A 72089-nucleotide genomic window follows, 5' to 3' on the forward strand; every position below is an offset into this window, starting at 1 on the left:
CAAATGATCTGCTGATTTATTGGGCTATTTTAAAACTACATTAATAATTAGTTATCAATCAATTTACTAAAGGTAAGCAGATATGCTACCATCTTATATTAATTTTAATGTAATAATTTATTATAATTATTAAAAGGACTTTGCTACTCGATTATACTATGCCAATTATGCTACCTAAACTCCATCTGAGGTCCAGGTAGTGAAATTAGCAATGCATCTACATGGTAAGCAGAAGTTGCGGGTTTCAGTCCCACTCTGGGCCGATTCTTTTCTTTCAGAAATTTCTAAATTAAAAATTAATTTATATTAATTAAAATTAATACGAGATGATAGCATATCCACCTACCCCTAGTTGAATTAATTGGTAACTAATTATTAACAGCAATAAACCAATAATTCAGCAGATTGGCTTTTATGGAGGAATAAGGACTATAAATGCTGTTTCAAGATAATATATTAGTTCATGTTTACAGTAGTAACAATTTTTTCTTTGGAAGTAGTAACAAAATTTTTTCTTGGGGAATGCACTACCCAAGATGTATGGTCCTTAAGGATAGTGTGGCTGTCGGCCATGATATTGGGTAGTCATATGTTTTATTTGGATTAATCTTAGCCTTCTTTCCTGTTTCTTTGTTCTAAATTCCTTCTACAACCTTCTTATATAACCTTTTTGCCCTTGGGTAGGATTATTGTTTCAAAGAAAAAAAGAAGGACAAAAGAGGGAGTGAGGCCCTGGGGCCTAATGGACAGAGAATGAGTTATTCTGGGAGAGAATCCTGAAGAGATAGGCAGAAAAAGGCAGTGCTCCAAAATTTTAGAAAGAAGATCGAAGACTGTGAGTTGCCGAGAGATCATTGAAGAAAGACAATGAAGTCAAAAAATAGATGAAAGTCCTACAATGAGAAAAGGATCACGAATAAGAGGAAGATCTGAAGTTGTGTCCTACCCAAGAGCACGTTGCTACAAAAGAAACCCAGGTATTTCTATTCCTTTCCTTATCCTTCCTTATTTCTTCTACCTTTCCATTTTCCTTAGTTTTAAGATAGTATAAGATAGTGTTGATATGACCCACGTCTGACTGTCGTGCATATATGAATTATCTGCTTGGAAGATCAGTATGTAAATGCCTATGTACATAAAATTCATAAAATTATAAGGTTGGGATCCGATGTAAAGAACCTGTTCAGAGAAAATTAAAATACTCGGTGCTGCAAATAATATTAAATGTTTTTTTTTTTTTTTGAGTACCATTTCGCTCGCGGAATTAAGTATCTCTCGTTATGAACTTCACAATAGACAAGCATTATAATTATATAAATATTTGCTATTTTTAATGCACTTTTGGTTATTTTGTTTTATTATTGTTATAATTAGCATAAACTAGTTTTATTCTATTGTAAATGACACAATTTGCTGTTATGACATTTCCGATAAATGATTTATTATTATTAATAAGTTTCCAAAAGTAAGCTTGGATTATATTTACTGTCAGTATTTTATCTTGAAGCTGCTTAATTTCCTTATAAATATGAAATATAATTTAAATATTATTGTTAATATAATTTAATAAAATAATTAATAAATAAACAATAAAATATAATTCTTTAGTAAATTTAATTTAAAATGTTTTTCATAAAACAAAGAAAATTTTATGACTATCTTTTAAATATTTTCTGATGTTTATTTCTGTACGCATTTAGAATCATTTAGTAAACCCAATCGAATTTTGCAAAGGATATCTTATATTATCCAAAAAGTTAAATGCTGTTGCCAACTAATAGTGATACACTTTTAAATCCATTATCTAAAAAATAACAACTAGAAACAATAAAAATATTACTTATATTATTGACTATTTAAAAAGAAAAAAAAACAGCATATATTTTATATCAACAATGAAATCATGACACTTTTAATAAATAGGAAATCAATAATAATATAATATCAGATGATCATCATCTATCATTGTTTTTAGTTGTGCAATTGGTAATGTAATACATTTGGAAATAATCATCAGAGGAATTTTATAAATGCATTTTAAAATAATTCTAAATAAATGAAACTTATGTCAAAAACAATGTATCAAAAATCACAAATACTTAATATAATATTAATATATTATGTAATTTATGAAAAATATAAATTTTATAATTTTAAAGAATAGCAGAATAATTAGAAAGACAACATTGATGTCATTAGTTTTTATGTTTTTCATTTTTTAAATATTTTATGGATATTGAAGTACAGTAGAGCATCAATTATCCGACTCAATTGGGGACTGGGATTGATCGGATAATTGAAAAGTCGGATAACCGAAAAGTATGAAAAAATCCATTATTAGTGTAGTATATTATTATATCCCATGTAATTAGTGTAGTATATTATTATATCCCATGTAATTAGTATATTAGTATATCGCTATTAACCTACTTGCAGTGAATTTTCATCAATGTTAAGCTTAACAAATTGTTTTAAAAATAATAATTGTCGCTATTGTATCGTTAAAAATTAGAAAATTAAGCTTCATTTAAATACTGGCTCCATTTCATGGTCGATCCAGTGTTGTCAGCTAAAACACGTAAAAATAATATTAAAGTAGCCAAGACATAGCCAAATATTGTAGCACCACATCACTAGCTGACATTTGAATTTGCCAACTACAATGCGGTCAGTTAACTGAGGTGACGGTTAATCGGGGGTCGGATAATTGATGCTCTACTGTATTTCTTTTACATAAATCACTACTTAAAACAATAGACGTTCAAAAATATTGTTTGTCAACTATTCTATTACAGATACAATTAGTTTTGATAATTTGATACAGGAAATAATTCAATTAGCATATTTGAATTGTTTAAATTTCTAATCTATACTTTTAATATTAACAATTCATTACTTAATATAAAAATAATGTATTTCATTTGAAAAATTGTTTTCATATCAAATTTAATTTTACTTACATTACAATATTTTACACAGTCTGTATATCCTTCTTGTCCTGTTTTCATTTGTGCGCTGAATTCATCATTAGTCACTCGAAAAGTCGACAATGTCTCTTTCAAAAGTTTTTGAGGAAATGAGGGAGGTAAGTTTTCCCACTGTTCCAATAAATGCTTCATTAACATACTAAATAAAATAAAGTTTTTGAAAATCAATTATATAAATTTACTTAATCAATTATTTTTATGCATAAGAGAATTATTTTATAATTACAGCAGCAATTCGGTAGAACAAAAAATAATTACAAATGATACTGTGTTATCTTTATAAATATATTATAATAAGTTTATTTCTCTTAAGTAAATTATTGAAGTAATTAAACAAAACACTAAATTTAAACTCAAGTTATAAAAGCTGTAATTTATTTCTTAAACAAATAATGGAAAATATTTCTCCATCTTCAGTACATTCTTATAACTTTGTATAAAACTAATGATGTTCCTACAAAATATTTAATTTACTGTAATTATTATTTATTTATTAGTGTAAAAATTAAGTGTCTACAATCATTTATACAATAATTTATTATTTGACATGATAGTACTATGTTTAATTAATCCTGTAAATAAGTGTTGTAATTTGCTAAATCATTTTTAGATATGTACAATAAGTTTTCATTCTGTTCATACATAGTAAAACTTTGTTATTTTCCTAAAAAGTGAAATACAGTCGACCCCCCCTATAACGCGAATTCCTATAGTTCAGATTCCTATATGACGGCGAAAAAATTGCGACGGTATCCATACAAACATGGTAAAAAACTCCTATAATTCAGTAAAACGTCATCGGGCAGCCAAACTACTTTCTGCCGTCCAGCGCCATGCTACGGAGAGTTTAGGCGGGTAAATTGAGTTTACTATCGTCTGTACAGTATTATATATAAATTAGGTACTGTACATATAATTATATATTAATTATATATAAATTAGGTACTGTATATATAATTATATATTAACTTAATTTATTGTAACTTTATTATAATTATATATATACTTTCCGCCGTCCAGCGCCACGCTACGGAGAGTTTAGGCAAGTAAGTTGAGTTTACTATCATCTGTACAGTATGTAAATTAGGTACTGTAAGTCTAATACAGCACTAATTTTATACATTTCTTGTGAAAGAAACATTTCTTATTCAACGGCCATAAAAATTATTTATATTAATGATGTCTCCAAAGTTCAACGAAATTTTTGCAGAAAAATAACTTATCAGAAATCGCGGCTGCCATTTGGTGCGCTGCTCCACGACAAAAACAAGCTTAAGCAATGGCGACATCGAACAGTGCACACGCGGTAAGTAATCCTACAATTTTTGTTTATCGCATAGTTTATATGGATTATTCCCAAAAAAATATACGTATTTTGGAAATGTTGAGTCGAATTAGTCTAGGAATCAATTAATTTTATGGAAGAAAACCTTTCAAACAGCCGTAGTCCGTAAAGTGCATATGTGCCGGGCTGTGATTGGCAAGGACTCATACAAAATAGATTCATAAAGAACGGAACGTATCTACCGTGTTATAGGGGGGGTCGACTGTATATCATCTCACCCATAACAATTAATTATCAAATTTCTATGCATGCTCAGTGCTAAACACAAAAATCTACAAAAGATGGAGAAATAATTTAATAAACAAATCACTTTATTTATTATTTTAGTTCAAATTTCATTATGTTCTTAACTAACTATTATAATTAATTTATTACTTATGAAAAAGAAATACGTATACAGCACATATTGTCAAAATAATTTCTTCAACTAAAAATATATTCAATCATCATTACTCATTCTTTTCAACCTCAAAATCTAACACAGAAATCTATAATATTTCATAAAATAAATAAAAACAGAATGGCAAGTTATTTAAATTATCTTATTATACTTTAATATTAACAAGAATAATAACGCATAATAAGTAATGTAATAAATTGTTTTATATCATAACTTATGACATGTAAGATATCTCCTGTTTATACTATGTTCTTGAAGTTCATTTATTAATAAGATAATTTTGAAAAACAAAATTTTGATTTATTGTTTCGATTTTCAATGAATATTCATTCTTAAAACAAGAAAATATAATTACTATATATAAAAAATTAATGCAACTACATATACTGAAAATAAATAAATTCTATAAATAGTTCCTAAGAAAAAACTTATTTGATATTTATAGATTAAGAATTTATATTAACAAACATGATATAGACAAAGTATGCTACACCTTGTTCTTAAATTGGTCAAAGTTGTGCAAGATGTTGTTGTTCAGTGGATAATAGTTGATCCCTTCTTTCACTTAAAAAAATTTTTTAAAATATGTATCATGTTACATTTTGTGAATTTAATCAAATATTAACTTAAACTAGAACTAATAACTGTCATGGCTCAAACTTTTTTAAATTATAGGAAAAATGTCAATTTATGCATGTAACAATGACTCACCATAAACTAAATGTTCAAATATAAAATATGTTAAATTTTCAAAATTAAAGACATCTGTAAAACATTGGTTAAATGGTTGCTGAACAAAAGACAACTTAATGGAATATTTTTATATTTTAAATTTGTCAAAGTATGAGTAAACCATTCATTTTATTTGCTATTTTTGGAAACTCCTAAGTTTTTTTTTACTGTAAATTTAATATTTTAATAGTCAGTCCTATATATTTGCCCAAACTCATTATGATAGAAAAAGACTTTTTAGTACTCTCCAGACAGAAAAGATAAAATAATAAAAACTGATGTATGTCAAAATTTATGCTTTTCCTATGATTTTTATTTTGAACATGATATTTTAATGGTAGATTTTTTTACTGAAAGTTATTTAGAAGTGAATAAAATACTATTAATAATATTTTATTTTACACTTTATTACTCTTATATAAAGAAAGTATATAAAAATTGTCTTTTAAAAATTATATATAAATATTTTTAAAACATTTATACATGACATTACTGAAAAAAGACTTAATACGTTTCTTTCAATATAAATTTGCATATAAATTTAAAGATGAGTGTAATAAATCAGGCAAAAACAAAATCAAGAAATTTAAGTACATTTTATATATTGTATCATATAAAGCAATAAAGTTTTTATTCTGCTTAAGTTGATTGCCAAAATAATAGACAAAATATTAAAATCTCTTCATAAATATAATTGTATACATGTGTTATTAGTAAATCTTTTAATCTTGGTTTGAATAGATCTGTTAAGCCCTAGTTACATGAATTACTGTATAAAATACAGAATAAGTTTGACCTTGTCGCAAAATCTAAAGAATATGCTACACTTTTTATGTGTTTATTTTATTTAACAGATAGTTATTGATCAGTTAGCCAAAAAATTCTTAGTGCGTAGTCACATTACTGAGAGCAATAATAAACAACACAAAGGAGCAAAAATCGAGTAAACAACAGTGTGGGATAGATTGGATTAGATAAGAAAATATTAATATATATTAGGAAATTCGGTGGATTCTATCTATAGTATTTTAATTTAAATTAAAATAATTAATAATTTCATATTATAAAATAAGATTCACTTAACTCTGATAATTAACATAAAACTAACTTTTTAAATCAAAATCAATTCTTAAAATTTACAATCACTATACAACATTATCAGATGTTCTAATCTTTTTTAAAGTATTCCAATATTAGGATGAACTTCCTTTAAATACTATAAATAAAGGTTATCCACACTGGAATCAGAGCTAATCAGCCATCTTGTTTCTTCACTGATCCACGAAATAAATTTTAACCAACTAATTTCAGTTAGTTAACTGTTAGTTAACTTACTCATTAGTTTATCCCAAAGATTTACACTTATGAAATGTGTCAAGATTATTTTAACCTTGAAATTAAATCTCATGCAGTTGGGCAGATCTAGGTTTTTCACAGCCTAGGGCTTATTGAAGTTCAATGAGGCCCCATTTTTTGTTAGATTGAAAATCTTTAAATTTGGGTTTAAAATTCATTTTTAATAACATCAAAATCAGAATTGAAATATATTTATTTATGAAATGGTGTTCANAACTTTTAAAAATAGTAAATCTGAAATAAAATTAAAATGATAGCAACTTTATGTTGAGTAACACAAAAATTACCTTAAGTCTTGGATAAAGATTCTGCAGCTGTTTCTGCAGATTGCCAGGCAATCCTGAAGGAGTATAAACAAAATCCAAAATAGGAAATAGTTCTTTCACCCCCAACACTTCACTACATGAAGTCACATTTGGATAAGATCTGTAATTAATTTTTAATTGACAAAATATTATAAAACAACTATGACTGACTATATAACTTTTAATTATTATATTATTTAATTATTAATATATTCAGTAACTATACTAAAAATCTGAAAGTTGTTAATATAATTGCTGAATCATATTTAAAATAGATACGATTCAGTGCTTATATGATTACTAATAATCTTCACATGCAATAAATTATACAAGATTTTAGGTTAATATACTGGAAAGATGTGTTAATATGTAAAGTAGAAATTCAAACTAACACTAGCCATATACATTTAAATATTCCAAAAACAGCTGAACTTTTGCTCTCATTAAACTATTATTATTATTTAAAAATATTTGAACTTTAGAAAAATACACAAAGTGTAACAAAGGTAATTGTTTAAAACCACATTTTAATGATTCTCTTTTCTACCAAAGTGCTTTCTTAATATTTTAATATCTTAATTTAACACTTAATTATCTATCTTGTATTCTACTGCAATGGCAAATATTTATTTATAGATCAAATATATTAAATACAGTATTCCATGTAGTTTTCCATGTATTCAGTAGTATTCCAGTATTCACAGTAGTTTGCCATGTGTCTTTAGAATAAAACACAATACTAGTGTTTATTACGCCACAAATTAAATACAGTAGTTATAATAAAGATAAAATATAAAAAAATAAAGTATTTAATAACTATCATCTAAATTATTAAAAGTATATAATTTGCACAGAGAAAAGAAAGGAATTAATTCTATTTCTGTTTAATATTTTTGACTGATTATAAGCAAAATAAGATTATTCTGATTAATATCCTTGTTTGTACTGAATATGCCATTTATTATTATATAGGATGTCCAAAAATGTACTGTGCGATGGAAAGGTTCAATAAAAAATCAATAAAAGTGACGTTTTACATATGATATTGCAGTTTCTCCTCAAGGAAATATTCTTCAGAAATCACAAAGTCCAGAGTGAAGTCTGGAGACTTCACTCTGGACTCGTCAATGGGCGTTAAGGGGTTAACAAGCTAGATTCTACAAAAGATTATACAGTCAGCAAAGAAGTCTTTCAAAAACCAGAATATCTGTGAGCAAGTAGTATATATATATATTTTTTTAATTCATCAATTCAAGAACACATGTTTAGAGAAGGCAAAATAATTTTATTTAGAGATTAATGAAATTTTATCTCTGTTTCCAAAATAAACAAAAAATTGCAGTATGTTATACAGGTAACCCCCTTATAACACGGCACTTCTATAGCACGGATTCACTCTAACATGGTTTGAGAATTGGGAACATCCCCGTATAACATGGTGCTTTTATAGCACCGTGTATTACACGCGTGCTATAAAAGCACCGTGTTATACGGGGATGTTCCCAATTCTCAAACCATGTTAGAGTGAATCAATTCTCGAACCATGCTAGAGTGAACCAATGCTACACGGTGCTTTTATAGCATGCGTACAGCACTGGTTCATTCTAACACGGTTTGGGAATTGGGTAAAACCCTCATATAACATGAAATATAATAAAGGGTGCATTTTTTTATACCTCCACGTAACTCTGCGTGAGCATTCTAATTGTTTTCATGGCTACTTTGAATGCTGTTCCTAAGAAAAAACTTATTTGATATTTATAGATTAAGAATTTATATTAACAAACATGATATAGACAAAGTATGCTACACCTTGTTCTTAAATTGGTCAAAGTTGTGCAAGATGTTGTTGTTCAGTGGATAATAGTTGATCCCAGTACATTCTTATAACTTTGTATAAAACTAATGATGTTCCTACAAAATATTTAATTTACTGTAATTATTATTTATTTATTAGTGTAAAAATTAAGTGTCTACAATCATTTATACAATAATTTATTATTTGACATGATAGTACTATGTTTAATTAATCCTNTATTATTTAATTATTAATATATTCAGTAACTATACTAAAAATCTGAAAGTTGTTAATATAATTGCTGAATCATATTTAAAATAGATACGATTCAGTGCTTATATGATTACTAATAATCTTCACATGCAATAAATTATACAAGATTTTAGGTTAATATACTGGAAAGATGTGTTAATATGTAAAGTAGAAATTCAAACTAACACTAGCCATATACATTTAAATATTCCAAAAACAGCTGAACTTTTGCTCTCATTAAACTATTATTATTATTTAAAAATATTTGAACTTTAGAAAAATACACAAAGTGTAACAAAGGTAATTGTTTAAAACCACATTTTAATGATTCTCTTTTCTACCAAAGTGCTTTCTTAATATTTTAATATCTTAATTTAACACTTAATTATCTATCTTGTATTCTACTGCAATGGCAAATATTTATTTATAGATCAAATATATTAAATACAGTATTCCATGTAGTTTTCCATGTATTCAGTAGTATTCCAGTATTCACAGTAGTTTGCCATGTGTCTTTAGAATAAAACACAATACTAGTGTTTATTACGCCACAAATTAAATACAGTAGTTATAATAAAGATAAAATATAAAAAAATAAAGTATTTAATAACTATCATCTAAATTATTAAAAGTATATAATTTGCACAGAGAAAAGAAAGGAATTAATTCTATTTCTGTTTAATATTTTTGACTGATTATAAGCAAAATAAGATTATTCTGATTAATATCCTTGTTTGTACTGAATATGCCATTTATTATTATATAGGATGTCCAAAAATGTACTGTGCGATGGAAAGGTTCAATAAAAAATCAATAAAAGTGACGTTTTACATATGATATTGCAGTTTCTCCTCAAGGAAATATTCTTCAGAAATCACAAAGTCCAGAGTGAAGTCTGGAGACTTCACTCTGGACTCGTCAATGGGCGTTAAGGGGTTAACAAGCTAGATTCTACAAAAGATTATACAGTCAGCAAAGAAGTCTTTCAAAAACCAGAACATCTGTGAGCAAGCAGTAACTACATCTACCACAAAGTGGGAATGTAAAACATACAACTTACAGGTCTTGAATGCAAAGCTGTACATATAACTAATGTCATTACAAATTTCTCATTGCACAGTAACTTTTTGGATACCCTATAGTTACTTATTGCACTATATCGAATACCTTTAAATATATTCTCTCTTTTTTCAAATATTTTGTTTTATTTGCTCACTAATATCAATTAAATAGATCTAAGTTGTATCCAAAGAAGAAAAACATAAAGATAGATTAAAACACATTAAGAATAGAATATATTTGAAATATAAGAACTGTTACAGGTTAATTATAATGCCATTATTGAGTATAAAATAAAATGAAATTTAGTTTATAAATATAAAAAAATTAGTAAAATAATAAATAAAACTGCAGAAATTAGTAAAACTTTTTACAATTTTACAAGTAGGCCTACATAAAACTTTCTGATATGGCAATTTAAAGGATTACAAAATTCATAATGGAATTTTTATTATATCTTAAGTTCTTTGTTCATAAGTACATATTTCATTGATGAAATGCTTCTGTCTAATACTTGTTAAATTTTCAAAGTTACCAAACCAATTTGGATAAATTTTCTCAGAAGACTTTTATATAAATGTAAGGCACGGATTTTTTCGGATTTGTATAGGCCGCTTAAACATCTAAATTTTCGGTTAATTAACTTTGGAAAAAACCCGAGGAATTTAAACTAAAGTGAAACCTCGGTATACGACCTTAATCCGTTCCTGGTGTTTGGACTTATACCGAATAGGACGTATACCAAACCAACCTTTTCCATAACAAGTAATGTAAAAATGATTAATCCGTTCTCATGTAAAAAAAATGGCTGGCTTTAAACACCTCGCTTTCCTCGCTCGTTTCTGCTGGATTTTTCATGAGATCAGCATGTATCCTTTTAACTTTCTCGCAAATAATTTCTTCCAATACGCTGTCGCAGGCACACTGTTTTTCAGTTATCCAAAGAAAAGCAATTTCTCGACATGATCTAATGTCTTCGATCTCTGTTTAGAAATTGATTTAACCCCTTTCGCAACGTTAGCAAATTTAATAATGTCTTTATTTTTCACAATTGTCGATATCATCGTTCTCGGAATATGAATGCAACAGTTAAATCTCGAACACACATGCCACCTTTATATTTCTCAACAATATCTTTTTTCAGTTCCGTTGTGATTCTAGTCATTTTTTTATTTTTCTGTTGCCCTTTTGCAATTCATGATTAATAAAAATAATAAAATGTTACTTACAAATTAAAATCAGAAGAAATTTAACAAAGTTATAAACCGTAGCACTGCGAATGTCTAGTCTAGTGTAGTACACCGGTAGTGCTACTTGTTCATAGATGGCGCATATAATTGAATTAAGTCGTATACTGAACAAAAGTCGTATACCGAGTAAAATTTGTTTCGTCCAAACAGGACGTATTCCGAATTGGACGTATTCTAAAGCAGACGTATACCGAGGTTCCACTGTATATCGAATTTCACCGAGTTTGTAACAACGAGCTGAGGAAGTTGACAGTTAAGTGTGAAGACTGCACCGTCACTGTCAACAAAGAGGCGATGACGTGTCCACTCGCGCACGAAAGATATAAAAGGGGAGATCACCGGAAGCTTGGGGCGCGTCCGCACACGGAAGGTACTTGTGGATCGTAATCCCATCAGTGAAGACACCATACCCTTCCATACAGACGACGTTCGCCAACTCTCCCTTCCACGGAAAGGTACTTAGGGGTAGATTTTATAAAAGCGCTCTCTCTCTGAACTAGGAAAGCGACCTATCTAAGAACGTAATCACCAATTTCTGTACATACTTTAATATAATCGCATTTAGCTTTAGTATTTTGTAACTTAGTTGTCTTAATTAATAAATGCTTGTTATTTTGTTGACCTGTCTCCTGTCTAATGGCACCTGCCAACTTACCAGTGCACTCCCCACTCGATTTGCCCTCCTACCGCCATCCGATGACGCCGAGATCGGGCTTCACAAGCCCGTGCAGAGTAAGTGGTCATTGTGGGATTAACCCGTGGCCCGCTGCCTATCTCACATAAATATAAATCAGATTAGGTGAAGAATTTTGTAAATTTTTTCATATATTGATCCAATTGTTTTGAAAATCTTCAAAATCATAATTAGTCAACAAAATTATCCTCACTAAATACCAAATATAGTGAGATTTAGAATATCATCATTATTTTATAAATTTTTATGTAATTCTTATGACTATCATGTATTAGGGCCATCCCATTTTATAACAGAGCATTTCTGGTCAGGTCCAAGTAGTAATCCTATGGGAACCTCACTTAATTATTGATTTTTTTTTTAATGTTCTTTTGAAAGAACATTATATGGGTCCCAACATAGAGTGACTATGCACACCATTTAATTGGTAATACATTAATTTTTTTTCTTGATAAGGATAGTAGTCATTTTTTCCTAAGTGAGAGAGAAAAAGAACTGTTGAGTAATTATAGCTGTACAATGATAAAATATTGTCAGTGACTGTGGATGCTCTCTGAATTTGCTGGATGGTAATGTTGATGACTGGTAATGGGTCCCATATGGCTTCTTCAGTGTCTTTAATATTATTCACACACACTGGTCACTCACACCTGCCAAAATGTTATGGTCCCACTAGATGTATCTCATACACCATATCTTCTTTTTGTCTTTCTTCTCATTTTTGTTTTTTTGGTATTTTTATGAGTGAATTTCATTCAGGATTTAGTCCAAATTTGAGAGGTTTGATTCTTCTAATTTCAATTCAAAATGCTGAATAATAGCATGTCATCTTGGTTGGAATGAATTTAACAGAAACATATTGATGTATGTTCCTGGTTTAGTTCCTTTGAACTTTTGGTTATACAAGCTTCATTTTATGTAAAAGAAAATAGTAAAGTTCAAATTTAAATCTATGATTTGGTAACTATTTCAGACCCTATACATATACATAGAAATTATTGATATATGTATTAAATTACTTAATAAAAATTAAATTATTGTTTAGATTTAACTACTTGACAATTTAAAATATTGGGTTTAATAGGTATTCTTCAATAATACAGTTTTATTTAAGTAATTACATTTTTACTTTCTAATTAAATTTATTGTTTTTAAATAACTATTACAAATACATAGTTAAATATATTAAAATATATTTTAAAAATAAAATATAGTTTTATGCTTATCATATATAAAATAAATTTAGAATGTTCAGTTCAGCCAACAAGCAAATTTCTATTAATAAAAATGTAAGTAGTTAAGTTATAAAATGCAAATAACTTTTTTGATGATAAATTAAGATAAAATGAAATATTCTTTTAGTATTATTAAGATATAATTTAAAATTCATTAACCAAACTTTAAATTTGTATCAAAATCTTCATCAAAAGTCAATGTATTAACAAAATGATAAATAAGATTATTCATCTCTTCATCCATTAAGTCTTAAAAATATTTTATTTCATTTTTATTTTTTTTTTACATAACATAATAAGAACTTTATAAGTTTCTGCTATTGTTAAAATTCTATACTTTTTATAAAATATGGAATTGCAAACAAAACATAGGCCAATGTTTATTCAGTATTGAAAAAGCAAAAATGATCTTACACTAATAACAACAGTAAATGAAGTATTTTAAATAATAAAATAAACCCACTTTATGTCCTATGTATAATCTAATTGTCATATTTAATGCACTTGTGTATATGTCACAGCCAATACATTAATCTATCTACTCCCTTTCTATTCAATAAAATCACAAATTTAAAAATGAAATGATAAAAATAAATTTTCTGTATAATATTTAAAATTTAGATATTACTATTACATCTTGACATTGCTATTATTTTCAAGTGTTTAAAGCAAATTTAAATATGAATAAGTTTGATAAAGTAAAACTTACCTTAATNTTAGCTAAATCAATAAACAAATTATAAAAAAATATTAAGTTTGCAAAAGATTATAAATATAAGGTGATCATAATTAAGGAATAAGTATTCAGAGCTCTCTATAGAAAAAACTATTGCATGAACTTCAACCAAATTTGGTTGAAATACTATCCTGAGTATGAGGTTTCAGTTTGCAAGAAAAAATTTCACTTTAAAATTCAGCTGCTAAGGCAAAATTTGGCACTTCTGTTCTCTTATATGCATATAATGTTATGTTCTTAATATATTCTTAATATGCATATTATGTATGTTTATAACAAATTTTGGAACACATAATACACACATTAAGTGGGCCCTAGCAGCTGAATTTTAAAGTAAAATTTTTCATAAAAATTGAAACTGCATACTTAAGACAGTATGTACTGTACAAGACATACCAAATTTGATTGAGATTTGTTCAATAGTTCTTTATTCAGAAAGGTCTGAACACTTACTCTTTAATTATGATCAGCATGTTTATTATATTGATCCAATTGTTTTGAAAATCTTCAAAATCATAATTAGTCAACAAAATTATCCTCACTAAATACCAAATATAGTGAGATTTAGAATATCATCATTATTTTATAAATTTTTATGTAATTCTTATGACTATCATGTATTAGGGCCATCCCATTTTATAACAGAGCATTTCTGGTCAGGTCCAAGTAGTAATCCTATGGGAACCTCACTTAATTATTGATTTTTTTTTTAATGTTCTTTTGAAAGAACATTATATGGGTCCCAACATAGAGTGACTATGCACACCATTTAATTGGTAATACATTAATTTTTTTTCTTGATAAGGATAGTAGTCATTTTTTCCTAAGTGAGAGAGAAAAAGAACTGTTGAGTAATTATAGCTGTACAATGATAAAATATTGTCAGTGACTGTGGATGCTCTCTGAATTTGCTGGATGGTAATGTTGATGACTGGTAATGGGTCCCATATGGCTTCTTCAGTGTCTTTAATATTATTCACACACACTGGTCACTCACACCTGCCAAAATGTTATGGTCCCACTAGATGTATCTCATACACCATATCTTCTTTTTGTCTTTCTTCTCATTTTTGTTTTTTTGGTATTTTTATGAGTGAATTTCATTCAGGATTTAGTCCAAATTTGAGAGGTTTGATTCTTCTAATTTCAATTCAAAATGCTGAATAATAGCATGTCATCTTGGTTGGAATGAATTTAATAGAAACATATTGATGTATGTTCCTGGTTTAGTTCCTTTGAACTTTTGGTTATACAAGCTTCATTTTATGTAAAAGAAAATAGTAAAGTTCAAATTTAAATCTATGATTTGGTAACTATTTCAGACCCTATACATATACATAGAAATTATTGATATATGTATTAAATTACTTAATAAAAATTAAATTATTGTTTAGATTTAACTACTTGACAATTTAAAATATTGGGTTTAATAGGTATTCTTCAATAATACAGTTTTATTTAAGTAATTACATTTTTACTTTCTAATTAAATTTATTGTTTTTAAATAACTATTACAAATACATAGTTAAATATATTAAAATATATTTTAAAAATAAAATATAGTTTTATGCTTATCATATATAAAATAAATTTAGAATGTTCAGTTCAGCCAACAAGCAAATTTCTATTAATAAAAATGTAAGTAGTTAAGTTATAAAATGCAAATAACTTTTTTGATGATAAATTAAGATAAAATGAAATATTCTTTTAGTATTATTAAGATATAATTTAAAATTCATTAACCAAACTTTAAATTTGTATCAAAATCTTCATCAAAAGTCAATGTATTAACAAAATGATAAATAAGATTATTCATCTCTTCATCCATTAAGTCTTAAAAATATTTTATTTCATTTTTATTTTTTTTTTACATAACATAATAAGAACTTTATAAGTTTCTGCTATTGTTAAAATTCTATACTTTTTATAAAATATGGAATTGCAAACAAAACATAGGCCAATGTTTATTCAGTATTGAAAAAGCAAAAATGATCTTACACTAATAACAACAGTAAATGAAGTATTTTAAATAATAAAATAAACCCACTTTATGTCCTATGTATAATCTAATTGTCATATTTAATGCACTTGTGTATATGTCACAGCCAATACATTAATCTATCTACTCCCTTTCTATTCAATAAAATCACAAATTTAAAAATGAAATGATAAAAATAAATTTTCTGTATAATATTTAAAATTTAGATATTACTATTACATCTTGACATTGCTATTATTTTCAAGTGTTTAAAGCAAATTTAAATATGAATAAGTTTGATAAAGTAAAACTTACCTTAATAAGTCATTTAAGTAATCAATAGTAAATTTAGAATAGGCCCTCATTCCAACCAAAGGTAACATTAACTCTAACCAAACTAAAATCAAACAAAAATATTAATATATTTTATTAATCACTAAAAAAATTATTTTAAAAAATATCACAATATTTTATTTATTTATAATAAAGTAAAACATAGTTTTAAAAATTTTCTTGCATATTTATTAAATAATTCTTAAATAACTATTAAAATAAATTTTGATAAATTTTAATTAATTATATGACATCAGATAATAAACATATTTTCTGTCTTTCCATCAAATTATTATAAAAATTAAATAGAAATTATAAAAAAATATTAAGTTTGCAAAAGATTATAAATATAAGGTGATCATAATTAAGGAATAAGTATTCAGAGCTCTCTATAGAAAAAACTATTGCATGAACTTCAACCAAATTTGGTTGAAATACTATCCTGAGTATGAGGTTTCAGTTTGCAAGAAAAAATTTCACTTTAAAATTCAGCTGCTAAGGCAAAATTTGGCACTTCTGTTCTCTTATATGCATATAATGTTATGTTCTTAATATATTCTTAATATGCATATTATGTATGTTTATAACAAATTTTGGAACACATAATACACACATTAAGTGGGCCCTAGCAGCTGAATTTTAAAGTAAAATTTTTCATAAAAATTGAAACTGCATACTTAAGACAGTATGTACTGTACAAGACATACCAAATTTGATTGAGATTTGTTCAATAGTTCTTTATTCAGAAAGGTCTGAACACTTACTCTTTAATTATGATCAGCATGTTTATTATTTTAGAATTTATTTTATATGATGATAACGTAATATTGTTAAGAAAATTTTAGTAATACTTATAAACTAAAAATATATCTAACTCAATCTGTATAGGTCCGATCCCACAAATCAACATATAAATATATGTTAAAAATATATCTAAACTATGATGTTAATATGAATGTCAATTTTCAAACCATTTAATACCATTAATAATTTAAACACAAGAAAATAAAAATTAAGAATTTCAAAGAAAAAATTAAAGAATGATAAATTTCAATACTATAAAAACATATATATTTCTTATAATACATATTAACTATTATTTTCTTTATACCAAAGCATATTTTTTACATAATTAATTTAATGTGTTAAATATCTAAAAGCATTTACCTTTTAAGCCAGCATTGAAGTCTCTCATTCCTGCTTGACCTGCAGCCCAAAGAATAGACAAACATATATTCTGTCTATTTTGATAAGAAGTTCGTAAATCTGAACACTGGAAAATGAAAAAAAAAAATCTATTTTTAGTCTCAATCAATTACATATATATATTTAACCTTAATGTTTTTAATTACTATATATTACAAATTATTTCAGAAGGAACTTAATTAGCTAAATCAATAAACAAATTATAAAAAAATAAAAAACATAACAATTGTAATCTATAGTAATATTTCACATTTTATTTCTTGCTTTTCTTTATATTATTCTTATTATATTTTAATTATATATGACTAATAATACATATTCAACCAAACAAATAATTTAGTAGTATATAATTTAGTTTCTTGAAATTATTATTTAAATGTTTAAATCAATTATAACTGATTAAAACATTAACTCAAATTTTTCTCTACCATAAAACTGCATATTTTATAAAAATTACATCTTGAACGTTTCAAATATTGATATTAAATAGTTCAATTATCAAAGAAAAATATGTAAACTTATAAATTATAGTATACTATTTAAAGAGATGATGCCTACTAATATTCATTAAAAAATTTTGAGAGACTAAAACTTTGAGAGAAAAACTTAAAACCAAGTCGTTTATTTAAATTATAGTAATAACTCTGTATATTTAGTTAATCTATATGAGGTACAATAAGAGACTAAACAAAAGTATATAATACAACAGAGAAGACAAAATAAATATAAATAAGGCATAACACTTATTTTATAACAGAAATTTAAATTTAAAAATAATACAAATTAAAGACTAAATACAAATAAAATTTATTGTCTTCTTACACCTGTTCCAACTACAGAAACACAATAGTGGAAAAACTGATCTTTTTTCTTTGAGGTTCTTTATGATTATGTATGCTTATTTACATAATTGTAGACAGTGAAAAGCCCCAAAGAAAATGTCAACTCTGCAAGTGTTAAATGTGTTTCTGTGGTTAGAAAGGATGTAAAATTTCATTTGTGTTTAATCTTCAATTTGTATTGTTTTTAAATATACATTTCATCCTAGAATTTTTAAATCAAAATTTTAATAAATTTTAAACTATCTTTTACCATTATAAAACTATATTACCTTTGACAAACTATTAACAATAATTTCTGGCTTTTCTTTTCCAAGGCATTGTAAAAATATACGATAACCAAAAGTTGATTGTCCTGTAAAAGGTTAATAAATTATAACTAAATTTTATTAAATTTTTTTATAATACATTAAAAACAGAAAAACAGTATATTAAATATACAGAAATTATTTTTCATGAAAAAAATTTATTAATTTAATTGTTCATTAGTTAACAATGTAAGAACCTTCTCTAGGAAGTAAGTTAGACAGGATCTTTTGTTAACTAGTGGCCTTAATGGTAGTTATCCTTATGAACATTGGCTTCAAAGAACAGCCTTTGGCAGAAAATGTTGGGTGGAAGCATGATCTTAGTATCTAGAGTTGACAACACTCCTGAAAGTTTGATAACTTTTATGATCTTGCTTAAAACTGAAGCAAAGAATTAATAGATGACAGATTGATTGTGATTACTGTCAAAAGGTGTTTGCCCTGTCTATAAAATCAATATGCAGATACAGGAAATCCTCATTAGTTAGGAATTATCGGAGATTTACATAAATCTGTGCCAAATGCCATGTAACTAATGTAATTTATTAATCAAACAGAATATGGATACATATACAGAACACTATTTTTATTCATTAAAAATTAATAATAATAGTATAAATGTGAAGGTAAACAGCATGTATACAGTGAGAACCTCACAGATTGCCAGATAGGTTTTATAAAAAGTAAAGCAGAATTTCTCAAAATGTAACCCAAATTATTTTCAAAGTGGCCCAAAAATTAGTAAGTTTCCCAAATCTATTAGCCTAAAGCCCTACAAATATTTCAATCTGCTACTTGTAGCCCAATCTTGCAGTCCTGAAATCCAGCCATATTTTATGAGATAAGGAAAAAAGTGTAAGATAAGGTAATATCCAAAAATGTGTTACTGTAAAAGCAAAACAATATTGACCAAATTAGAGTTGTTCTTGGTCTATTGTTCTCTTATAGCATGGAGGCACTTCAATCTAAACCAGGAATCACCAAACTTTTTTCACAGCAGGCCAGCTAACTGAAAGAATGACGAGTGCAGGCCGTATAACTATTTTGTTCAATACAGCACACTAAATACACAAAAAACCACAATCACTGCAGAAAGCTCATGATCACTTTCCTTAGAAACTTCATTGCAGGTATTTATACAAAAAGTGCTCTGATATCCAAAGTCACAAAATGTCACAGTATTTCTTATTTCACTGATTTTCCTAAAAATTATATTACTGTCAGATGCGAAAATCAGATTGGACCAATTTTGAAATTTTTACTTAAACTTATTTTAAATTTTTGTACATTGTAAGTTTATCTACAATCTATGATATTTCCGTATAAATAATTATATTTTAGCTCATTTGTGGCACAGTGTAGCAATGGGCCAGATGAACTGACCTCGATCCAGCCACGGGCCTAATTTGGTGACCCGATCTAAGCAAATGAGTTAACATATGCATATCACGGGTCAGACAGAATTTTCCCTTTGAATTTCAAAGCAGCCTTATTTCAAACTAACTGAATTCCTTAAGATGTAAATCTCTAGATCCTTGGCCAGGACAAAAGTACAGTTATGAACTAATGGGATTTTGAACTATCTGAGTTTGAATTAATGAGGATTTCCTGTATAACAGCTCAGGATCACGACAAGATGAAAACATCAAATGCACTTCATAGAAATCTTCAACAAGTGCCATTTGTCACCTCTTGTGTTCTGCAATTTGGCCTAAATTTATCCTGCAACTGAGGTTTGATCCAAAGGAGTTAATTTCTCCAATCATTTTCGCAACAAAGAAAGTAAGGCAAGAAGAAACTCATCTGATGCTGGATTGGCTTTTGTGGCAAAAATCTATCACCCTTTGAGATCTCTACGAACAGTGCAGCATGTGGACATTGACAAGTTATAATTTGTAAAATGCTGTTTAGTGTCAAACAATTTAAAATTATTAGTTTCTAATAAAACTTAACCAATTTGTCCTACATAAACATGTTGATTTTATAGATAGGATACCTTTTTAAAGAAATCACAATCAGTCCCCTTCCATTAGATCCTTCTGTTCCAGTTTTAGGGAAGGTCAAAAAGTTCATCAAACTTCCAGGAGTGTTGTCAGTCCTAGATACATTTCCTGCCTAAGACTGTTCTTTGAAGCCAAAGTCCATATGGATAACTGTTGTTAAGGCTACTAGTTAACAAAAGATTCCATCTGGCCTACTTCTTCTCTAGCACTGTTATTAAAAATTTTCCTGTCTGTATTGAAATTTATCCATTAGTGTATATAGATCCTTTATTATCTCTACAATAAAAATTTGATAGTTCTTCAAATGATAGCAGTTTTTCCTCCTGCTTATTTAAAACTTCTAAATCAAAACTAAGCAAATTTAAAAATAACTTTTATTTCCTCCATTGACATTTCTTTTAAACTAATTTTTATATACAGGTTTATTTATTTATTTATTACACAGGTTAAGAATATTTTATCCAAAATTCCAAATATCTGATAGTTTTTGGGTGCTAGTATGACGCATCACAAATGAAAAATTCTACAAAGCACTGCTAATGTTCTAATATTTTCTCCAGGCCCTTTTTTGTCAGGTGTCCTGCCTGGCTGACTTTTCTGGCCACCCAGCAGATAAATTTCATAAGAAGTATGTATATACAAAAAGTATGACTTTTTCATATGCCTTGACGTAATTCAATCCCAATTTTTAATATAATTATGTTTACTAAAAGACATTCAAAATTTAAACAAATTCGTTGGAACAGATCAATTAACACTTCTATTACACTTACACTTAAAATGAACCTATTATTGGTGTGTATCTTATAAAGAGTGTAAGTGTAGTATACTTCCAGTGTCACTAAAGGGTTGAACAGTTTTGCTAACACTTCTATGTGAATACAATCTAACATTATTTTAACATGTCTATGTGAATACCTTTAAAAAATATTTTCAAACATCTACAGTAGGTAGATCTAAAAAACATTCATATAGAAATAAAAAAATTTTGTTTCATTGGAAATTAATAAAAATCCCTAAAAAGCTACATAAAATAAAGAGTCAAGTCAAATCAGATAAAAATGTACAAATATTCCAAAATATGAAATACTTCTTGTCTATTTGATTAGCCAAGCCAATAACCCTGGCATAACTGCCTGCTGTCTCAGGCATTTTGGATAAAGGATTCTCAACTTGTATCTTAATGATTTGAAGGACTAAAATACTTGACTCTTTTAAACATTCATATTTTATATTTAAGTAATATGTTTTTAAACAAAATGTAAGCATTTATTTGTTTGATTTTAGATGTATATATGTGTTTATATACATCTAAAATCAAAAAAACATGTAATTATTATAGTGAATACATGATACAAATTTGTTTTTTAATGAATATTTAATGCTATTTTCATATATTTCCATAATTTAAAGATAATTTAGATCCTTTTGTAGGCTCTGAAATATCTTTAAGTATCAAAAATTTTGTATAAAATGAATTGTAAAAAGTATTATTATAATTAAATTTGAGAGATTATTAAATGTAAAATTTGATTGTACTACCTTTTACCATATCCTGACCCATAGAAATAATACAGTGTTCAAAAAAATGTTTAAGAACTGAAGTAGAACACTGATTCATTGTTTTTACCAAAATTTCTTTTATTGCTGGAGAGATTATACATAAAGGATAACCTGAAAAATTTAATACAATTAATTTCATAGTAATGTGTAAATTTACATTATATACTGTATATATATAAAACTTTGATTAAAATATTTTATTCTTAGTTTAATTGAAACAAATAGTTTAAAAATCATCTAAAAAAATTGAAAAATAAATAAAGCTTTCCTGAAAAGAAATTTTTTAGATATACAGTGGGTGATTGGTTAACGAACAAATCTGTTCAAGACTTTGTTCACTATCCGAATTGTTCGTTAACCGATTATTGATTTCCTGTAGGTTTTAACGAGAATTTAATTAATTCGTTCTGGAGACCCCAAAAATAACAAAATATATACTTTCTTATTACATTTATTTATACATAATAATAAAAATACATACATACACAGTCTTGCATTTTTATTAATCATGTTTTTTTCCATTTGTGGGNTGATAAATTTTAATTAATTATATGACAGCAGATAATAAACATATTTTCTGTCTTTCCATCAAATTATTATAAAAATTAAATAGAAATTATAAAAAAATATTAAGTTTGCAAAAGATTATAAATATAAGGTGATCATAATTAAGGAATAAGTATTCAGAGCTCTCTATAGAAAAAACTATTGCATGAACTTCAACCAAATTTGGTTGAAATACTATCCTGAGTATGAGGTTTCAGTTTGCAAGAAAAAATTTCACTTTAAAATTCAGCTGCTAAGGCAAAATTTGGCACTTCTGTTCTCTTATATGCATATAATGTTATGTTCTTAATATATTCTTAATATGCATATTATGTATGTTTATAACAAATTTTGGAACACATAATACACACATTAAGTGGGCCCTAGCAGCTGAATTTTAAAGTAAAATTTTTCATAAAAATTGAAACTGCATACTTAGGACAGTATGTACTGTACAAGACATACCAAATTTGATTGAGATTTGTTCAATAGTTCTTTATTCAGAAAGGTCTGAACACTTACTCTTTAATTATGATCAGCATGTTTATTATTTTAGAATTTATTTTATATGATGATAACGTAATATTGTTAAGAAAATTTTAGTAATACTTATAAACTAAAAATATATCTAACTCAATCTGTATAGGTCCGATCCCACAAATCAACATATAAATATATGTTAAAAATATATCTAAACTATGATGTTAATATGAATGTCAATTTTCAAACCATTTAATACCATTAATAATTTAAACACAAGAAAATAAAAATTAAGAATTTCAAAGAAAAAATTAAAGAATGATAAATTTCAATACTATAAAAACATATATATTTCTTATAATACATATTAACTATTATTTTCTTTATACCAAAGCATATTTTTTACATAATTAATTTAATGTGTTAAATATCTAAAAGCATTTACCTTTTAAGCCAGCATTGAAGTCTCTCATTCCTGCTTGACCTGCAGCCCAAAGAATAGACAAACATATATTCTGTCTATTTTGATAAGAAGTTCGTAAATCTGAACACTGGAAAATGAAAAAAAAAAATCTATTTTTAGTCTCAATCAATTACATATATATATTTAACCTTAATGTTTTTAATTACTATATATTACAAATTATTTCAGAAGGAACTTAATTAGCTAAATCAATAAACAAATTATAAAAAAATAAAAAACATAACAATTGTAATCTATAGTAATATTTCACATTTTATTTCTTGCTTTTCTTTATATTATTCTTATTATATTTTAATTATATATGACTAATAATACATATTCAACCAAACAAATAATTTAGTAGTATATAATTTAGTTTCTTGAAATTATTATTTAAATGTTTAAATCAATTATAACTGATTAAAACATTAACTCAAATTTTTCTCTACCATAAAACTGCATATTTTATAAAAATTACATCTTGAACGTTTCAAATATTGATATTAAATAGTTCAATTATCAAAGAAAAATATGTAAACTTATAAATTATAGTATACTATTTAAAGAGATGATGCCTACTAATATTCATTAAAAAATTTTGAGAGACTAAAACTTTGAGAGAAAAACTTAAAACCAAGTCGTTTATTTAAATTATAGTAATAACTCTGTATATTTAGTTAATCTATATGAGGTACAATAAGAGACTAAACAAAAGTATATAATACAACAGAGAAGACAAAATAAATATAAATAAGGCATAACACTTATTTTATAACAGAAATTTAAATTTAAAAATAATACAAATTAAAGACTAAATACAAATAAAATTTATTGTCTTCTTACACCTGTTCCAACTACAGAAACACAATAGTGGAAAAACTGATCTTTTTTCTTTGAGGTTCTTTATGATTATGTATGCTTATTTACATAATTGTAGACAGTGAAAAGCCCCAAAGAAAATGTCAACTCTGCAAGTGTTAAATGTGTTTCTGTGGTTAGAAAGGATGTAAAATTTCATTTGTGTTTAATCTTCAATTTGTATTGTTTTTAAATATACATTTCATCCTAGAATTTTTAAATCAAAATTTTAATAAATTATCATGAAAAAAATTTATTAATTTAATTGTTCATTAGTTAACAATGTAAGAACCTTCTCTAGGAAGTAAGTTAGACAGGATCTTTTGTTAACTAGTGGCCTTAATGGTAGTTATCCTTATGAACATTGGCTTCAAAGAACAGCCTTTGGCAGAAAATGTTGGGTGGAAGCATGATCTTAGTATCTAGAGTTGACAACACTCCTGAAAGTTTGATAACTTTTATGATCTTGCTTAAAACTGAAGCAAAGAATTAATAGATGACAGATTGATTGTGATTACTGTCAAAAGGTGTTTGCCCTGTCTATAAAATCAATATGCAGATACAGGAAATCCTCATTAGTTAGGAATTATCGGAGATTTACATAAATCTGTGCCAAATGCCATGTAACTAATGTAATTTATTAATCAAACAGAATATGGATACATATACAGAACACTATTTTTATTCATTAAAAATTAATAATAATAGTATAAATGTGAAGGTAAACAGCATGTATACAGTGAGAACCTCACAGATTGCCAGATAGGTTTTATAAAAAGTAAAGCAGAATTTCTCAAAATGTAACCCAAATTATTTTCAAAGTGGCCCAAAAATTAGTAAGTTTCCCAAATCTATTAGCCTAAAGCCCTACAAATATTTCAATCTGCTACTTGTAGCCCAATCTTGCAGTCCTGAAATCCAGCCATATTTTATGAGATAAGGAAAAAAGTGTAAGATAAGGTAATATCCAAAAATGTGTTACTGTAAAAGCAAAACAATATTGACCAAATTAGAGTTGTTCTTGGTCTATTGTTCTCTTATAGCATGGAGGCACTTCAATCTAAACCAGGAATCACCAAACTTTTTTCACAGCAGGCCAGCTAACTGAAAGAATGACGAGTGCAGGCCGTATAACTATTTTGTTCAATACAGCACACTAAATACACAAAAAACCACAATCACTGCAGAAAGCTCATGATCACTTTCCTTAGAAACTTCATTGCAGGTATTTATACAAAAAGTGCTCTGATATCCAAAGTCACAAAATGTCACAGTATTTCTTATTTCACTGATTTTCCTAAAAATTATATTACTGTCAGATGCGAAAATCAGATTGGACCAATTTTGAAATTTTTACTTAAACTTATTTTAAATTTTTGTACATTGTAAGTTTATCTACAATCTATGATATTTCCGTATAAATAATTATATTTTAGCTCATTTGTGGCACAGTGTAGCAATGGGCCAGATGAACTGACCTCGATCCAGCCACGGGCCTAATTTGGTGACCCGATCTAAGCAAATGAGTTAACATATGCATATCACGGGTCAGACAGAATTTTCCCTTTGAATTTCAAAGCAGCCTTATTTCAAACTAACTGAATTCCTTAAGATGTAAATCTCTAGATCCTTGGCCAGGACAAAAGTACAGTTATGAACTAATGGGATTTTGAACTATCTGAGTTTGAATTAATGAGGATTTCCTGTATAACAGCTCAGGATCACGACAAGATGAAAACATCAAATGCACTTCATAGAAATCTTCAACAAGTGCCATTTGTCACCTCTTGTGTTCTGCAATTTGGCCTAAATTTATCCTGCAACTGAGGTTTGATCCAAAGGAGTTAATTTCTCCAATCATTTTCGCAACAAAGAAAGTAAGGCAAGAAGAAACTCATCTGATGCTGGATTGGCTTTTGTGGCAAAAATCTATCACCCTTTGAGATCTCTACGAACAGTGCAGCATGTGGACATTGACAAGTTATAATTTGTAAAATGCTGTTTAGTGTCAAACAATTTAAAATTATTAGTTTCTAATAAAACTTAACCAATTTGTCCTACATAAACATGTTGATTTTATAGATAGGATACCTTTTTAAAGAAATCACAATCAGTCCCCTTCCATTAGATCCTTCTGTTCCAGTTTTAGGGAAGGTCAAAAAGTTCATCAAACTTCCAGGAGTGTTGTCAGTCCTAGATACATTTCCTGCCTAAGACTGTTCTTTGAAGCCAAAGTCCATATGGATAACTGTTGTTAAGGCTACTAGTTAACAAAAGATTCCATCTGGCCTACTTCTTCTCTAGCACTGTTATTAACAATTTTCCTGTCTGTATTGAAATTTATCCATTAGTGTATATAGATCCTTTATTATCTCTACAATAAAAATTTGATAGTTCTTCAAATGATAGCAGTTTTTCCTCCTGCTTATTTAAAACTTCTAAATCAAAACTAAGCAAATTTAAAAATAACTTTTATTTCCTCCATTGACATTTCTTTTAAACTAATTTTTATATACAGGTTTATTTATTTATTTATTACACAGGTTAAGAATATTTTATCCAAAATTCCAAATATCTGATAGTTTTTGGGTGCTAGTATGACGCATCACAAATGAAAAATTCTACAAAGCACTGCTAATGTTCTAATATTTTCTCCAGGCCCTTTTTTGTCAGGTGTCCTGCCTGGCTGACTTTTCTGGCCACCCAGCAGATAAATTTCATAAGAAGTATGTATATACAAAAAGTATGACTTTTTCATATGCCTTGACGTAATTCAATCCCAATTTTTAATATAATTATGTTTACTAAAAGACATTCAAAATTTAAACAAATTCGTTGGAACAGATCAATTAACACTTCTATTACACTTACACTTAAAATGAACCTATTATTGGTGTGTATCTTATAAAGAGTGTAAGTGTAGTATACTTCCAGTGTCACTAAAGGGTTGAACAGTTTTGCTAACACTTCTATGTGAATACAATCTAACATTATTTTAACATGTCTATGTGAATACCTTTAAAAAATATTTTCAAACATCTACAGTAGGTAGATCTAAAAAACATTCATATAGAAATAAAAAAATTTTGTTTCATTGGAAATTAATAAAAATCCCTAAAAAGCTACATAAAATAAAGAGTCAAGTCAAATCAGATAAAAATGTACAAATATTCCAAAATATGAAATACTTCTTGTCTATTTGATTAGCCAAGCCAATAACCCTGGCATAACTGCCTGCTGTCTCAGGCATTTTGGATAAAGGATTCTCAACTTGTATCTTAATGATTTGAAGGACTAAAATACTTGACTCTTTTAAACATTCATATTTTATATTTAAGTAATATGTTTTTAAACAAAATGTAAGCATTTATTTGTTTGATTTTAGATGTATATATGTGTTTATATACATCTAAAATCAAAAAAACATGTAATTATTATAGTGAATACATGATACAAATTTGTTTTTTAATGAATATTTAATGCTATTTTCATATATTTCCATAATTTAAAGATAATTTAGATCCTTTTGTAGGCTCTGAAATATCTTTAAGTATCAAAAATTTTGTATAAAATGAATTGTAAAAAGTATTATTATAATTAAATTTGAGAGATTATTAAATGTAAAATTTGATTGTACTACCTTTTACCATATCCTGACCCATAGAAATAATACAGTGTTCAAAAAAATGTTTAAGAACTGAAGTAGAACACTGATTCATTGTTTTTACCAAAATTTCTTTTATTGCTGGAGAGATTATACATAAAGGATAACCTGAAAAATTTAATACAATTAATTTCATAGTAATGTGTAAATTTACATTATATACTGTATATATATAAAACTTTGATTAAAATATTTTATTCTTAGTTTAATTGAAACAAATAGTTTAAAAATCATCTAAAAAAATTGAAAAATAAATAAAGCTTTCCTGAAAAGAAATTTTTTAGATATACAGTGGGTGATTGGTTAACGAACAAATCTGTTCAAGACTTTGTTCACTATCCGAATTGTTCGTTAACCGATTATTGATTTCCTGTAGGTTTTAACGAGAATTTAATTAATTCGTTCTGGAGACCCCAAAAATAACAAAATATATACTTTCTTATTACATTTATTTATACATAATAATAAAAATACATACATACACAGTCTTGCATTTTTATTAATCATGTTTTTTTCCATTTGTGAGGTTAAAGAATCTGTCTAATGTCGATTGCTTTTCTCTCTTCTTTAGGATTTTTCAGAAGTAATTAATAGCATTGTAATTGTAGAGATCCCTAAGCCTATTAACCTCAACCTGGTTTGGATGTCATTCTAAGACCATTGTTCTGACATCCTCCCACTTCTTCAAAAAATGTTTAATAGCAGATATTGGCATTAATCCTCTTTTTCAGGAGAAAACATCTTGCTGAGTTTCTTGGTGTTATTCATTCAAGAGTTCTTGGCGTTCTTCTGTCATCATATCTGTTTCAGGTTCTATTATGAGCTCTTCAATGTTCTTTATTTCTCAGATATGATTTTTGTTACTCTTTAAGCTGCTTGAGTCTTCTCAATTATATTGTATCTTTCTTAGATAAGATTGAACTGTGACCTACTGCAGACTGTTCAAGCCATACTACCCAGCAACATCAGACATCATCTGCTTATTCTCTACCTTTGCTATTATACTCTCATCTTTCTAAAATAAAAATCGACGCAAAACTTAATGAGTGCCTGCCCGACAGTCTCATGAATACTATAAAAGAATTGTTTCTGTCAGAAAAATAAAAGGCTGGAATTACAATAGAGAATTTCAAAGTTTGGAGGAATACTATCCAATCAGTATATATTGGGTTGAGCATCAATGTCAACATCTCCCGCGCTCCAAAAAGTTCTGAATTGTTGCCTGAAGACAAGGGAAGACCAATCGGTATTCATTATTTTACGTCGCTTCTTCTTGTGTTTGTTCTGTGAGGTGTTCGTTATCCAAACATATGTTTGTTGTCCGAACATAAAAATCATTCGCAAAAGTGTTCGTTATCCGATTTGTTCATTAACCAATCAACCACTGTACTTTAGTTATTTAAATATATTTTTTTTTATCTCTGAAGATGGACATAAATCAAAAATGCCTTACAAGAAATTTAGTTTAACTGAATTTAACTTCAATAAAGAATGTTATTAGAATGTAACAAGCAAATATTTTAATATCAGTGAATGAAATTAAAATCGCAAACATTTTTATAAAAAAAACCAACAAAAATATTTGTAAATGATCACTGTTATATTCTTGATTTTAACTGAATTGATTATTATTATGAACATTTTCATATACATTAAATCAAAAATAATGAATATTTATAAAAAGATTTTTATTGTAGAAATATAAAACACAATTAATATCAAGCAAAAACATAAATATTTAATTCAAATAGCAAGAGACAAATGTTAGAGATGATCATAGAAATGTATTAAAATATATTAAACTTGAGGTACACTCACTCAGCATTTGTATGTAAATCAAAAACACAACACCTTAATTTGCTGAGAAAAATTTAATGAAAAGTAAACGTAAAACGTAAAATATAATGTATTATTATATAACGTTTTAACATTTAATTAACCTATGCTTATTTTTTCATATACATATTTTGTTATTTATAATAATAATTTTTATTTTATTTTATTTTTCTTTATACATTTATATATATATTTCATTCGTTATTTTATTTTATTTGTATTTAAATTTTTGTTCTATTTTGTTTATATTCGAAAATCTTAGCCTGATGATGGCCAACAGATTTGGCTGAAAATGTTTACTTTTCATTAAATTTTTCTCAGCAAATTAAAGTGTTGTGTTTTTGATTTATATTAAACTTTATACATTTCTACCTAATTTTTCAATCTAGAGAAGAAACACTTACCAGCACTTTTGTCACTGAAAATTACATCATTCATTTCTACATTAAGTTTCACATTAAAGAATGATGCTAAGTCTTTGAGCCAAATAGATGGAGTTTCAGGATATCTAGTTTGTACCTCATCCAGCAAATTCTGTATTTGTGAAATACTCAGCTGAAAAAGTATAAACAAATTTAGAAGTTTCATAGAAAAAAACCTAAATGCTAATTAAATTTAATTAATGAATTACATACTAACAATTTTTAGAATTATAATCCAATCAATTTACATTCATATAAAGAATACTTTCATGTAGATATTAATTTAGATCAGTGATTCCCAAAGTGGATGCTATTGCCCTCACTTTGAGAGTGACAGAAGATTCAAGGAGACATTGGAAGGCAAGAGGTGGTAGGGGTATTAGAAGACAAGAGAGAAAAGAATTCATTTTTACACTAGAAGATCTTGCAACCATCAGTACAAAGGATAACAAGGATGATATGGAGGTGCAATAGCAACAATACCAATAAAAAGAAAGATTTAATTACCTGTAATTAACAGTTTCACTAACCTACACAAATATATAACTATGCTAATAAATAGAGCCTGGACTAACACACTACTAACCAATCAGGTTTTATACTCCTGCAGATTACTAATGACAAATAAATGTAAATTTTGCCCACCAAAACTTGACAGTATCACCCGACTGTAGTTACTTCTACAATATAAGACAATGACTGATATGAGACCTACAGAGGACCACCAATCCACCAATGACATCACAACCTTAAGTGCATGCTTAAAACTGCAACCTCTTCTCCTGTGCTTGGATATCTTAAAACTGTATTTTTAAGACTATACCAAAACATATAAGTACTAGAGAATGCCATCAGTATCACTAGTCAACACCATTTACAGACCCAGAAGAATGCCAACATGGGGTGAAATAGTCAATGCAGCTAATGTCCAACCACCCTGCCAGAGAGTGGGCAAGCAAGGAAGAATTCATAAACAAAAAAGTATATAAGAAACATATGCACTAAAAGAGAGTAATAGTCCAAAAAGTTTGGGAAACACTGATTTAGATTGTTTTAGTATTATTCATAAGTATTTTTTATATAAATATTCGTATTTTAATCTTTACTAGTTACTGCTTTGCAAGTGAAAACTTACAAAACAATAAATACAAAAGATTAAAATATGAAGAAAATAAATTCTATGGCTTGCCATTTGAAATTAAATTACAAATAAAGTTTTTAGATTATATTTAAAAATAGATAATATTCAAAAATAACCTTCAAAAAACTGGACAGATATTCAAAAGTAACATTTACCAATACCAAAATTAATGTTTCATTTGTATATAATGAACATCTTCAGTTTTAATTCCACAAAACAGAACAGTAAAATTAAATTAAATATTTAGGATTACCAGAATGTTTTTTTAAAATAAGCAAAAAAAAAAAAACAAACGAAAACCATTAGTTTACAGTAAAATTTCTACATTTTACTAGATTTTGGTGTTGGTTAGTACATATCATTAGCTGAGAACACTGTTCTATCTCTACTTTTGCATATTTTGAGATTTTGATACTATATTTTTCCCTTTCCCTAGCTCCTCTAGTAAAAATAGAGATCTTTACTATCTTCAATATTAATGTAAAGCAAGAACAATTTATTCTATGTCTATTCTAATATTTAAACTTTCAAAAGTAGATTAAGAACATAATGATTTTTAACTATATATGTAGATTATTATTGTAAGTATATTTTCAAAATCACACAGTAAAATTTAATACTTCTAATTATTTAAGATTTGTTTCTTCTGGTTCAATGTCACAACTTGGTGAATTTATCGACAAGAGGGGCAAAAGCCCAAAACGCATATCAGTATGAATTAAAAGTGAATGATGAAATTATTTGCCAAGTGTCAATAAATTCACCAAGTTGTGACATCAAACAAGAAGTAGAAGAAGACACGGTTTCGACAAATAAATAAAATAATATTTAAGATTTCTTTCAGTAAAAATCTTATTTGTAATAATTTTGGTTTTAAACAGAATAAAATCAAACTTCTTTCATAAAAAAATGTTTAAGTCAACAAAATATTTATAAACTATTAATATAAAAATTAAAACAAATTTTAGTTTTTATAATTTTTAATTTCAAATGTACTTTGTAAAACAACATGGATTGTTAAAGAAATAAATAATTTTTGTTTATAACTTTTCAGAATTAATATTATTTCAATAACACCAACTTCTGTAAACCATCGGACTGTAATTTGGCAATAATAATTATAAATTACTAATAAATTATTGCCAAATTATAGCCCAATGTTTAAAGCAGGCGTTATTGCTATGTTTCAGGTTTAGTAAAGATATTTATATTCGTATTATTATTTCATTTTCTAAATCAGCAGTCAAAATATTTTTAATCATTTGAAAATTTACAAATACAAATGTCTAGATTTTTATAATATTGTCTTTTATCAAAAATGAAATCTAAGGAAGTGAAGATAATCTTTGATTACTCGTCTGAAAATACCTGTTCAATGGCATCATCTAATGTGACCAGTTTTTGTTGAGTTTTCTTTGTTTGGCCTTTTTTCTTCTGTTGTGTAACTTTTTTATTCTTATTATCCGAAATTCCATTCTGTTTTATACTTTGTGGTTCCTTCTTTTTCCCTTGATCTAACAAGGTCTTAAATATAGTTTGACTCTCTTTTATAGGAGCTGAAATATAATAATAGAAATTAATTATTTTTTTGTAATGATAGTCGTAAATAAACATTATCTATATTTAACTAATTAAACTAGATTATTAATTTTCCGATTACGTAAGAAGTAACCTTATGAAGGACGTGTTTATACTAAAACCATTAAGAAATATTGAATGCTCTTATTTCTCTTAACAGCTTTTTGTCTTATATTCTAGTAACTTTAAACACGTAAAAATTATTTTTCAAGAAAATAAGTACTAATTATGAAACCACTAAGTTTTATAAAATATAATTAAAGCCATGATAAAAACAAACTTTCTTTTCCTTTACTAAATATAATAAATAATTAGTTTTAATAATAAAAGCAACCACAGATTAAATTTTTGATATCTAGTATATTAGTTCAAACAATGCCAAGTAATCTGCTGTATTATCAGAATATAATAAAGCTAATTTAATAATTAGATATAAAGTAATTTGACTAGCGGTAGGTGGTTGGGCCACCATCTCATGATGATTCAAATAATTATCAATATAATAAATTAATTTTTAATTAAAAATTTCTAGAAAAAGTGAGCTGGAGTGGGACGCAAACCTGCAACTCCTGTTTACTGTGCAGATGCATAGTTCTAGAAATTAAATACTTTTAATGTATGTTTTTGAGAAACCTGTCTTTATTTCTGTTATCATACAAATTATGTATGAAATTTTTAAAACTATCTTGGCAATAAAATAAGAAATATTAAAATTATGATAAAATTAGCAGAGAAGTTACAAGATTTAATCAGAAAAATATTTTTGAAAATAACTAATATTGAATACAGGAATAGTAAAGGTCAATGAACATAATAGAGCATATGTGAGTTTTTAAGATCATGGGTGTGGCTGGCCCTACAAGTATAGAATATAAGCAAATTAATAAAGAATTATTCTAGTTCATATGCATATTATTAAATTCTGTTACTGTAATCATTGAAAGAATAAGTATCCATATGGACTATCAATTGTACATGTACTGCATATGAAAATGTTTGAATTTGTAAGCCCATAGAATACATTTTGAATGGAGTTTACATACAAATTCAAACAACAGATTTTAAAATTTAGCATTCTTGCATACTACAGTGTGGGCCAAAAGTCACTTCACAAAGATGCATTCTTTCTAAAGAGGAAAATGGGGGTCATTTAAAAGATGTTATTTTTCATGTTTAGGCCAAAAACATCTGAAAGATGTGTACATTATAATGTTAAAAATAAGCTTATAAAATAATTAAAACTAAAAAAGTTATTTCATTTTTAAATGGTAAAGTGATTTTTGGCCCACCCTGTATATAACATTGTTGTTTGTTACATTCAAATTATAGAGAACAATAAAATTTCTAAACATTTTCCAACTTAAATCTTAATATTTTTATGTTTATTAAACCAATTTTATTCTAGAAGGCTTTAATAGTTGATACATTTAAATTTAACATTACAAATATCAAATTTTTTAATAGTTCTTAAAAGTTCTTTAAATGATAAAAAGTTTAATTTCTTTCTAATAGAATAAACTTGTATTTATGCAATACCATATAAATTTAATTATTCAGTTTTGAAAATAATTTTAGATTTTTAAATAAACTATAATACAAAAATTTAGATAATACCAGTCGACCCCCCTATAACACTGTTGATTTTTCTGTTTTATATGAATTCCATGTTGTATGAGTCACTTAGATTTTACAAATACATGAGCCATTCACAACCCGGCTCACATATTTGTAAAATCTAAGTGACTTGTACAACATGGAATTCATATAAAACGGAAAAATCAACAGTGTTATAGGGGGTCGACTTGTACTATAAATTATCAATTTATGTTAAATGAATAAAAGTGAAACTTAAAAGTTATATACATGTATTTTATTAAATTAATAACTAATTTAAGACATTAAAAAGTTCTCCAAACTCTTAAATTTAAATAAATTTGTATAACTTAATTAATAAAGTTTTATTATCTGTAATCAGTTTATTACAATTAGGGAATTCGATCCCAGTCCTTATTTCTAATCCCAGGATTTCGGGATTATACTTATTCGATCCCGGGATTATTTCGGTATTGAGGGTTAATAAAAAATAAGAAAATCTTACAGAAATTAAAAATCAAAATTTAGACAAAAATCAACGTATTTTACGGTATACACCTAGTTAATTTAATCACTCTAATTAATCAGACTTACAGTCAGACTAACCAGACTTAAAATCACTGTCTTCATGTTAAATTTATTCTTTTTTAAGCATCACTGAGATCTCTTTAAACTCACATAAATTGAAAAAACTTTTATGTAACAAACTATGCAAATAAACGTTGAAAATTCACAAAAATCTCTCTTAACATCGACTAAATAGACTACTTTCATATAACAACCTAGTAAGTAGGTAGTAAAGTAAGTTTCTTAGGAAAAAGTATTTAAAAATAATATTAATCAGTCACATTTTTCTTAAATATAAAGAAAACTAATTTAATAGGAACATTCTAATTTGAATTGCGAAAATATGATCTGAGAAATAACAACGCATCTAGTGTCTCATCACCAAGTCTGCTTCTCAATTTGTTGCACATATATGCAGCTGCAGAGAAAACGCGTTTAGGTTGATGGAAGTTGGAGGAATCGTTAGTAAATACTTATAAGCTTCGAGGACACGGGGAGGATGGAAGAAAACAGTCCGGTCGACACGGATCGGGATTGTAGGAGTAAAGGCTATAATCCCGATTGTTTCGATCATTGTAAGCATGTTTTTCAAAAAATAAACGCGTTAATTTTGTAAATTCGGTCTCTGTGTGAGTCTCTCAGCGTTCAGCAAACCACTACCCCGAAACGTAAAAAGACTTTCTCGCATCATCCTGACAGATCGCGGACAAGGCGAGGGTCATAACCTTTTCACCTAAGGTCGACCCCCCCAAGCGAGTAGCGTCAGGTCTATATTAACCACACTGGCAAAACAAGATGGCTGACACATTGACAGGTAAAACGCACTGAGTAGTGCTCTCGACTGCGCCAGAAAATCGATTGGCGCCCGCGAAAATTCAAAAATACAAAAATGAAGTATATTACCAAGTAACCCAGTGAGAACTGCTTGCCTATCATTTTAGTTGAAAATACAAGAAGTTTTATTCCAAGCAAGCATCGCAAGCCCGCTAGGTTAATTTCTGCTGCTTGCTTGGAATAAAATTTCTTGTATTTTATATTAAAATGATAGGCAAGCAATTCTGTTAAAAGCACTGGCACTGAACGTTTCGCTTCATGCAGTCTATTTTGCAATTTTTTTAAAATGATGTCAATCCCGAAAATCCCGGGATTAGGAAAACTTAATCCCGAAAATTTTGGGACTGAAAAGTGGTCGGGATCCCGGGATCCCGATTTTCGAGATCCCGGGATCAAATCCTCTAATTACAATCCAACATTCTCCATCTTTAATGTTCCTATTCTGAAATATTTCACTAAGTAACCACAGCTCTACAGTATATAATAAACTCAATCATAAAATCATAACAATGAAGAGTTTTTTGACTATTAATCCTATATTTAAGTCTGTTTCTTGTTACGAGTGGATGATTAGTTGTTACTTGCTGTTTTAAGGACTATACGATAAAATCTGTGTCGAATTACAATGCTTTAGTTTTTCCTAAAGTCATAGTAGTCTTTATAATGTTCCATTCTTAAAAAAAAACCTTTTTTATTGGTATTTATGGTATATTCAAATTACCATATATTCCAACGTATAAGATGTCTGGGCATATAAGACGACCCCTGACTTTTACAGTTAAAATATAGAGTTTGGGATATACTTGACTGTTGGACATTTTTATACCGGCCCGCCCTTGTATCCTATTACTGTACCTCCTCCTCTGCCTCTCAGATCTTGCACATGCACACCTGTGCCGCTTCACTGCAGTCCTCAGGAGCGAGATCTGAGAGGCAGAGAAGGAGGTACGATAATAGGATACATACAAGGGTGGGCTGGACAGGTGAAAGATGCACGTTTTTCTGGGCACAGCACTGCTCTATCTCTATCCATACCCCAGGCGTCCCGGCCAACTGCAGCATCCGCCGTATAAGACAACACTTGACGTATAAGATGATCCCCACTTTTAAGATGATTTTCCTGGGTTAAAAAGTCATCTTATATGCCGGAATATACAGTACTAGTAGCCCGGCACGCCCCTAGTGGGTGTTCTTTACAAATTTCCATGAAGCACGGTTCCTTTGACTTTTTTGTTCCTATCAATATGCTGTACAGCTCTGTTAAAGTCCCAATGGTAAGATTAGGTGAAGAGGTGGCAACCCCTCAAACTGTAGCCCCCTGTGCGAACAATAAAGGCAAAGGAACCATACCCCTACTCGCGACCCTTCGCAAGATATAAGCCCCTGAAATAATAAATTCCTATTACAAATATACTGAATTATTTATATTGTTATATTGACCAAATAATAATTTATTGCCAAATGAATAATAATAATTCATATTGTTAATTTAAATAAGAATTAAAATTGTTAATTTGAATGTTTGAAATATGACACACGATAGGGGCGCCTCTAGTGTCCGTTATCAAACGGTTACCAGACGGACAGATACCCGTTGAATGGGTTATATATATAGATGTTAGACTAAAGACTTAATATACAAATAATTTTCATTAATCATTCAATTATCAAATAATAGGGGGAAAAACCAGAATAAAAATTGAATACAAAATGTCTGCTGTTCATAAAACAGTACAAAAAGAAATCAATTTTAAGTAAAAATATTTGAAAAAATGATCAGGAAAAAGTCTTAAAATTTCAAACAATTATTAAATTTATTGATAATTTCATATGAAACAAATCAGGCTCAGTAGCATATGTATTCAAAATAGTACAACTGTTATTTTTAGCATTACAGCAGTAAATATCAACAACTCATAGCCCGAGTAGTAAATACATCACCAAACGATCGCCTAAATATCGGGCTATAATATGGCTAATTAAATGATTGGAATAAAGTAATTTGACACTAGAGGTAGACGTTAGGCGCCATCTCTTAATTAAATTAATAATTACAATTAAATAAATAAATCAATAAATAAATTTAGAATCTTCTGGAATAAAAGAACTGGCCCGGGGCGGGACTCGAACCCGCAGCCTCCGCTTGCCGTGCGGCGCGCTTACCAGTTACGCTACCCAGACCCTCGAGCTAGTCTTCGCTTCCAGAAGTATATTAGATTTAGATATAACCTTACTTGGTTAAATANTTTATATATATATATATACCTCGCCGGGTGTTGCGTTAGCTGGCTGAGTGCCGCTATGGCCGTGGGCGAAGGAGTCGTCCCCAGTCAGTGATGTATTTAACCAAGTAAGGTTATATCTAAATCTAATATACTTCTGGAAGCGAAGACTAGCTCGAGGGTCTGGGTAGCGTAACTGGTAAGCGCGCCGCACGGCAAGCGGAGGCTGCGGGTTCGAGTCCCGCCCCGGGCCAGTTCTTTTATTCCAGAAGATTCTAAATTTATTTATTTATTGATTTATTTATAATTAATTGTAATTATTAATTTAATTAAGAGATGGCGCCTAATGTCTACCTCTAGTGTCAAATTACTTTATTCCAATCATTTAATTAGCCATATTATAGCCCGATATTTAGGCAATCGTTTGGTGATGTATTTACAGCAGTAATATTTTTTTAAATTCAGAGTGTAAAATTTTTTTTGATAAAAAACAGTATTATAATCAAAACATCTTAAGTAAAATGCTGACATCATCTTATCAAAATATCATTTAAAATATTTTAATTATCAAAATTTTCAATAAATTCTATTTGTTTCTGTAAGATCTTCTCTTAATTCAAATATTTACCTTGTTTTCTAAATGAAATATTATTTTATTGATTCATATATTTTTGAAAAATTCTACAAAGGACAAAAATCAATTTAAATTCATTTGAGAATGAACTAGTTTAAATGATCATAAAATTTTATATGAAAATATAATACTTCCCATAATTTTAATGACCAATTCTGTATTTTATTCAGCTATTTAATTTATTCCAATCCATTCTATAGAATCATTATTTATTGTTTAAATATATGTTTATATTCAAACCATGTTTATATTCTAATGACCACAAATTAAAACACGAACACAAAGAAATTTTTCAATGAGTAAAAGCAAAGTCTACATGTGTCTAACTTAATTAAAATTAATTATAGAAAATATTTTCTTTAAGTACTTATGAATACAATACTTAAAATAAAACTATCAGTTTATAGACAAAAATTTTTAACAGAATATTTAGATTCTAGATTTTAATTTATATAGATCTTGAAGCAAATATTTAGAGGTCCAGATAGCATAAGTGATAAAGCATGTATAGTATAAGCAGAAGACATGAGTTTGAGACCCACTCTAGATCAATCTTATCTTCCAAGAACTTTAAAATGAAAAAATTCAATCAATATTCATTTGTAATTATTATCATTTAAATAAGTAATTTGTAGCTCCATTATAGACCGAATAATCAAGTAGTTCAGTAGATTATATATTACACTAGAATAAAGCTAGTCAGTTGAGAGCCATAAAGAAGGTATGGGAGTAATAAATTTCCAGCTGGTGCAGAAATTAACAAGTACTGTTATACAGATTTGATTTTTATAGGACTGGAAATGAAGATTAAAAAGAGATCTGAGTAGTTTAACTGGTAATATATCTGCATGGTATGCAGAAAATGTAGGTTTGAGCCGTATTCCAGGTTAATCTTTTCTTCCAGAAACTTATAAATTATTTAATTTAATCAACATTAACTTATCATTATTAATAGAATGTGAAATGACAGTCTAAACACCTATCTTTAGGTCAAATTATAATGCTTATATGATTTTATTAGTAGCCTAGTTTGATAGATGATTAGATTTGGAACTTTCCACAGTTATCCATTAGCAAGACAAAACTTATAATAAAAATTTTGAAATTATCCTGCTATATCTAGGCTATGGGAAGTTAGAGATAAAAGAAATAGCGTCTTCATATTTTTTCTACTTAAGCTATCTCTATTATTTATAATCAGGTTTTAAAAATTTTATGTTGACTCAGCAGTCTTACAAATGTCTGAATTGTCAGCTAAAAGTAATTAATTTTTCAGAAACCTTAGATTAAAATTTAGATTTAGTAATTACAGATTTACAGCTTCAGTGTAGCATTTATTAATGTAGTTGTATTTGGATATAATTTAGTGAATTCAAGTAAAAGACAGATTTAAGTAGAAAATAAATACATGTCTTTTACTTTTCTGAATTCATTTATTAATTCAACACAAATATTTAATATATTTCTATTCTTGCAGCATAAACACTGTACAGTGAAATAAAAATAGTTGACTGTACAACATTTTTATTTCTTGGTAACCAAATTCATTACATCAGCCAAGACATTTACAATGCTTGGTTGATGTAACGAATTTTCTAACCAACAAATAAAAATCTTGTACAATCAAGTGCTTTTATTACTACACAGCATTTATGTAAGAAGAGAAACAATATAAAGAACACTGTTCTAGAAGTAGAATACTTAATATATTTTTTTAGCATAGGAATTTTTAAAAATAAATAAAGGAACAAACATAGAATTTCTAATGGAATGCTTGCAACATTCCCTAGTATAATAAACATAAAATGACTCTGAAATAAAAAATCTACACATATAATCTTAGTTATATTTTAAGTATTAATATATGATAAGTTCTCAAAATCCTTCTCTTAACTAATCAATTGTTTATCATGACCAATCATGCAAAACAGATGCTCTGTTTCTCAGGTGTAAGTCATTCATGATAAGCAAAGCAAGTCGTACTGAAAGAAAAACATACTAATTTACAATGTATGCTTGTTAGCGATATATATGCTTATTATTAGAAACACATGTATCAGTTTATTTAATTAAAATTATCTTTCTTATTGGATTCAAAATTTTAGTCTTTATTTGATAGAAATGACAAATAAATTAGAAGATATTTATGGTTTTTGTAAAATATCTGAAGCCAGGCAACATAACTGATAATGCATCAGTGATTATCCTTAATCAGTGATTGTATATCCTTAATAAAATTTATTTGTTTTATGAATATTAGTTAAATATTTTTAAATTCCAAGTACTAGAACATTTTCATAGTGTATTGTTTATGAACATTGTTCATAAACAATACAGTAGAGCCTCGAAAACTCGGCCTAATGTGGACCAAAGGGTGGCCGAGTTTGTGAAAATGCCGGGTTATCGGGAATGGGGTTAAAAAAAATAAGTATGAGTGTTTCCTCAGAAAATACTGTACTTTACTTGTATGTATTGTTTACTTGAGAATACAACAGAGGATAAACTGCCCAAATACCCTTAAACAAGGGAAAAGTACATCTTTTATGAAGGCATAGAGCCTTTACTACATGAAAATGAAAATTAATGAATACACTGTGTACAGTAGAAAAATACTTTATGAGGCATAAAGCTGTCTTTATCATGAAAATTAATTAACTAAGAATTTTTTTGCCCTGCCAGGGTGTGGCCGAGTTATCCGGACTGTCGGTTATAGAGTACCGAGTTTTTGAGGCTCTACTGTATTTAGATTCCAGCAAGAGTAGTGACCTCCATGTTCTCAATTTTTAACTTGAATGTTACATCTTTGTGAAGGACTGAAATATATGGATCTGGGATGTAAAGTGACAAAATTTGTATTGGGATATGGATTAGGATTTCCAAACAAAATGCCAAATTATTATTGGTCTATTATAAGACTACTAAATAATTAAATACATTATATTATATTTTACATACTATAAAGAAAATAGTTGTATACAAATAATTTCCTTTTAATGTGGACAAATAGTACTTTGAAGATTTATCCTTGTAATATGAATAAAAATTTTTCTATGCAGGTTATTACTTAAGAGGGTTTTATATACATATCTAGACTGATCAATATTAGAGATTTGCTCAATTATTCATTAATTAAAAGTAAGAATTATGGAGAGCAAACACTATTGTTATTAACCAGAACAGCTGATAAGCAACCTAACAAAGATCTCTAACACTCAATAACTGACATTTTAAACCTTGAAATTTTCTTAAATAAGTTTTTGGTTAAACCAATAAAAAAGATATTACCACTTTTCCATTCAATTAGTAAATTTTCTATCCTTCCTTTTTACAGGGATGATAATAATAGAAAAATATTATCTAAAGAAAAATTTTTCTATTTAGCAGATGTTTCTAATTAGCCAAACAGTTTTTAAAAACTGCATTAACAAAAATTATTATATACCTGATAATTTTTGATCAAATAAGCAATGGGGTCAAAGCATTTGAATAATTTATCATCTAAAAAAATGTAAGTTAAGCAACAAGTTATAACATTAATATATGATTTATTACAAGAGCATCTAAAATAGAGTTGCTTACGGTAATTGATTTGAAATTATTGACATAAAATATCCTTGAAAAAAGACTCCACATTATCATATTAATAAAATGAAAACAGCTATTCATTTTATTGATTCCAGAAAATTAAATTTATATATTATTTTTCTCAGTAGTTTAAATTCTCCATAAAATCAAAAAAATAATCTACATTAAATACAAGTTATTCTTTAATTTTAACCATTAATAATAAATTATAATGTAAAAATCTTATTGAATATTTAATCTTGATAACTTGTATTAAAATTTTCTGAAATCTTACTTTGCATTACCACAGTCTGTGTAAGCAGTATACCAAATTTCTCTGTTTTATTTTATTTTTTATTTAAATATGAAAGTTTTACAATGATGAAAATATTAAACTGCAGTCCTAAGATGTGATTTAGATAATAATTTAAGAAGGAATAACACCATTTTGGATCATCTGTTAACAAGACACAAACGAAAATTCTTTGTTTTTTTTATGTATATAAACAGATTAAAGAATAAGAATAAAAGCAAACAAGATTGATAAAAGATGAAATTCTCTTTAATTATTTGAATTGTTTTGAAAAAAAAATTGGCTAGAAATAAATTTATTACTAGATAATATTGATATTGCTTTTTAGCTGACACTCAATTATTATAATCCACTTCTATATATATATTTTTTGGTTCATCAGTTTTTTGCCAGTATGCGTTATTGACTGACACAAATAAGGTTTATCTTTTTAATAACACTTATCCGTTCTTGCTTGAGTAACTGTTGATTTTTTGTTTCGAATAGTTTTATATTCTTTGATATTTTGTCTGCTACTCTTTTTCCTATGTTTATTTTATTAGTGTGGTTTAAAAGGAATTTTTTTACCTGTTATCAGATATGATAGTAGGTCAAAAAGACATCCACAACTAAACTTAATATGTAATTTTTTAATATATTTGAAGTAACTTTTCATAACAAATATTTTCATAACTTGAATGCTAGGTACAGTTTTTTTCTAAATTATTTCTAATTACAAAAACATATCAACTAATATTTTGTATGTCAAACATAAATGTGTATGTATACGAGGGCTGTTCAAAAATCAGACCTTTGGTCGGCAAAAATACATTTATTGATTTTGAGGTACAAAACCCTAATCTCCTTCAAAGTAGTCTCCTTGGTAATGTATACACTTCTCCCAGCATTCCTGCCATTGCTGGAAACACTGCTGGAATGCATCTTTTGAAATGGCCATCAGCCGGTCTGTCGCATTCCGCACGATGTCTTCTCTCGACTAAAATTGAGTTCCTTTTAGTGGCATCTTCAGCTTGGGAAATAGCCAAAAGTCACACGGAGCCATGTGAGGAGAGTACGGAGCGTGACGAATCACAGGAGTGTTGTGTTTGGCGACGAAAGCCCGAATCAGATGCACAGAATGGGTGGATGCGTTATCACAATGGAGCTGCCAAGTTTTGATGGACTACAGATCCGGTCGTTTGCGTCGCATAGCATCGGAAAGACGACGAAGGACCTCCTGGTAGTACTCCTTTGCGATGGTTTGGCCTTGTGGTGCATACTCATGATACACCACCCCACGAGAGTCAAAAAAACTGTCAACATGACCTTGATATTGCTGCGGAGCTGCCGTGCTTTTTTTGGCCTCGAGGATCGTCCCCGAAAGCCTGCTGAATCTTGCGAATGGTTTACACTTGGGTATCGCCAAGGTTTTTGGTAAAATTTGATGTAATATCGCTGCTCACGTTGTTCAGTCATTTTCCAACTTAGTGGAATCCGACGAGAGCTCACTACACATTCTCACTCATAGGCCGACTGCCAGCGACTGACGCTTCCTGCAGGCAGGAAAAAATTCAGGGCTGTGCATGACTGTCCCCTCCACACCTCCACCGAAAGAGGCCTCCTGCGCATCATTGGTTTATGCGGAAAAAATAAAAGTCCGATACTTTTTGAACAGACCTCGTATGTTTAGTGTGAAAAAGTATTTTAGTATTCATAAGAATGGTATGTAAAAAATATTATTTACTATACTTATGAATATTAAAACTGCTAATACAATATAAATTATAATACTTAAAACATTAAATTTACCCATTTTAGGACGAATATGAATGCAATGAGCATTTACTATGCTATTTTATATACAACCAATCACTGATTTTATAAACAATGCTCTGCATAAAGAAAGGGTTAAACTTACAATGAATTCAATGAATATGAATGATTGATAATTAAAATATTTCTTTTGATTAAATATAGAAGACTAAATATAATCTGAACTTTTTCTAAAGTTAAAAAGAAAATCATGTCTTAAAATTCCAGCACGACAAAAATTTACTTGTGGTAAATGTTCTTAGCCCTTTTTCAAGATCTTCATTAGGTTAATCCGGTAAAAAACATCAGATATATTAAGAGAATGTAAAAAGAACAAGGCTTTCAAAAATTTATTACAATATATAAATATTAACCTGGATGATTTAATAATATATAATAAAACCAAACATAAATTATAATAAAATAAAAATAAAAAAGCATTGGCTACAGAATCTCAAAAAGATCAACACACTAGAAATAGCTTTAATATCAAGATTATTATGTAGATTTATATATCACTAGAACTTCCAGCCCTTTGAAGTCTGAAGTGTTATGCATAGTCTTATAATACAAGCTTCCTGAAAATCAACTTGTATGTCTGGTTGGTTCCATGACATAGGCACCAGATACAGGTGAGTCCTTACAAATATTCACTTCAATTTTATGATGTAAATTTCATTAATATTTCATTCAGTTTCCTGTATCATCAACTTAACAGACACAAAAGAGAATTGGATTATTTTCTGTTTTCAGAGTATTAATGTAACAATGTCCTAGAGCTTTTTAATAAGTAATTTTTCTTATATTTTTATGAAGAGCAGAACAGCATAACTCAGTGTTTCTCAACCTCTAACGAATCATCGCCCCCTTGAATAAAACTGTTATGTAGTATCACCCCCTTCGCTTCAAAATTCCGATGCCCTGGGCAACTAACGCCAAATTCATACTGCATTGAATAGACTAGTGACTAGTATAATGTTATTTGTTTAATTATTGTACAATATAACGAATAAAATATCTAATTATTCTTAATATAATGTTTTACTCTATTGCCCAGAAAATTGTTTTTTGCCCCCCAAAATATAAATTGTTACTAATCACCCCCCTCAACATGGAAAAACGCCCACATGAGGGCGATATCGCCCCCATTGAGAAACACTGGTATAACTGATAGAGACAAACATGAAAATACAGTATATTTAACCTAATGATGTTAAGATACTGTGAAGATGCAATAATAAAAACATTGATTTAAAAGAATATTTTAACTTATTTAATTTAATTATTACTATTAATATAAGATGGCAGCCTAACCACCTAGCTTTAGATCAAATTACTTAGTTTTTTCATTTAAAGTTTAGCCAATTTATAGCCTGTAAAATTTCACGTATAATTTAGATATATTAAAATATATACAGTATTATAACAGTATTAAAATTTGGACCTTTTTCTTAAATCATATATTACATATGAATTTAAAAGAATGAAAATATGCAAAAAATCAAAGATGCAATCTTTTTTTCAGCAAAATAAACTGCATTTATTGCATCGATTAAACTAATATACATGAAAATGATGAAATATCTATATGGAATGCCAACATGCATATTTCTCTGAAAAATCAATAAAGAATCATGAATGAGGAGATTTGAGTTCTGATTTACTACTGGCATTACATGTTCTCGATGTTTTGTATGAAGAATGTGTGAAAACGTTTGTACTATTAATTCTTATTTCACATCAATTAAAGGTTTTTCTGAGTTGTGTATTATTTTTGTATGAAGGTTATATATTTTCTTATCTTTCAAGCACTCCATATTGGTTTGATTAATTGTTTTGGCATTATTATGATTATATTATATAAATAAAACTATGCTAAGTGAAAGCATACAACTTGTATATATCAAAATATTGACAGATTCATAAATTTTAAATGTAGGCTCATCTTTATATACTGAAAATTCAAATGCAATCTAAATTTCATTATCCAAGTTAAGAATAAAATTATTTTTGTATTGTGATTAGCAATAAGACATGAGTACATTATCCTTATTTATCACAGACTGAATCAATGAACTTCATTATATCATTAGAAAACATTGGTTTTCACTGTTTCAATTGATCACTCTTCAGATATCATTTGACCAATACTATTACTTCAGCAAAAACTATAATATACTAATTTACTGTTTTGTTCAAATTAATATCATGTTTATTCTTCTTTAAGACATACTTAGCTAACAGCATTTACATATTTAAACATGATAGGATTATTACATTATACTTTTAAATATTTTAAAACATTACACTTTTTCATACTTATATTCTAAACATGGTTACTATGACAACCAAAATATTTATTTTAATTATAATTGGTGGAGTTTGAAAAATACAGTATGTCTTAACTTTATATATTCCTAACTATTTGCAGAAAAACAAGAAACTATTTCAATATATTCATAGAATTTAGTTATGGAACTATAACACATTTTGCATTTTAACATTTCTGTTACTTCATACTGAGTGTATGTGCATTCAAGTCTTCTGAATTAATTCAAAAAAATTTCATTATGTTATTATCTAAATACTTTATATATAATTGCTGCCTTGTAAGATATTTATTTTGAATAGATGACTTGTAGTAGTGATAATAACAAATGCATGTTCTTCCATGCATAAATTAACAATTAGATAGAAAAATCTTAATATAATGTAGCTTCATAAAGGGCAAACTGCTTTTTAAAGACAAAATTAAATTTAATAAATGATCATAAATGTTTTTAATATTAAATATATAATTTCTATCAAGGAATAGTTAAATAAATTGCTTTTTGCTTTATAATTGACAGCTTTTGAGGCACGGCTATCAATTATAAAGAAACTGACTGTATTTTGTCAGCCTGGTGAGTACATTTTGAGCAAATTTAATTTTCATTACATATAAACTATTCATTATTATTTGTTATTTTGGATTATTTTCATCTTGACCTGTTTTCTGCACTGAGCATTTACTAGTCTCCTCATTCATACATACAGTTGGATGTGTCATTATACTTTTAAAATTTTCTATGTTTTAAACATCACTCTATTTTGCCACAATAGATCACCTTCCTCACATTTTCTAGCAAATTTTTTATTATAAAAAGGGATCTGCAATTCTATTTTATATTCTTGTTGTAGAATCTGACAATGTCTGTTGTATATGGAAGAAAACATTTTATTCCATTAAAATTATTTTATTTTTGTTGGTTTTTGGTGCTTGTGAAGTTATTTATTTGCTTATCAAGCCAGTATTTCTAACAGTGACTTTATAAATTACTTTCTGATTATTTAGGTAAACAACATTTATTTATTCAATTCCTACTAGAATGATGTAAAAGTTTGCTGAGATAAAAGACTTCTCGTCAAGCAAGATTTGACAGTCTTTATTTTCTTCGAGTCATTTCTTTTTGAGAACTTTCAAAATTAATTAATTAAAATGTAAATACCTAATTATTAATCCTTCAACAAATGATATGTAATATAATTGTAATTAATACATAATTATTAATATGAATATGTTAATTTTAAGTGTTTCCAAACTATTCCATAACTAGTGAATTCTACATTATTCATCAATTTGCTCATTCCATAATCAGAGCTCTAATTTTGTGATTATATATGTGAAATGTATTAAATGTAAATTATTATAATATATATATAACTTATTATAAGTGTATGAAGTTGAAACTAATCATATCTTCAAGATTTGTATATAAAATAAGTCAGTAGTGCAATAAATACATAACTATATATTTTTAAGTTATTTATAATAAACTGTATTTTTATTTATGCCTTATTTCAAAAATATATCTCTTAAGAAAATTAAAAAAAGTAAATTATTCTTTTTTAATTTTTTTTCTACGTAATAATCAGTAACCTAATTGATCTACTTACTTCTTGAAGTCTATTTTACATTGAAAAATTTAGTAATGATGATATTCATTCAAATAAATAATAATATATAATTATGACTATCTATATATAAATACATAAAAAAATTTAATAATTTATGCAATCTCAAAAACCTATTAAATCAAATTAGTTTAATAAAAATAGCATAAATCAATAATAATCATAAATAATAAATTTTCAAGTTTTTATTCATCCGTCATTGGCTTTGATTCATAGATTGCCTTTTTATATACACATAAAAGTGATAGGTTAAAGATACTGTTAGTGGGTCAACAAGACAATTGGATCAATCTGGAATAAACTGTTCAGAAGCATGACTACATTGAATCACAGAGAATATTGACATACATATCACTCTAAAGAATCTCAATTATTTTTACACAGTTAAGGAAACTGAAATTATTAAAAAGATTAATTTAGACACGGTATTGCTATATATCTATCCTACATTCACATAAAAATATTACGTATAAATAAAATTTATGTGCAAATTAAGTCCTAATGTTTTAAAACATTTCCAACTGTTGCACCAGCTTTATATAGTAATTCTTGAGTAAATTGTTTTACTCAAAACACTCAACTTTTAAATAGCTTTAAAGTAAAAACTCACATGATACACATTCTAAAAACTATTTCTAAAGTTTTTAGATTTTCATTTACAATAAAACAAGACAATTTACAAATATGAAAATATTTTGTTAAATATTCCTTAACAATTTTCATCAGAAACCAAATATTCATCTTTTTTTTTTCAATACTATTTTGTTAAATATTCCTTCACAATTTTGGCTTCATAAAAGTGTTGAAAAAATTATGCATAAATTAGTTACGAAGAAATGCATGATGTGTGTGTGAATGATACGTCATCAATAGAAATTATCATTATCTAATACTATCATTAAAGATTATTTCATCTTAGTAATTATTTAAACAAATATTTATATTGCCAATGAATACACATGAGACATATGTTACACTTATTTACGATATGAGTAAATATGTGTTCAATGACCTGAAGAAGCCTTAATTCATAAAGGCAAAAGTGCCATAAATGTATTTACTCATCAACATTCCAACATGACGAATATTACATTACGAACAAAACGTGACTTTTTATGTCTCGAGATTTAATTTTACCGCTTAAGATGACAAAAATAAAATTGTAATTTTATTATTTACCAACAATGTCAACACTAATTTTTATATCATTATATAAGTATTAAAGAAAACAAGATTTTTAAAATTTTGAAAAACTAAAATAAAATTTTAGAAATAATGTGTCTTTGATTTATAATAAAATATATATATATAAATGTTAAATCATTTTATTTTCTTCAAAATGAATTTTCAATGACTTTTTTTTTTAAATTAAGTTAATAATTTTTCTGTTGTTGAGTAACAATTATAAATTAGTTACATTAACTTACAATTTTTTATAAATTTAGATTAAACTTTAGTTTTGTTTAAAAGAAATAAATAAAATTTTTATCTGATAAATTTATCATCAATGCCAACAGTTGTCTATTGATAAAATTATATATATATATATTTCCAATTGAGCTTCAGCTAAATTTAATATGTAAAATGTTATATATATATACAGTTCAAACTGTCTATCTCAAAATTTACTTTCCCCATTGCATTTTTAGCTTAAATTAAATATATTTTCCAAGTTTGTCTCAAATAATTTTTCCCAAAACATCTCTGTCTCAAATTACGAACAGAAGAGTCAATTTCATAATCAAAGCCCACAACTACATTTTAATAACATAAACTGTAGTCGAGAAACGTCTCTCACAATACAGGTATCCCTCGATTAATGCGGTTAATTAATTCCTCGATCCTACTGCATATATCAAAATCCTACCGTTAATCAAAATATGGTACAGTGGTACCTCAGGATACGAAATTAATCCGTTCCGAAACTGAGATCGTATCATGAAAATGTCGTAAGGTGGATCATCTTTTCCCATACGATTACATGTATAACCAAATAATTTGTTCCAACGCGAAAAACATACTCAAATTAAAGCCAAGTAATACATTAAAAAAATAACTGTAGTAAGAAAAACAAATGAAAAATGCAAACTAATGTAACGTCATATGGTGAGTTTTTGTTCGTATCGTGGAGCAAAAATATGTTCGAATTTCATGTCGTATCCTGAAAATTTCGTATGCTGGGGCGTTCGTAACCTGAGGTACCACTGTATCTATGTTAAGTAAAGACAGCCATATATAAATGTATTGCCACAATTCATTTTGCACATCAATCAAATCCTGCACTAAACAAGAGATACCCGTGCAATACGTAGTTGCAATTAACGCTGCTTTTCTCCGATCAGATACGAGTCTGGTTTGCATCTTATTAGTCGAATAAAGTCGGGCATCAGAAACTATTGGCAAACCACTCCTATTACGGTATCAAAAATGTTTTATTTATACCTAATACAGGTGCATAGTGTACTTGCTATTGTATTAATAAAATACTATGGGAGGTATGGTAGATATCTCCAATCAAACCTATTACTGTTTACTGCATAGGAATCTCTATATCTTGAAATTTTTGTCTGAATTTTTTCCCATTTCCATGAAATTTGTGATCGACAGGTTCAATCGTACCCGATTTGATAACAGACATAACAAGATTAACGTTGGAACAAAATTGGAAGAAACTTGTACTCCGAGAACTTTTTTACCACAATAGGTGGACAAACGCACCTCCACATGCAAGTGTCAGAGCTCGCACGCCTCCTCTGTTAATGATATTAATTTAAAACTGGAATATTTTAAATCTAAATATAAAAATGATGTCATAAATTTCAATTATGAAATTATTGATTGAATATAAATTAAACCAATACCTAAAAATACCTAATTAAATTATAATTAAGAGAGGTAAACTCATTAAACATGACATTCACATGGATGAATTATAAATCCATTTTTCTAATAAAAAATGATTAAAATACATCAGCATTAACAATTATACAAAATTTATGTTTAATATATGAATTAATTTGTAAATTATTAAATATGTAATTAATTAAATTCAACATTATTTCACATCAACAGATTTTTGTAAAGATATTGTACAGCTTTGTGTCATGACTTACAAACTTCGTCTAATTTAGGCATATGATCCATCTTTTTCTTCTGTCCTCTGTTTATCTTTCCATCATTGATTTGTTTATTGCGATTGGACTTGTTGACAACCAGTTCCCACTGCCCGACTGAAGACATCTTCAATTTTCCCGACAGAAACGTTGACGTGTAAGTTGGCACTCTAATGTTTACAACCTTTATGCCAAATATTTCCGATTGCTACCACTAGAGGGATTTGGTAGCGATTTTCAAATATCGTTTGGTTTTTGATTGTGGAATTATTAAAAAAAAATTAAATAACATATTTTTGTAATTAATATTAATAAACATTAGTAATTAATATGTTATTTTATATTACCTATATTAATTTAAGTTAATATTTTAAAAAGTTTTATGTTAAACAAATCGCGGTGGCGGATGAATTCTGGATTTAAAAATTCAAATAAGTAAAATTCAGTTATTCGGGGACGTGTTTTTTTTTAAACACTTTTTGCTCTGTGGGCACTAACAGGGACTACTTACAAAGCCAATATTGGGTTCCATATCCGGACGGTCCAACCCCGGAAAAATTCCTGGGGTTTTTTGACCCGTCCGGATTCGATCCCGTGTCCCCCCCAGAGCGGTAGTTGACTGCTCAGCCATCCGGCCGTCGTCGTGTTAGTAGTGATGTAGTATCACCAATTGTTAAATAAAATTGTTTTATAAAAAGGATAACCGCTTGTATAGCTTTTGCGTTCTACCTGACAATTGTTTTTTGGCTATTTCTATTTTATTTAACTTGCATTTTTACATAAAAAGTAGATATAACAAATAAAATCTAGAAAATGAAATTATTTAGTTGGAAAAAATTCGAAATTTTGAAGTGTTGAGTGGTTTTTTATGGTTGAAAGAATCTGGCAACTAACTTGTTCTACTGTACAGGTATTTAGTGATTTGATTGGTGGAAAGGGCAATACAACACACGGACGATCTGGCAAAAGGAGCTTCCTAGAAGGATTTCTAAATAGGGACCAGCTTCCCACAGGTGTTAGACATGCAAATAAATTAAGTAAACTACGTATCCACCTCGTTGGTCAGACGCGAATCCTCGACTAGTGTTAGTGGTTTTATCCACTCGGTCACTAGGATTGCCCATAGTTCGGAATTTTAGTTATTTTTTAAAATGTCTTTAAAAAAATCATTTCAAAGAACAATAAAATGTTCGCTTTATGATGAAAGGTTCGACATTTGACGAAGTACATATCTCTCAACAGACTTTTCTCTCCGTTGTATCGACGTTAATTAATATGGAGATTATTGCGTAGTAGCTTATCCTCTGAAGAGCCACCGAAGCTTTTTGCTTGACCATACGAAATTATTCGCAAAGAGCTGTGAAAAATGTCTTCCGGGAGGTCTCTATTTAGGCGTTAGAGATGTGGAGAAAATCCGGAAAGCTCTCTCACCATCCGGCCGCTCCATTGTGGGCCTGGCCGAATCCATAATAGGGTCGCTAAAAAATGTCTTCTTAGTACCCACAAGGCGAAAAGAATTATATAAAAAAAAAAAAAACAGAAAACTCCACGTGACCAACACGTCCTGGTGAGATGCGATCCTACTTCAACCGAACTCCCAGTGTTCAGGGAACGAAACCACTTGGCCACTAACATGATTGCAGGTTTTTTTGGGCTCATTATTATTATTATTTATGTTTTTCGGAATTTGTTACTCTGAAAGTTAGCAACACTATATGTTGTGTTTTATTAATTATCAGTTTGTAGAATCATTTCAGTTCAGAGAAACATTTATTACAAAATCTATGACACTATGTACACACTAACTTTGATGCCCTTCTTATTGTCTAATAATCACGACGATCCTGCAGCGTACACGAAGGGCATTATTACAACTTATGATACTTCAATAAGAATACATAACGACTTTTTTTCCTAGCACTAAACAATAAATAACTAAAAACTGACACTTCTAACTGTGGATGTTCGCAGAATTTTTAGGGAAACAAAGCCTGGAGTCAAATAATTACATCAATAAATTTTTATTTAGTTGTTTAATTCCTTACTTTGTTATCGGTTTGTTTAAAGTAGATGTTGCGTTTTTATTGAAGACGTTTCCCTTTCATACTATATCTTATTCTAGTGTAAACATGGTTCATTCATATCAGAAATTCCAAAACAAACAAACGCTATTTTACACATTTTTATTATTGTAGATGTTATATCTGTTAAACTTCAATGTATTGAAGAAGTAATCAACTAAAAGCAAATAACTGCGATTTTCATAATCAAAAATATCGCAACTAATAATATATTCTTGCAGATAGATGCGGTGTCAATGGTTCTTTCTGTAACGCTGGTCGATATGTAGCACAAACCGAACAATTCTTCACAAGTGATTCTGTATCACGACTGTAATCGTGACATAAAATGTTGTAATCTTAATAGTATTTTATCAAATAGTTTTTGGATAATAGTAAGTAGAGACTTGTGGTCCGTGTAATTGTAATGTCTTACTGGAAAATAAATTGTCCAAATGTTCAAATTGTTAATTTAGCTTCATACAAAGATTATAAATTATCCTGTCAGTAGCATTGAAGTTTCTTAGAGCACTTGAAGTTTCTTGAATTGCTTGAATTTTTTAGGCAATTTGGTTTGTTTTGGATCGATGGAATAAGGCAACGCAACAGATGGGCGATCTGCCAAGGATGGATACATCCCGAAAGGTTATTTATTGGTTAGGCGGGTTTGCGCCTAACCAATGGGTTGGCCACATGAAATTTTCAGGTTTTCTTCACGTGCCTAATACCTTAACAAAAAGCACTTTCGTATAAAAAGTTTCTCGGTAAGAATTCCTTGGTATATTGTCCATTTGTTGTGTAGCCTTATCCAATCAAACCTTCAATTTACTAATCAATAAATGGAATTGTTTTCTCCAATTGTTCTCTTACAAGTGATACTTTCTTGGTTCTCACCCAATTCAAATAATGATGAAACCACAGAATAGAATGCACTTAGACCCTGAAAATAAATATATTTTAACAAAATTTTCAATATTACATTACAGGATGACCAGAAATTCACTATGCACCTACATTATATTATTTATTATATTATAAACAACGATATCTGCGCAATAAGATATATATTATATTCAGTCATATGCGCGATTTTTCGAAATGAAATAATTGACTTCAAATTCTTCAATGACACTAGTAACGCTATAATTTAGAGGCGGTTATGGACTGAAGACGAAAAACTTCCACCTATTTCCAACAACTGCCAGAATTCAATTCAATTGTTTGAATTCAAGAACGGAAGGGTTTCTGATAATTCCTTCATACTGTACACAGTTTGCACACTTTCTCTACACATGAGTGTAGAGAAACTTAAAAAGACATTCGGCCATCGGGGTTTTCCAGTCGTTATATCTTATGTAAGTTATTATTACGGTGTCTTTGAAAAAAACAGTTTATATACTCTTCCTCGAGAAATTCCTCAATGGCTTTTTCCGCGATCCTGCGTTAAGATCGCGGAATATATCGCATTTATATGTACAATTTTTAAGCCATTTTTGGTCCCCACTATTATGAAGTGTGCAATGGTATACTATAATTTAATTACGTGTAAAATGGTTTACGTATCCCCCACTGAAATTGTAAATGCCCAACGACTTTTTGATCATTCTGTATTATAATTTTGTATTCATATTGAATACAAAATTAATTATAAATATACAGTTTTATTTACTTAGACACAATATATAAAAACTTTTTAAAATAAGAAATTGAATATTCAAGAACATGAAATCAGTAACAAAAAAAAAATTAGTTAAAAATTTGCTTATTTTCAATCAAAATAAATGCAAATGGAAAACATAATAAATTATTTAATTGGATGAATTAATTGTATTTTTGTGCAAGATGGCCCAAAAGTGAGTTAACTATTTTGTTTTGTGTTTCTCGAGTACACTTCGTTATCATTTTAACAAAATTGGAATAAAATTACACAATTGATTAGAAAATAAGATAAATTTAATCTTTACATTTGTTAACTGATTAGAGATATGTTTAATAAATCAAGTGAAATCGTAATTCAAAAAACTAGCAACGAGTTGCGTAACTTTCCCGGCTGTTATGAGGATTTTTATAAAAATAACTTTTGTATTATTAATCATAATAAATACAGTGGGTGATAGCTTTATTATAAAATAGTATTATAAAATAGCAAAAGTTTCTTATAAAACTCAACTTTATCAAAGTTGAATTTTACAAGAAAAGAACTGCAAATGCTGACAACAAATAAAATCTTCATTAAGTCCGACCACACGCGAGTTATGACAAGTGACCTTTCTCTATCTCTTCATTTGTTGACCTTTCACAACCAAAATTTAATAGCACCAATGCCTCTTACACAGAATCTACCATGCCAAATTTCATTTCTTAATTAATCTTCACCCTATCTTGAGATATTAAACGAAATAGAGATTAACACACATCCACAAAATATTTTTTTAGTTTTTTTTGACTTTTTTTGGCCTTAGCCAACTTGGCCATCCGGCTATCTGTTCTTATATTTAATATTATAGTTTTTATTTTATTATATCCTAGTGCCAAATTTTAATAAAATTGTTTATGGCTGTATAGTGTCTAAAAAGGAATCTTACCCTAACGAGAAAATCTGTTCCCACATAAAAGAATCCTCCAATAGAAATCCCTATGGGCGTTTTTCCAAATCTTTTCATAAAATTTAGTATCTGAACTCATAAAAACAAAATAAGAATATAAAAATAGCAATTCACTATTATTTTACATTAGAGAAATTGCGGCCGAAGTTTTCATCTGTAAAACGTAAACGTCGAACGTCAAGCACCGCTTACAAGATAGCGCAACCTCTCTATTAATTAAAGATGTTATATTTTTTCTTACCTTTAATTTGTATTGCAACGAGAATGGAGCCGAAGAAAATCTGTTTAACTCATTAAAATTCCCATATAACTGCAAATAAATATATAATTATATCAATTTTAATTCTGTATATTAATAAATTTAAATTTACAGAGTTAATAAATACGGGTAAAACTAACAGCAGAAGTGAATCGAGATAAGAAGTAAGCGAGGATTAAACATGCCAATCCCAAACCTGCACATATTATTAATATTAATAAGTTGAAACCTGAAGAATATTTGTAAAATACGACTGAAAATAGATAGAAGCCAATAATATGTAAGAGAAAACAATATACAACAGCGTAATAGAATTCGGCAACGTCGTTGGCATCATTAATGCAGTTCCATAGTTCTGTATGCTTCTGAATGATCTCTTCAATTTCTCTTCTTAAATTTCTAGAATGGAATTTGATGTGAATGAGTTTCTTTGACAAATGCTGAAGTCTTTTCATAATAATGAAATACAAAATACCAAGAGAAGCTTCAATAGAAACAAATTGACTTATAGCATTAATTGTAGATAGACAGAGACCAGTATTGCAGATTACGAATTCCCAGTCGGATACACCAGTAAAAGCTTCGTATAAATAAAATTCAAAATAAATTATGAATAATAATTCAGCTATTACGCTATGTGCCAATACGATCAAGCCACCCAATTCGAATTTACGAACGAGTTTTTCTTCTCCTCTATAGGAGCTGAAATTGCTAGGAATAGAAAATCTGCTTCTTTTGAAGAAACTATTTTGGTAAGCCAAGAAAAGCATTGTTAAAACGCCCACACAAAGAGCAGACATTTTCTGATCTGGAAGTATATTTAACCAACTTTTGCAAATGGTGTGATCCGTTATCAACATAGATGATGAAAGCAGGATAGCTGTGATCCATGCCAACTCGATCATATTCAAGTATATTTTATATAAAATGTATTCGCTATCAAATAACCCTCCTTTATCTGTTTTTAATATGTAAATTCCACAGGATTTACTTCCCGAAGCTATAGGATAAATGAGATTAAATGCTATCGAATCGTCTTCTTTGTGGTATGACATTATGAATTTCTCAATACAGTGATTATGCAAATTATTATGTAGAATTGATGTATGAACTACATTGTATATGGATAAACTACGTTTATCACGAAACGATATACATGTAGTAATAATGTAAGCCGGTTTCATTGGCTAGATATTTATTGATTTATTTTGTTATTGGTGCATTTGTCGTATCGATTTTAGCGAGCAAACAGTAAATTTCTGTAATAATTTAAAATCTGTACTTATAAAATTGCTTGTTTCTTTTTATTTTTGTTAGACATTCCAATATAAAACGTTATTGGAATTAAGTATTATTTGTGCAAATTTCTTACTTCTAATAAATAACTTCTAATTGAAGAAAATTATACCGTATTTTTATCATTCTAGTCGTTGTAGAGATGCCAAGGTGAGATAATTGTTCTACTAATTGTCGTCAATTATTCTACTAATCATCATCACGAAGCACTGGATACATCTTTTTTACGTTACATGATGCATAATAAAATAAATAGATCATGAAATTCTATTTCATAGATGCATTCTATTTAAAATTATTTCTATACACAAGGTCGTCGAGATGGGGAGCTCAAGATTTTTCCTCTGGCTGACAGAAAACTTGGTGTTCGTAATAGTTCCTACCCCTATCTTTGACTAATTTTTTATTAATAAAAAACATTCTGCATATTTCATTTTTGAAAAAGTGGGCTATTTTTGCCACTTTTTGCCCACTAAGGGGCAAAAGAACCACTCTACCCCCGGATCCATACAGGTTATTCAACGCTCTGCCTGTGTGACATAATGTTCAGTGAATGTAATTTTCTTTAATAAATGTCAGGCTCAGTAATTATAAAACTATTCTATGCAATAAATTACTTAATATCAAGGATAACGTGTGATTTTTAATTAAGTCTAAACGTATACTTGATATTTTTTAATATCATATATTTTTACTTTGTGATTATAAACAAGATGTTAATATTTCACATAACCAGATATAAAATTGAATCAAATAATTCAAATATCAATATTTGGAATGTTAGTGCATGGAATGTCAATTCAAAGAATTTTTGTATTTTGAACAATTTATTGCTATTTATGAGAATATAATTCTATATTTAGAACAAATATTATATACACGTGTACCATTTTGTAGAATTGTACCATTTTGTAGAATTGTAAAGGAATTTAAATAATTTACAAGCTTATTTACAGCTCGCATCGAGAATATTGGCCAAAAAATGCGTGATAACAGACTAGTCTGTTTACTTAGTGAAGGGAACAGATTATTTGACGAATCTGTTACAAGGTCACCGTCATGGCCATCAGCAGAAATTTTTTCAAGGAAAAAGAGCTTGGAGATAAATAATTACATTCATAAAAATTAAATAAAAATGTATTAATGTTTTTACACGAGTAGGCTATAGAATACAGTATTGCATCAAAGAATACCACGGTTTTTTTAACTGTCCGCCCTGTAGGCACTAAGAGGACCTCTTTAGGCAAGACTATTATGGGTTCGGCCAGGCCCACAATGGGGCGGCCGTGTGGTGAGGGACGAGGCCTGACATATCCGGACGGACCACCACCCGAAAAATTCCGTCCCGATTCAATCCCGGGTCCCCCAGAGCAGTAGGCTGCCATCTTGCACTCTGTTTTTGAATCCCATGGTCAAGGGTGCAGTACACATCTTAATCACTTTTACGATTACAATTTGTGAAATTTGTTACTATATCCCATGGGAGGGCAAGTGCCCAGTTTGCCCTTTCTGTATGTCCATGGTCACTATGCATTACTAAAAATGGTTACTTGAACTTTTCTAAATTTTAGATCCCAATGGAGTACTGAGTATTTTACGGCCAAGAAATAAAGTATGAAACGGTCTGTATTTATATATTAATTTTTATTTAATTGTTTTGTTTCTAAATCTATTAATGTTAATATTTTGGCCGGGACAGTAAGGCATCAAATCTACGCGCTGTGGTACCAAGGATCGCTAAAAAATGCCAAGTTTTCAATGGTAATCTGTCCCGTCTCTTTTCACCATTCGATCCATTTTAAGCTTAGCCGAACTCATAATGGACTTAGGAAAAAGGCTCTCTTAGTGCGCCCATTAGTAGCCGAGTAGGTAACACCATTGAACCGTCATAGATATAGGTTCGCGCCTAACCATCAGACTGGCTGTGTGGAGTTTTAACTGTTCCTTTTTCTGAATCAGCCCGGGCGGCTGACACCTACAGTACGTAGGTGTCAGCCGCCCGGGGCGGAGGAAAATTTCGGCCCCCCTTACTTAGGTAATTCACTTTAATTAAAAGACCAAAATTCAGTTTTGTCACAAAACAAGCAATGAAAGATTCGGTGGTAATGCAGCGACCTGTTTAAAATAGTTCTATCGGACATTAGTGGTGTATATGAATGCGAATGAATCGTACAAGCAAAAAAAGAAGGTCAACAGGTTTCGCATAATTTACTTGGATGAAAAAATTACTAGTTCACCCAGACGGCGAGCCATTTCCCGGACTGTCCGGACGATAGCACTATCGTAGGCGCGATGCAAGTATAGATTAGGATGTTTCAAATTTTTACAAGATATTATTATTTATTGTGAAATTTTGCCTCCCCTAAAAGGTAATTTTGCCGCCCCTAAAAAGTGCCGCCCGGGGCGGGCCGCCCCTGCTGCCCCCACTACGGTACGCCACTGTTCTGAATTTAAATATATGCGGAAAGGTCTTAATTTATATTTAGAAGTCGAGTTACGAGTTAATTTTATATACGTTTTGTATATATTCTGTCTGCTTTTTGCCTGAATCCTAACCGCAGAGCCTCTAGTGAGCAAAAGTGGATCTATGCAGAAAATTCTGCTCTGTTCCCAAATCATAAATTTGGTGCATTCAAGGTCCAGGGCCGGATTAACCCACTTCGGGGACCTAGACATTTTCTTCTTACCGGGCCCTGTCCCTCTCTCACAAGAAATAGATCGCACAAAAAATATAAAACAATAAATAAAACAAAACTAAATAATGTGAACACGGGCAGGGCCGGATTAACCCACTTTGGGGCTCTAGACATTTTCTTCTTACCGGGCCCCCTCCCTCTCTCACAAGAAATAGATCGCACAAAAAATATAAAACAATAAATAAAACAAAACTAAATAATGTGAAAAACTAAAACAAATCTTTAAATTTTTATTAATAAAAAATATTTAATATACAACAATAAATTTTAGTTTTTCTAGAAAAGTTTGAACAGTTTGTTTATAAATTTTAAAAAATTAAAATTTATTTTATTAAATGTCTAACATAAGTTGTTATACAATAACAATATTACCTTAAAATATTGTTTAATTTAATCTTTTTGGTTAATCTAATAATACTAGTAAGCTCGGGCAGCCCCCTAGTGGGCGTTCTAGTCATTCCGTGATATAAATAATAAATTCATATTACAAATAATAATATAGTAATTTATTGTTAATTTAAATAATAGCTGGAGGCGCCCCTAGTGGCCATTCTAGGCATTACTGTTACAGATTAGATATTCGTAAATGAGACACTGAGAGCACAAATTTTTTTGATGAAGCTAAGTACACACAAAGGGGCAAGGAGTTTCTTAGGAATCCTGCAGAGGTAGGTGTCAGGATGCTGAAGAATGCCAGAGATACACAGAAAACTCAAGTGGTGAAGTACAGAAGGTTTAAAGATGCGAGCACACCGAAGTAGCAGAGGACGGTTGTCAGTATAGGTAAAAGCTATAGGTTCGTTCTGTTAACTTAAGCTTTATTGGAGTAGATGATATTTTGCTGTTACAATCAGCAATGTCATCGTTTATTGCAATTAAACTATGACATTTAATTGCAAAAAACAATTAAATGTCATCGTTTTTTGCAACTTTCAAGTTCTCTTTGTACTTCTCCACGCCTCTTCGTCCCCAACGGGTGATGTCCCACAGGCAGGAATTAATGAGGACGATGTCAGGCATCTTATTGGTCAGGTTGTCGAGGATGTATTCCATGTACTCGTCGTACACTTTAGTGATGAAGTAGAACTCGAAACAGAAGCAGTGTTTTTATACACTCATTCCTCTTTATATATCCTCTCGTTAGTTTTCCTGATGGAGAATACTAATTCATCTCCAAGGAAGGACCTCTCCATCTTTGTTTTTAAGCCAATTTCACTGACAAAATTATTCTCTTCAGCCAATGCAACAAAATCCTTATAAATGGCTCTGGTGTTGGAATCACCCAAGAAAACCACCATTTTATAACTTAAAAGTCTCTTTAAATCAGTATGTAGAAAGATATCGGGCATTATAACGGTCATGACGTGTCGAAATTGACACATGCACACTCCGCGTCAGATTCGAAACTTTCGAACTTTCAAGCTCCACGTGACAATTATCAGTGACTTATTTACGAACAGTGTTCCCAACCGTTCGTAAATAAGTCACTGATTTCGCCACAGATAATAGAAAGGTTGCGGCCGACGTTTTCAACGCCAAAACGTGTACGTCGGAGGTTCAGCGCCGCTTTCCTGTGAGCCTAGAACAGTGTTCCGCAACCGGTGTGCCGCGGTACACTGATGTGCCGTCACATGGTGAAAGGTGTGACGTGAACTTTTACGTATTTTGTTAATTTCAAATTTTATTTATATATTTTTATCACAGTTGTTGTGTTTCTTATGCTTGTATTTCATTCTCTGCCGCAGTACTCATGAAATAAGATGACGTTTGTTTATTCTTTATTACAAGCCACGCATTTTTATGTATTCTAAGAAATTATATGTAAAAAAAATTTTGCTCACAGGTATTGATGTCTGTTTAATAACAATAATAATAGGTTAGTGGCATTACGTAATTCTATTAATAGTATCATATCATACGTTTTTGAGGGGAATAACATTTTGGTGTGCCGTGTTGAAGTCATGGGTGTGCCGCAAGTAGAAAAAGGTTGCGGAACACTGGGCTACAGTATATATATATATGTGTGTATAAAAAAATTTTTTTTTCTTTAATTGCTACAGATATTTACTTAAATATACAATTTATGAAATTTAGTACCTAAATATGTTACAAGCAATACCAGCAAGAGTAATATTTCTAGATGTTCCTATATTTAGCATTTCACCTCTTATAGTAACATTGGTTCCTCCAGATACTGGTCCAAAAGCTGGAATAATGTCATATACTTTAGAGACCTAGGGAAAAACTTAATTAGTTGAAATAAGAATTGAACCTAAGTAATAATCAAACTGATTACAAAACATTAATCTTACTTACAATATAAAAAAAATTTTCAGATGAAACTGCAGTTCCTTTAATATCAAAATTCTTGATGTTCCAGTGAGTATCACTAACTTTCAAAACAACTGATCCATGCTTTGCACTTTCTACCTCTCCAGTCTTGCATTGAATTCTATTAATATAATAATAAATTAAATTAAATAAAAAGTAAATAAAATATTTTTGCAACTTTATCCTTCTGAAATAATATACTATAATTTTAATTATTCTAATTACAGTAGAGTCTTGAAAACTCGGCACTCGATAACCCGGCAGTCCTGATAACTCGGCCACACCCTGGCAGGGCAAAAAAATCCTTAGTTAATTAATTTTCATTATAGACAGCTTTATGCCTCATAAAGTATTTTTCTGAGGTTTGTCTTATCAGGTAAATTACTGTACACAGTGTATTCATTAATTTTCATTTTCATGTAGTAAAGGCTCTATGCCTTCATAAAGGACGTACTTTTCCTTTGTTTAAAGGTATTTGGGCAGTTTATTCTCTGTTGTATTCTCAAGTATACAATACATACAAGTACAGTACAGTATTTTCTGAGGAAACACTCGTACTTATTTTTTTTAACCCCATTCCCGATAACCCGGCATTTTCACAAACTCGGCCACCCTTCGGTCCACATTAGGCCGAGTTTTCGAGGTTCTACTGTANCATAAAATGTAAGAACCACTGCATGGAAGGTGGTTCAGAACTATTACAAATGTTTTTCAGGCAGTAAACCACTCTGTTTGGGTTATCAATGAAACAGGCTCTGCCAATGGTATTCTGCAACTTTCACACTGCTGGTGACTACATTGAAGGACAGTAAAAATCTGAAACATGTATATTTTTTGTACACATTGTAATTTTACTATTTCCCACTGTTAAAATTTCTACCCTTGTATATACTGTATGGTCTTGTTTTATGTAGAGATTGCATGTCAATTATTACCATATATATCATATAAAACAAAATTCCACATAAATTTTGTCTCTTACCCTAACACAAATTCACATGTGTCAATCTTGTATGAAACAAGATCCTACTGTATTTGCACACATACACAGACCATACTCCTTTGTAAGGTAGACACTACCTGTATATATAAATAATAAATTAAGACATAACTGTATTCAGTTATCATCATTATTTAAGATTTTAAAGCATAAGAAATTCCAAAATATTTAATCCAATAAATTTATTCTTGGAGCAGGTTACAATTTCGTGATTATATTTAAGGAAAGAAATCAACAAGGAAATTAATTTTTCAATTATTTTATAGAAAAGTTCTCCAACTCCGGAGAGTGTCATGCTTGAAAGACTTTTTATTCAAGAGGAAACAGAAGCTTTGAAAGAAGATAAACGCTTAGTTGAAAATGGCAAAGGTGATTTTATTTTCTTAATATTGTTACTGTATAATGTAAGTTTTTTTTTTTGAAAAAACGTAATAAAGATTAGAAAATGTAATGACATAAATGTTAAATATTTCACATTTTATAGTAATAATAATAATTTTTTGAAAGAGAATAGAATATTTTTTTCAGTAATTCAATATATCACATATCACATAGAAAAATGATCGTTCCGGTATGATATTAACTCAGAATCACTAAAATTTCAGTTAATACCATGATTGGATTGCCCTGAATTTTATTTAAATTCTCAGGAATAATGTTACTTAACTACCTTTACAGTTAAAATTGTTTCTTAACTGACAGTCTCTGCTTTGCATTATAATTAATGCCACTTGATTTTGTTTTGTTGCTTTTCTGAAAAATTGAATTTTTCTTTTTTTTTTTAGTTGTGTCACTTTTCTATGTGATGTGCAATATGTTGTTTGTTAAGTGTTTTTTAATTGTTTGTATTATATTCTGTAGGACCGATGAAACATTAGAGAAGTAATATATAGAAATGTTATAATTTTAATATAATTTTGCTCAATATGATAAATTTTTTAGAATTATTAAAATGATTTAAGCGTAAGTAAAAAAATTTTTAGTTATAATTGAAATATACCATACAATTATAAGATTTTTCACCAAAACTAGTAAACTTAAAAATCAGCTTATATTTAAAAAGCCTTTATTTAACAGACAAATTCTTTTTGTAGTGTCTTGGTTTTAGTTTCATCTCCATAAACTAATTTTCAAAGTATTATTGATGATTTTGTTTAATCCAAAATGCATTCTTTATCATTGAATTTTTTAATTGATAGGACATACTATTGAACTTAAAAATCCATCTGTGAAATTCACATAAATGAATAGTTTTAAATAAAATGTGTGGTTTACTTAAGATTATAATTTTACTTAAAGAACAGTTTAATAATTATAATCAGTTGCTATGAATATATCGTTCTTCCATGTTTTGAAACCGTGCCATATCTTTGTTTGTTTTATAAACGCAATGTAGCGTAGTAACGATCACTTGGCACTATAGTGCCAAGTGATCGTTACTACGCTACATTGCGTTTATAAAACAAACAAAGATATGGCACGGTTTCAAAACATGGAAGAACGATATATTCATAGCAACTGATTATAATTATTAAACTGTTCTTTAAGTAAAATTATAATCTTAAGTAAACCACACATTTTATTTAAAACTATTCATTTATGTGAATTTCACAGATGGATTTTTAAGTTCAATAGTATGTCCTATCAATTAAAAAATTCAATGATAAAGAATGCATTTTGGATTAAACAAAATCATCAATAATACTTTGAAAATTAGTTTATGGAGATGAAACTAAAACCAAGACACTACAAAAAGAATTTGTCTGTTAAATAAAGGCTTTTTAAATATAAGCTGATTTTTAAGTTTACTAGTTTTGGTGAAAAATCTTATAATTGTATGGTATATTTCAATTATAACTAAAAATTTTTTTACTTACGCTTAAATCATTTTAATAATTCTAAAAAATTTATCATATTGAGCAAAATTATATTAAAATTATAACATTTCTATATATTACTTCTCTAATGTTTCATCGGTCCTACAGAATATAATACAAACAATTAAAAAACACTTAACAAACAACATATTGCACATCACATAGAAAAGTGACACAACTAAAAAAAAAAAAGAAAAATTCAATTTTTCAGAAAAGCAACAAAACAAAATCAAGTGGCATTAATTATAATGCAAAGCAGAGACTGTCAGTTAAGAAACAATTTTAACTGTAAAGGTAGTTAAGTAACATTATTCCTGAGAATTTAAATAAAATTCAGGGCAATCCAATCATGGTATTAACTGAAATTTTAGTGATTCTGAGTTAATATCATACCGGAACGATCATTTTTCTATGTGATATGTGATATATTGAATTACTGAAAAAAATATTCTATTCTCTTTCAAAAAATTATTATTATTACTATAAAATGTGAAATATTTAACATTTATGTCATTACATTTTCTAATCTTTATTACGTTTTTTCAAAAAAAAAAACTTACATTATACAGTAACAATATTAAGAAAATAAAATCACCTTTGCCATTTTCAACTAAGCGTTTATCTTCTTTCAAAGCTTCTGTTTCCTCTTGAATAAAAAGTCTTTCAAGCATGACACTCTCCGGAGTTGGAGAACTTTTCTATAAAATAATTGAAAAATTAATTTCCTTGTTGATTTCTTTCCTTAAATATAATCATGAAATTGTAACCTGCTCCAAGAATAAATTTATTGGATTAAATATTTTGGAATTTCTTATGCTTTAAAATCTTAAATAATGATGATAACTGAATACAGTTATGTCTTAATTTATTATTTATATATACAGGTAGTGTCTACCTTACAAAGGAGTATGGTCTGTGTATGTGTGCAAATACAGTAGGATCTTGTTTCATACAAGATTGACACATGTGAATTTGTGTTAGGGTAAGAGACAAAATTTATGTGGAATTTTGTTTTATATGATATATATGGTAATAATTGACATGCAATCTCTACATAAAACAAGACCATACAGTATATACAAGGGTAGAAATTTTAACAGTGGGAAATAGTAAAATTACAATGTGTACAAAAAATATACATGTTTCAGATTTTTACTGTCCTTCAATGTAGTCACCAGCAGTGTGAAAGTTGCAGAATACCATTGGCAGAGCCTGTTTCATTGATAACCCAAACAGAGTGGTTTACTGCCTGAAAAACATTTGTAATAGTTCTGAACCACCTTCCATGCAGTGGTTCTTACATTTTATGGGTCAAGTCAAAGGGGATTAAGTCTGGTGAATATGGTGGATGGTAGAGAACTTTCCAACTCCAGTGAATGACCAATGTGGCTACACATGTACTTGAGCATTGTCATTCAAAATGATGGGTGAAGATAGTGTTTAATCTAGGCAGCATTAGTTGGTTGCATTGCATTGGGTTTCTATAGTACTGTTACCACTATTAAATTTCCAACCCACATATATAGTAATACTTCTCTAACTTGAAGCTCCAAGGGGCATGATAAAAACTAAGTTACAGATGATTTGAGTTAGAGAACTATAGAGTAAAAAATTCCAATTCTGAATAGATTTGTACTTTTACCTCTCTTGCATTATATAAAAAATCCTTAATAATTTTTTTTGTTTTAAACAGCTTGTGTAATGTCTTTCAGCAAGATGTTCAATGTAACTAATGGAATTGAAGAGTTTTGCAGATATATTTTGTTGAGATAAAGTGAAAAGACCTCTCTCTTTGGACTGAAACATTGTCTGAAAATTGGTATTGGAGAGTAGATACAACTAACTGTCTGAAAATTTCATGGAAATTCAATACTTAGCATCACTTTGGATAGAATAAATATTAAAATTTGAATTGAGGAAGTTGAAAGTAACGTAAATCAGTGCGAAGGAACTTCAAAAAACCCGAAGAAAATTCAAGCTAAGACATTGAAGTTTCAGATGTTAAATCCCTGTGATATTCCATTGAGACCTATCAAGTGAATTGCTTTGTTTTCTTTGAGTTAAAGAAATATTCAAGTTATAGATGTTTGAATTAGAGAAGTTTTACTGTATATATGTAACCATCCTTTATATGGACTCATAATGGATTCAATCCTCCAATTTTCATGAAGCAAATATTATATACCATGCATAAAATTTGCTATAAGCAACATATATATATTTAGATGATAATTTTGCAACCCAAATCAAATTAATTTAATTTTCATGTTTATTTAGTATCAGCTTAATAAGCATTGTAAATCTTCCTAATTTAAATATGAAAGAATATGTTAAATTAAATTAAATACATTACAATTAGATTAAATTTATCAAAATTTCCTTTTTATCTTACCATGCCTTCTTTCAGTAGTAAATAATGATACTTGTTATGCAATCTTTTGATTCTTTCTAAACATTTATGAGATATTGCTTCGAATGATTGATCAACTGTAAACAAATATTATAATAAAATGTAAAATTCACATACTAGAAAAATTACATGTGAAAAATAGAAATTCAATTCTGTTTAAAACTAACTTTATTAATAAAACATATCATATATATATAGTACATGTGTAATAAAATTATCATACTCAATTATTTAATGTATACAAAGAAAGATAAAATGTAAGAAATACATTATACATTTGAAAATGTTAGATAATTTATAAATAAAATAAAATACATTTATTTTATTTTATTTATAAAATTGCTAAACCTTTTAATAAATCCTAACAAAACAAAAGTTATGGATTTTAGCCTTGTTAGAAACACTCCCATTAATAATTTTTTCCTTAATAGCCAATGTCTAGAGACTGTTAATAGTGTCTGCGATCTTGGTGTCATATTCGATAACAGACTTTCTTTTAACCTACATGTTGAAAATCTAATCAAAAATATTTCCATCCATCACAGATGAAAATTGACAGCAGATATGGAATGCTTAGGGACTTAGGCCCCAATTCAATCATATATGACTTCCGATCCAGACCGGAAGTCATGTGATTTTTTAAATTAAAATAATAAAAAAAATTGCAGCCTAGCATTGTGATGTTGTAACAATAATATACAACTAGTTTAGGTTTAGTTTTACACTTGACAATAATCACGTTTTTCGTTTCATTGGCTAAGTACAACACCGTTGTAAATCTGGTTCTCTCGTGGTCTGTACTCTAGACCAATGGTCAGCAACTGGTAGTCCGTGGAGAAATTTGGACATTGATCAACAGAAGGTTACGTGAAGTATTACGAAAGAAATGCAAAATGCATAGTTACTTTTTTCCACTCATTGGGGGTTTCTATTCGAATCTAAAACCAAATACAAAATAACTGTTATCAATAAATAATGAACAATAAACAATATTGTGAGAGCGATTGTCATCCTTTGTGGAAAAGCGCTAAGAATCCATAAACTTGTTTCAAACAAGCAGCAATGAACTTTAGGCTTGCATTAATTTGTTATAATTAAACATGCAAGTTTCGTATTAATATAGTAAAATTGAACTTTTATGATCATTATTCTACAGGTTTTGTATTGTTTAAAAAAATTCATGATAGTGGTCCGTGGGATTCAAAATTGTGAGTTTAGAGGTCCGTGAGGTCAGAAAGGTTGCCGACCGCTGCTCTAGACGAGCAGAATTTTCTTATCCTTAGAGTCCACTGTTTTATTGCATTCCATATCAAAGTTCATGGGTGTTTTGTCGATATTTCAAATATTTGATAATGGAAATTGATATTTCTCTTCAATCAAATAATAAATTGGTGAAAACTGGTAACTTAACTTTATGGTCAAGATCTGCTTGTAGCTTCTAAACAATTTTTGTTCTTTGTTGCATTACTAGAGTTTTTCATGTTCATAAACTGGTTGTACCATTCTGAGATTGCTTTAAATTCTCTACTCTGCTTTATTTAATTTTCTTGACCATTTCAGTGCATATATACTGTATATATATATATCTAGGTTTAACTGATATATATATATCAATTATATTTCTTGTGACAATGCAGTTTCAGCATCTATTCTTAAAACAACTTTGTGAACAAGTATTGCCAACCAACTCGGGATGGGAAGTGTTGCCAGTCAGACTTCTGAATCTCTGGCAATCATCTTTATATCCCTAGTCTCTTACTATCTTTCTGGTTATATCAAACTTTATCGCAGAAGCATTACTCAATTCCTTTGCCATTTTAATCATTTTTAGTTTAAAACTTGCTTCATACTTTCTTCATTTAGTTTGTTTCATGATTTCAAATAATAAAAACTTTAAAAACTTATTTAACAAATTGAAGTAATTCAAAGTTTTTAAGCTGGCTTTTAGAAAAACAGGAATCTTCCAGAACAGTTAATTACTTGAAACTTCTTACAACTGAAATAATGGCGCAAACAACTATGAGATAGCTAATGGTCAAAGTAAATAAATCCGAAATATTTTTTATATGTATCATCCAACCAACATCACACTACAGTTAATATATTATTACTTATTGATATTCTATTTTTATTACATTTCCCTACACTAGATAATAAACATTAATATTAATAGATGCAATGTACTATGAATTTTAAGGTTCGTAGCAATACTTTTTGCAGGGAATGAATTTAAAGCTTCCTGTTCTTAACATGTGAAGATTTTCTATTCTGAAATTTGGACTTTGTCTTATATGCCAGTATACAAATATTAGCTTTGATGTCAAAGTATTTCAGAAATTAAAAAAAAAAAAAAAAAATAGTAATAGATTCGTTTGTTCTGAAACCGTGTTGTAATATTTTCTTTAGAAGTGTTGAACACTAGATCGTGTTTTTAAAACAATCCCATGGCTTATTCTCCACCTTTTATTTAGTTGATACGGTATCATTTTACACGTTTCGGGCTTTGTTGCCCCTCATCAGTCAAGTAAATTAAGAAATAGTATATACAGCATTAAAATATCATTTTTTACAAACATTTTAAAATACATATATACAACTTGCACGTACCATTTGATAAGTTTGTGTATTACAAACTGGAAAAATGTGGTGGCTATAGAAACATAGTAAAATTCTTCTATATCTATTTAAAATAATAAAACGATATTAAAATTACATGAACCGTTTTGATATCTATATCTATATAGGGGGTCGACTGTATTGTATCTGTAAAAATCCAAATACAGTCGACCCCTCTATAACATGGGTTCCTATAGTTTGGATTCCTATATCACCGCGAAAAAATTGCGACAGTATTCGAATAAACACGCTAAAGGAGACTCATATAGCACGGTAAAACGTCATCGCCGAATCGTGTTGCGACAGGATTGGTCGAATCTAGACCAATAGCGGATATTGCACAAACCGTTGAGTTTAAACGAGCAGCTGACCTACTAAAAACCATTTATTATTTAACGTCCATAAAAATTATATTTATATTAATTACGTCTCCAAAGTTCGGCGAATTTTTCGGAAAATAAGTAATTTATTAGGAAGCACGCGAGCGCCATTCGATGACAATCTCCACGACGAAAACAAGCTTAAGCAATGGCGCCGTCGAACGGTGCATACTCGGTAAGTAATCCTACAATTTTTTGTTTATAGCGTAGTTTATATGGATTATTCCCAAAAAATTATACGTAGTTTGGAAATGTTGAGTCGAATTAGTCTAGAATCGATTAATTTTATGGAAGAAACCTTTCAAACAGCAGTAGTCCATAAACTGCATACGTGCCGGGCTGTGATTGGCTGGACTCGTAGAAAATGTATTCATAAAAACCGGAACGTATCTACCGTGTTATAGGGGGGTCGACTGTATTTAACATGCAAAATGATTTTATTTATTTATTTATTTAACCAAACGACCCTATGGCCATTGGCCTTTTTCAAGAGTAAAAAAAAATTTTATATAAATGATTTCAATGGATTTTTTCCATCATAAAATTGAATTCAGATGTATTCAACTTTTTTAAATATATTTTGAAATATTTGCTTAGGCTACATAA

General features: G+C 28.6%; 3 protein-coding genes across 3 annotated transcripts in view; all 3 read right to left on the bottom strand.

Annotated features, from left to right (window-relative positions):
- The window catches only part of LOC111621713 (transmembrane protein 214-A-like), a 61784-nt gene extending 58638 nt beyond the window's left edge, over nucleotides 1-3146 (bottom strand). Inside the window, exon 1 of the mRNA XM_023363938.1 lies at nucleotides 2961-3146. Coding sequence (XP_023219706.1) covers nucleotides 2961-3125 — 165 coding nt within the window. The 5' untranslated portion in view covers nucleotides 3126-3146. The remainder of the gene's footprint in view (nucleotides 1-2960) is intronic.
- Nucleotides 3147-7039: 3893 nt separating this feature from the next.
- LOC111621720 (transmembrane protein 214-like) lies at nucleotides 7040-27976 on the bottom strand. Its single transcript, XM_023363949.1, has 8 exons — nucleotides 27947-27976; nucleotides 23851-23956; nucleotides 22359-22490; nucleotides 18778-18860; nucleotides 17628-17733; nucleotides 16443-16524; nucleotides 7108-7246; nucleotides 7040-7054 (listed from the first exon to the last, which is right to left on the bottom strand). Exons 1-8 carry the CDS (start codon nucleotides 27974-27976, stop codon nucleotides 7040-7042), a joined length of 693 nt encoding a protein of 230 aa, XP_023219717.1.
- Nucleotides 27977-28310: 334 nt separating this feature from the next.
- Nucleotides 28311-52166, bottom strand: LOC111621714 (transmembrane protein 214-A-like). Its single transcript, XM_023363940.1, has 4 exons — nucleotides 51953-52166; nucleotides 33158-33345; nucleotides 30631-30781; nucleotides 28311-28498 (listed from the first exon to the last, which is right to left on the bottom strand). Exons 1-4 carry the CDS (start codon nucleotides 52077-52079, stop codon nucleotides 28341-28343), a joined length of 624 nt encoding a protein of 207 aa, XP_023219708.1. The 5' UTR covers nucleotides 52080-52166; the 3' UTR covers nucleotides 28311-28340.
- Nucleotides 52167-72089: the final 19923 nt, after the last annotated feature.

This window comes from Centruroides sculpturatus, unplaced genomic scaffold (assembly GCF_000671375.1).
Source record: "Centruroides sculpturatus isolate CEXI.00-Female unplaced genomic scaffold, Cexi_2.0 scaffold352, whole genome shotgun sequence".
Lineage (NCBI taxonomy): Eukaryota > Metazoa > Arthropoda > Arachnida > Scorpiones > Buthidae > Centruroides > Centruroides sculpturatus.

Bases quoted from the DNA above. Each gene is read 5' to 3' on its own strand.
- LOC111621720 (XM_023363949.1), bottom strand. From the start codon at position 27,976: ATGCCTGAGACAGCAGGCAGTTATGCCAGG. The intron at 22,491-23,850 runs GTAAATGCTTTT...TAAATTTTTCAG, and splicing joins CTTCAATGCTGGCTTAAAAG to GTTATCCTTTATGTATAATC. The intron at 17,734-18,777 runs GTAATATAGTTT...TTCATTTTCCAG, and splicing joins TTGTTAATAGTTTGTCAAAG to TGTTCAGATTTACGAACTTC.
- LOC111621714 (XM_023363940.1), bottom strand. From the start codon at position 52,079: ATGTCTTCAGTCGGGCAGTGGGAACTGGTTGTCAACAAGTCCAATCGC. The intron at 30,782-33,157 runs GTATTTTCAGAC...ATACTTTTTCAG, and splicing joins TAGATGATGCCATTGAACAG to CTGAGTATTTCACAAATACA. The intron at 28,499-30,630 runs GTAAGTGTTTCT...TAAATTTTTCAG, and splicing joins TTTCAGTGACAAAAGTGCTG to GTTATCCTTTATGTATAATC.